We start from the raw sequence: 65237 nt of genomic DNA, 5'->3' as shown, positions 1-65237 counted from the left end.
GAGCTGGGGAGGGAACCCAGGAGTCCAGGCTTCCAGGCCCCCCCCCCGCCCCGGATCTGCACCCCACCACCACCTTCCCAAGGACCCTTTTCAGGTATGGGCCGTGGTTAACCCCTTGCTGCCCGGACCCCAGTGTAGGGGTGCTGGGAGGTGGATCAAAAGTTTTCCAACCACTCCAAAGCCTTCGAGGCAAGACCGCCTGTGGGTGAGGGTCACCTGAAGGGACCCCAGGACTCCTGGGTTCTCTCTCCTGCTCTGGGAGGGGAGTGGGGACTGGTGGTCAGAGCAGGATGCCTGGGTCCAGCTTTTGGGGAGGGGGAAGTGAGGCGGAGCCAGAGGGCGGGGCCCCAGCAGGGCAGGCCATTGCCACCCTCTGGGGCGGGAATGGAAAGGCAAGGCAGGGACCCTCCGACTGGGACTGATCTGAGCAGGGAAGTAGAAACCAGGCGTTCGGGCTCCCAGTACCGCCCACCCTGCACACACCTGCTCCAACCACTAGACCCCACTCCCCTCCCCAAGCCAGGGAGAGAACCCAGGAGTCCTGGCTCCCAGCCCCTCGCGCCTCCCCCCCCGCCCCAACCACTAGACCCCATCAGCCTCTCAGAGCCAAGAACAGAACCCAGGAGGCCGGGTGCGGCCGCCAAGTCCGGAAGAATCAGGCATCAAAGTTAAGCCCCAGCATGTGGGAAATGCAGGAATGGGCACAGCTCCTGCCCTTAGGGGGAGCCAGGCGCCTTCCCACCCCACCCAGCCGAGATGGGCGCACAACCTGCCCCGGGCGGCCGGTGTTCCCGTCCGTTCCCTGGCGCTCGGTTCAGGAAGACATCAGCCAACCCGCTGACTCTGAGCCCGCCCCTGCTCTCGCACCAGACCCCACTCCCCTCCCAGAGCTGGGGAGGGAACCCAGGAGTCCTGGCTCCCAGCCCCCCCCTTGCTGTAACCACCAGACCCCACTCCCCTCCCAGAGCCGTGAGTTTGTTGGTGACATTCGCTCTGCCCCATCATGGAGGGGAAGTGTTGTTGAGTGGTTGGGAAGCTACTCCAGGGCTCCCAGGACCTGGGATGACTAGCTGTGCCTCAGTTTCCCCATCTGAAAAATGGCAGACCGGGGGGCTTCTTTCTGATCAGCTCATTGCATTCACCAGGAACAGCTTGGCTCTCTCCAGCTCTGTGTCCGTCCCCCCCCCGCCACCCCACTCCCCAGGCAATTGGTTCCATTATTGCTTTGCTCTCGGTGGAGCGGAGGAAGGGATGAGTCACATGAACCCCTCCAAGTGGTTGGTGTGGCAGGATGGATCGGGCGAGGTTTTTCTGGCAGAGATCGGGAAGTGTTATTGCCAGTGGACAAAGCCTCGTTTGTAATTCTGCTCACGCGTGTTAAGGATTGGGAGAGGAGAAATTGTCCATTTTATGGCACTCAGTGTGTGCAGGTTTCATCAGTCAAAGGGAATTAGGCACCGAAACGCGCTTGAAGAGCCGGGCGTGACTGATTCGAACATGGGACGTTTCACCGGGAGGAAACTGGGTTACTTAGGACGTTTGAAACGGACAGAAATCGGAATTTAATCATCGAAAGGGAGACGTTTCAAGAAAGGGGCTAATTAGAAACTCTGAAATGTCAAGATTTGGAAATTGGATTGAGCGGCAGATTCCAAATGAGGTGGTTTGGCTGAATCAGGCCGTTTTAAAAAGTGCAAATTTCAAAAAAAAAAAAAAAAAGTCATTTTTGAAAATGAGGAAAAGAGGGTTGTTTGGGAAATTGGAAATTGAAGCAAAGGGCAGTCATTAGAACTTTTGAAATGTAAAAAATGGAAAGATCTGGTTAGTCTGATGAGAAACATTTAACATTTCAAACATTTTAAAAAGTGAAAAGGACATTTCAAATGTCGAACGTTGCCAAGTTGGACACTTCCAAAATAAATAACTTGGCCTAATGAATGGACGTCCAGGTGTTTTTCAAGTATTTTCGTTAGCAAATCTGATGTTTCAAAATGAGGGACATGGATTAATTGGAAATGTCGACATTCCAGAAATAGAGCAAAAGGTTATTCAGGACATTTTCAATGTCAAAAATAGAAAACGTGATTCAGTGAAAACAGTTTGAACTTGGGAATATTTGCTTGATTAGAAAATCAGATATTTCAGCACTAGATCACTGGATTGTTTAGCGAAACCGACAGTTCCAAACGTAACACGTGTTTTCAGTAGGAAATTTGAAATGTCAAAAAGAGAGAGAATTGATTCACTGGACAAACTGCGGCTTTGAAATGAGAGAACTTGAAGGAGAAATGTCGGCGTTTCCAAACATAGAAAACGTGGCTGCATTTGAAAAAGTGGCGTTTCGAACGCAGGGGGAAAAGGGACCATTCAGGAAATTAGCTTATGTGGCAAAGTGTAACTTTCAAAGGAGAAAATCGGCTCAGTTAGACGACACGACGTTGCGCAATTCAGAACATTGAGGCTTAACGACCCGAAAGTTCCCCGAGACGTTTTGGGTGAAAGTCTCAGATTGGGCAAAAAGGCCACGTTTTGATGGGAAAGAAACCAACAACTTTTGGATGCAAAATTCTTGATTCCGTTGCCCTCGGCTATGCGGGATAAACACGAGTCTCAGCTGTACTGCTGTCACGGGCCAGTTTGTGGTCAAGACAGGGTGTTTTGCCAAAAGATCTGCTCTGGGGTTGTTTCCGGGAGGTCACTGAGACAGCGTGATATCGGAGAGCGGGTTAGGTGATCCCGGAAGTCCCGTCTGGGCTTGAGATCTGTGAATTCTTGAGGGGGGTGACGCTGTCCCTGGGGTGGATCCGTCAGGGCCATTGCCTCTTTGCGTTCAGATTCGTCTGTGGGATCCCGGCTGACGGGCAGCGGCGAATCTTGTGTTCACGCCATTGGCCCTCCTAGGAGACTGTCCCCTGCTGCCCGCGCTGCTCTAACCACTAGATCCCACTCCCCTCCCAGAGCTGGGGAGAGAACCCAGGAGTCCTGGCTCCCAGCCCCCCAACCCACGCAGGGATTGAGCTTCTCCTTCGTTTGGGTGGGGGCATTCCTGCCTGATCCCTTTCTCTGGGTTTCTAGGTGGGAAGGTGACCCCGGCGCTGCGCCCCAACAGTGATCTCTGATACCCCGCCCCCCCGTACACGCACCTCACGTCCACACCCCGAACTGGCCCGCGTCCGCCATGGAGCTGCAGAAGATGGAAGAGCAGGAGGGGCTGGAGATGTTAAACGGGTCTGTCCCGGAGTGCGACAAAGCCAGCAGCCTGGAGGATGGGTGAGTATCGGGGGGGGGGGGGAATGGACGGGGGGGATTGGGGGGCTAGTGGGGGGAGTAATGGGGGTATCTGGGTGAGTAACCAGGGCTACTGGGGGCAGCTGGGTGGGCGACCCCCGCATTGGGGAGGGGGATGCTCTAAATGGGAAGCACCTGGGGAGCTGCGCTGGGGAAGGGACCCAGGCATCCGAGCTTGCAGCCCTCTCACCCTGCAGCCCTTCCCCTGGCAGGGACCCCACGGCGGAGGTGACAGCGGCCGAGCAGGAGGGCTTCCTGCCCCACGCCGCCGGCAAGAAGCTGAGCCAGTTCACTGACGTAAGTGGGACCCAGGCGTCCGGGCCCTGACGCAGAGCCGATCCCACCCCCCAGCAGCCAAAGCCCTTGACTAGTCCCTCCCCTCTTTGACCCCTGCTCTTTGACCTTTCATTGGACCCTCGCCCGCTGTCCCTTTAATCTTCGCCCTTTGACCTTTCATCGATTCCTTGCCGGGTGTCCCCTTTGACCCCTACCCTTTGACCTTTCGTTGATTCCTCACCCTGTGTCCCCTTTGACCCCTGATCTTTGACCTTTCATTGATTCCACACCCAGTGACCCTTTTAACCTCCAGCCTTCACCCTCTCCTCATTGTCCTTTGCTCTTTGACATCTGAGCTTGCCCCGCCTCTTTTCTCATTGACCTCTGACCCTTGCCCTCTCCTTGTCATCTTTTGCTTTTTGACCTCTGACCCTTGCGCTTTCTCATTGCCCTTCCTCTTTGGCCTCCCAGTTGTCCTTTGACCTCTGACTCTTGTCCTCACCTTGAAGTGGTTTGATCTTTGACCTCCGACCTTTGCCCTCTCCTTGCTGACCTTTGCTCTTCAGTGTATGACCCTTGCCCTTCTATTGACGCAATGTGTTCTTTGACCTTTGTCTGCTCTGTTAATTGCTTTGTTCTTTGACCCCTGACCCTTGCCCTTTCCTCACCATCCCTTGCCCTTTGACCTCCGCCCTCCCCCAGGCTCTCACCCCGCCCCGTCTCTCTCTCTTGCCCACAGTTCGAGGGGAAGACGTCGTTCGGGATGTCGGTCTTTAACCTCAGCAACGCCATCATGGGCAGCGGCATCCTGGGCCTTGCCTACGCCATGAGCAACACGGGCATTGTGCTCTTCGTGTGAGTGCCGCCCCCACAGGGCACTGCCTGGGGGAAGATCACCGCGCTGGGGCCACTGCCTCCCCCCACAGGGCACTGCCCGGGGGAAGATCACTGCTCTGGGGCCACTGCCTCCCCCCACAGGGCACTGCCCGGGGGAAGATCACTGCTCTGGGATCAGCAAGATATACTCCTTCTCCACCAGGTGGTGTCAATGGTTGGGAGCTATAGCAGAAGGAACCAGGACTCCTGGGTTCTCTCCCCGGCTCCGGGAGGGGAGTGGGACCTAGTGGTTGCGCGGGGGGTGGGGTCTGGGAGCCAGGACTCCTGGGTTCTCTCCCTGGCTCCGGGAGGGGGACTTACACCTGCCCACCGTTCTCTTGGCAGCGTGCTATTGATCTGCATCGCGCTGCTCTCCGCGTACTCCATCCACCTGCTGCTGAAATGTGCTGGCGTCGTAGGTGAGTCGAGTGGGGGGAAGCTCCCTGCTCCTCCAGCCCTGGCCTCGCCCAGCGGGAGGCGCCGACGCTCTCTAACTCCCGTCTCTTTCCTCCCGCGCAGGGATCCGCGCCTACGAAGAGCTGGGTTACCGGGCGTTCGGCCCGGGCGGCAAGGTGGTGGCGGCGGTGGTCATCTGTGTGCACAACACGGGAGGTGAGAGTTGGATCTAGCCCCTAGACCCCACTCCCCGCCCACAGCCGGGCAGGGAACCCAGGCATCCGGGCTCCCAGCCCCCCCCACTTCCAGCTCTAACCCACTAGACCCCACTCCCCGCCCAGAGCCGGGGAGGGAACCCAGGAGTCCTGGCTGCCAGCCCCCACTGCTTAAACCACTAGCCCTCACTCACCTCCCAGAGCTGGGGAGGGAACCCAGGCGTCCGGGCTCCCAGCCCCCCTGCGCTAACCCACCAGCCCCCCCACACCCTGCCCAGGGCCGGGGAGGAAACCCAGGCGTCCTGACGCGGGTGTTTCTCTTGCAGCCATGTCCAGTTACCTGTACATTGTGAAATACGAGTTGCCTTTAGTGATACAGACGTTCCTGGGCCTGACGGAGAACACGGAGTGAGTGAGATCGCGCGGGGAACCGTTCCCGCCCCCCTGCCAGCCGGCCCCCTGCCCTGTGGCCAGATGGGAGCCAGCGCCCCCTAGAGGGGAAAGGCCCCGGGCCGCATTCCTGTCTATAAATGGGGGCATCTGGCTCTCCTGTTCACACGCTTTCCCTGCCCGGACATGGTGCCCTCATCCCCTACAGTCAGCCTGGCCCCCACACCGTCCTACCAGACCCCACTCCCCTCCCAGAGCTGGGAAGAGAACCCAGGAGTCCTGGCTCCCAGCCCCCCCTGCTTTAACCACTAGACTCCACTCCCCTCCCAGAGCTGGGGAGAGAACCCAGGAGTCCTGGCTCCCAGCCCCCCCTGCTTTAACCACTAGACCCCACTCCCCTCCCAGAGCTGGGGAGAGAACCCAGGTGTCCTGGCTCCCGGCCCCACGGATTGCATCAAGCCATGGAGAAGGAGCTCCCTAATTCCATAGGGTTCCTGGTGGGTCCCATAGAAGGTTCTAGTTCCCTGCCCCCCCCCCCATGAGTTTTGCCCCCACACCTGTGTCACCCGGGGCCATTCCTGACCCTCCCCTTCCCCCGCACCCCAATATCCTGCTCCTGAGGAATCGGCCGGCCCAGAGCAGGAGCATTTCCCTCCTGGCCCTGCCTCTCCCAGCAGGGGGCGCTGTGGGGGGGCGGGGGGGGGCGCTCCTGGCTGCTCCATCCCCACCTCCCCCTGCAGGGGGCGCTGACCCCCCCCCCCCCCCCGGTGTGTGTCTCTCGCAGGACCTGGTACATGAATGGCAACGTGCTAATTATCATCGTCAGCGTCTGTGTCATCCTGCCCCTGGCGCTCATGAAACATCTCGGTGAGTGTGGGGCTGGGTGTGTGTATGGGGGGGGCGCCCGCCCCCCCCGCCCCCTCCCCCCGGCAAGGGTCAGCCCCGCGGGTCTCACCCTCTCTCCCCTCCCCCACAGGCTATCTGGGGTACACCAGCGGGCTCTCGCTGACCTGCATGGTCTTCTTCCTCATGTCGGTGAGTCCGCCCGGCCCCCCCACCCGCTGCCCCTCCCCCGCCTGCCCACCAGGGAAAGAACCCAGGAGTCCTGGCTCCCAGCTCCCTGGCTGGCGGGAGGCGGGGGTAACCCCGCTGCTGGGGAAGGGGTGTCTCTCACCGCCTCCCCCCACCCCATGGCTCCCCCCCAGGTGATCTACAAGAAGTTCCAGATCTCCTGCCCGCTGAACGGGACCGAGCCCGTGACATCCCTCGTCTACTACAATGGGCACAATGCCAGCTCCGCGGGCACCGCTGGGGACGAGTGCACGGCCCAGACCTTCACCGTCAACTCCCAGGTGAGAGCGGGGGGTGGGGGCCAGTGGTTAGAGCAGGGGGGGCCGGGAGCCCGGACGCCTGGGTTCTCACCTGGCTCTGGGAGGCGAGTGGGGTCTGGTGGGTTAGAGCAGGGGGGGCCGGGAGCCCGGACTCCTGGGTTCTCACCTGGCTCTGGGAGGGGAGTGGGGTCTGGTGGGTTAGAGCAGGGAGGGCCGGGAGCCCGGACTCCTGGGTTCTCACCTGGCTCTGGGAGGGGAGTGGGGTCCGGTGGGTTAGAGCAGGGGGGGCTGGGAGCCAGGACGCCTGGGTTCTCACCTGGCTCTAGCAGTCAGCCTTTCTCCTCCCCCCACAGACGGCGTACACCATCCCCATCTTGGCTTTTGCATTCGTCTGTCACCCAGAGGTGCTGCCCATCTACACAGAGCTACGCAGGTGAGGGGCGGGGAGGGAAAAGGGGTGGGTGGGTGGGTGGCTGAGGGAGGGCACGGCCAGGTGGGTTCAGGGAGATCAAGTCACTAACGCTGTTGTTATTGGCGCTCAGGGGGCGGGGGGCCCGGACTCCTGGGTTCTCTCCCTGGTTCTGGGACGGGAGTGGGGTCTGGTAGCGGGGCTGGGGGCCTGGACTCCTGGGTTCTCTACCTGGCTGTGGGAGGGGGAGTGGGCTCCAGTAGGGGGCGTGGGAGTCTGGACTCCTGGATTCTCTCCCAGGCTCTGGGAGGGGAGTGGGGTCTAGTAGTGGGGCTGGGGGCCCGGACTCCTGGGTTCTCTACCTGGCTGTGGGAGCGGGAGTGGGCTCCAGTAGGGGGCGGGGGGCCCGGACTCCTGGGTTCTCTCCCTGGCTCTGGGAAGGGAGTGGGGTCTGGTAGGGGACCTGGGAGCCCGGACTCCTGGGTTCTCCCCAGCCAGCCCCCAGGGCAGGGCGGCATTTGACCCATCTGTCCCCCGCCAGGGCCTCGAAGCGGCGCATGCAGAATGTGGCGAACGTCTCCATCCTGGCCATGTTCGTCATGTACCTGCTGACGGCCATCTTCGGCTACCTCACCTTCTACGGTAAGGCAGTGCGGGGCTGGGCCCCCAGTAGGGGGCGGCAGGGTCCCTTCCCAGGGCCCGGCTCCCGCTGCACTGACCCCATCAGTGCCCCCTAGCGCCCCCTCTGCCCAGCCATTTCCCCTGCAACCCCACCGCTATGGCTGCGTGTCCCTCCCCGATCCTCCACCCCTCACCCTGTCCTGCGTGGGGCCCGGCTGGGCTCCCAGCTAACCTCCGGCCCCCCGGCCCTTCTGTCTCCCACAGGGAACGTCGAGTCGGAAATGCTGCACACGTACAGCGAGGTGGATCCCCTGGACCGGCTCATCCTCTGCGTCCGACTGGCCGTGCTGATGGCCGTCACGCTGACGGTACCCGTGGTGCTCTTCCCGGTATGTCTCCCGGCTGCCCCGCTCCAGAGGTGGCTGCATCTCGGCGCTGGGCAAGCTGTCTTGGTGTGGTGTTATGTGCGGCTGTTCCCCAGCTGCCCCGCCCCAGAGGTGGCTGCATCTCAGCATTGGCCGAGCCGTCCCCGTTCAGCATTATGTGTGGCTGTTCCCCAGCGGCTCCGCCACAGAGGTGGTTTCATCTTGGCGCCAAGCGAGCTGTCTTGGTGTGGCGTTATGTGCGGCTGTTCCCCAGCGGCTCCGCCACAGAGGTGGTTTCATCTTGGCGCCAAGCGAGCTGTCCTGGTGTGGCGTTGTGTGCGGCATTTCCCCGGCTGCCCTGCCACAGAGGTGGCTGCATCTCAGCATTGGCCGAGCCATCCCTGTTCAGCGTTACGTGTGGATGTTCCCTGGCTGCTCCGCCCCAGAGGTGGCTGCATCTCAGCACTGGGCGAGCCACTGCCATATCCCTGACCTCTTTCCTTGTCTCCTCCCAGATCCGCAGAGCCATCCAGCAGCTACTCTTCCATGGGAAGGATTTTAGCTGGGTTCGACATGTGAGCATCGCTATCGGCCTTCTGTTCGTTGTCAATCTCCTCGTCATCTTTGTCCCTAACATCCGGGATATCTTTGGAGTCATTGGTAAGTCCCTGGCTCCAAATGGGCTGGGGGTTGGCCCTCCAAGGCGAGCCGTCTCCGTGCAGCGTTACGTGCGGCTGTTCTCCACTTGCCCCATCCCAGAGGTGGCTGCATCTCAGCGCCAGGCAAGCCCTCCCCGTGCGGCGTTACGTGCAGCAGCTCCTCAGCTGCCTCACCCCACCCCAGAGGTAGCTGCATCTCAGCCCTCTCTCCTCTCTCCTCCCAGGCGCCACCTCTGCCCCCAGTCTCATCTTCATCCTCCCCAGCATCTTCTACCTCCGCATCGTTCCCAATGAAAAAGAACCGCTGAGATCCAGGCCAAAAATCCAGGTACCCACCGCTGGGGGGCGCAGTGCCCTGGGGAGTGGCGAGCAGAGGGCTCGTTTGGGGGGGTGCCATGCTGTGGGGAGTGGGGGGCTTGGCGAGGGGGCCGTTCTGTGGGGTGGGGGCAGGGAGCTGGGCTGTACTTGCGGGGGGGTCTCACCTTCTGCTCCCCCTCTGCCCCCCAGGCCGCCTGTTTTGCTGCCCTCGGCTTCATCTTCATGGTGATGAGTCTCAGCTTCATCGTGGCTGACTGGGTGACGACCGGCCGCAGCAGCGGCGGGGGGCACTGACCCGCCCCCCCGCCCCCGGCACGGACACATGGACCCCACTGGGCCAGCTCGGGGGGCCCAGACGTCACTGGGGCAAGGGCACCACCGCCTCCCACTGGCTCTCGCTGCGCTGCAGCCATGGCAACGCTGAGACCGGTGCTAGGGCCCGCCCATTGGCCAACTGTCACCATGGCAACGCTACAGACCCTGGCATCAACTGGTGTCCATGGGAACGGCGCCCGTGCTCTTCCATCGACTGTTACCGTGGCAATGCTACAGCTCCTGGTTTCCATGGGAATGGTGCCAAGGTCCTTCCATCGGTCGACTGTTACCGCGGCAACGCTGCAGCTTCTGGCAGTGACTGGTTTCCATGGGAATGGCGCTAAGGCCCTCCTATTTGTGCCCTGTAGTCATGGCAGCCTCCCATTTCCATGGGACAAAGGTCCTGATTGGGCCATTGGTGCCATGGCAATGGCAGGTTCCCCACGACTACTGAGTCCCCTGACTACAGCACAACCGGCTTCTCCTTAGCTCCCTGTCGCCGTGGCAACGTGGCAGGTCCCCAGAGGAACAACACCAGGCATTTGTTGCCGCGATAAAGCTTTGGTTACTGCTGGAGTGGGTGGGTGGGGGATCCCATAGCAACAGTTCCCTCCAGACAATGCCTCCCACCTCTTTGGTTCCCATGGAGACAGGAACACCCCCTCTCCCCCGCTTGTACTCATTCCCTGGCGTCAGTCGAAGAGGGACTGTGAATCTGACTGTGCCAGGGCGGGGGCCGGATGAGTCCGTGGTGCTCCCTGGGCGACAATCTAATTTATTGCTCTTATTTAATTTGGAGCCAGCAGCCAGACCAAAGAGTGATGCCAGTCTCACTGTTGGGGCTAGTATCGTGACACCCCCCCAGGATTCCTGGGTCCCTTCCCTGGCTCCAGGAGGGGAGTGAGGTCCAGTGGTTATAGCTGGGGGGGAGGGGCTGGGAGCCAGGACTCCTGGGTCCTATCCCCAGCGACGGGGCCGCGGACCGTCCACTTTTTGTGCCTCAGTTTCCCCACCAGGAGATAGGGGCGTGTTCCCATCCTGCTGAGGATTAACCCTCGAGCGTCTGGATTCTCCAGGGCTGGAGGAGATGCTGTTACTGTTACAGCAATGGGGGAGGTAGGGGTGAGCATCCCATGGAGCCTCAGGACTCCTGGGTTCTTCCCAGGACGCCTGGCTTCCTGAGCGGGGCTGGGGGGAGGGGAAGCCATGCGCCTTCAGACCTGTTTTCCGCCTGGGACAGGTCCCAATTGCAGAATTCACCCCACATCAGCACCCTCCCCCCACCACACAGGAGGTGTCGGGGCGGGCGTTTAATCGAACCCTGGGTCTCCTTTCTCTTTTCAAACTACCTCACCACCCAGAGACAGGCCCAGGGTCACTAACGCTGCTCGCCCCAGCCCCTTCAGAGAGCAAAGGGTTAAGGACGGGGCACCCCCCTGATCACGGGGTGGGAGGCAATCCTGGTACAGGCGCCCCCTCGGAGCCAGAGAATGCTCTGTCTGCCCTGTCGAGAAAGCCCGGGGCCTCCGCTTCCTCCTTCAGAAACGGCTAGATCTCACCCCAATGGCTCCTTCTCCCCTCTAGAAAAATCCTCGTGCCTACATGTTTTCCTCCAGAAACCGCTAGTTCCCACCCCGCTGCCTCCATCTCCCCCCTAGAAAAATCCCGACACCTCTGCTTCCGCCTCCAGAGATCTCTAGATCCTGCTCCAGCGCCTCCGTCTCTCCTCTAGAAAAGTCCATGTCCTTCTCCAGGGACCTTTCGATCTCGCCCCAGTGCCTCCAACTCCTCTCTAGAAAAATCCCGATGCCGCCACTTCCTCCTCCAGAGAGCTCTAGATCTTGCCCTGACGCCGCCATCTCCCTTCTGGAAAAATCCCTTATGCCTACGTGTTTTCATCCAGAAACCTCTAGATCCCACCCCGATGGCTCCATCTCTGCTCTAGAAAACCCTGGGGTCTTCCCTCCTCCTCCAGCGATCTCTAGATCCCACCCTGATGGCTCCATTTCCCTTCTAGAAAAGCCCCAATGCCCCCACCCGCAGCAGAGCTCCTCCACCGCAGCAGCCTTAGCATTTAATGCCTCTTCAGCCCAGTGCCTTAACAGCCCCCCGGCCTCTGGTGCAGCCCCCTCCCCTCAAAGTAGCCATCTCCTGCCCCCCAAATTCTACCCCAACCCTGGCCATTCTGCCCCGCCGTGGCCCACTTGCCCCCCTGCCCCGACACAGCAGTTATATTGGCAGAAAGGGGCCCTATAGAGAATCAGGACTCCTGGGTTCTCTCCCTGGCTCTGGGAGGGCAGTGGGGTCTAGTGCTGAGAGCTGGGAGCCAGGACTCCTGCTCTAACCACTCCAATATTCCCTTTCTGCAGGACAGGTTCCCTGGAGCCAAAGGAAACTGACATTCTGCCAGCCAGGCGGGGAACACCCCCCCCCCCCCCCCAAAATGTGGGGACCATGCAACCAAATCAGAGCGACTGATCTCTTTTATTGGGCCCACAACTGGGGAAAGAGACAAGTTTCCGAACTTCTGCAGAGCTCATGTCCCTCCCCTGGGAGTCGGGCCGGTAAAAGACATTACGTCCCCCACCTTGGCTGTGTCATGTCCAGGCAACGCCGCCAACCCCCCACCAAAAAAATGTCCTTTTCCGGAAGGAGAAACAAAAAAAAGACCATTTTGGAAAGCGGGATTTTTGCCCCCCATCCGAGGGTCCAAAAACTTGGCTTTTCCCCCTTACTAACTCTCAGGACGTTTTCCAAACCGTCGGGTTTCCTTTTTGAGGCCCGGTGTTGCCTGGGGCTCGGGGACGCTGGTAGAAGGGTCCCGGGTTCAGATTCTGGGGTGGATGGGTTCCAGGCCTGGTTAATTCAGGGCTGGCCTGGACGGGATAATCACACCGGGGCTGGCTCCCCCACACTGAAAACCTTCATCCCGCCAGCCCCTAAAGTCGGCGTCTCGGTCTATTGATCCTGCCTGGATTCACGTGACTCCAGACGCCCGAGGCTTTACGGAGATAAAAGGGCCCCTTGAAGCAGCTTTTCGGTCAGCACGTCTGGCCCGATCCTGTTCCTAGCGCTAGTGACAAAGCCAAAAGACCCCCCTGCTCCCCATTGCAGCAGGGGTTCCCCACCCCCATGGCTGGAGGGGGGGCGTGCTGTGGGGAGGGGCACCACAATGTGAAAGCGATGCAGGGAGCTGGTGGCTTTTGTAGGGTAGCTCTGGGTTTCAATAAATAGCAACCAGACTTTCCCCCCTGCCTGAGCTGTCTGTGTGTGTGGGTCAGAGGGAAGTGGGGTGGGGGAGTGTGACATGCTGGGAGGGGGCAACTTGGGGGTCTACGAGGGGAGAGGGAGGCTGGGGGTTATGAGGGATGGAGGAGGTGGGGAAGGGAGGTTGGGAGTTGTGTGAGCATGGAGGAGAGGTGTTAAGGAGGGGGGGCTGCAGGGCAGATACAAAGGGGGGGGAGCAGAGGGCAGGGCAGGGGGGTTGGGGGCAGGGTCCTAGCTGTACATTACCCACCAGAGAGAGGCAGCTGGATCCAGTCCCCCAAACAGCCCCTCCCCAACAGCACAGCTAGGCTGCCCTCCTCTGACTTGGGGGGGGGGATCCCCACAACCTCAAAGGTGCATCATACTCAGAAAATGCCCCCCCACACCCCCCCAAACGGCTGCATAGGAAACACAAACCATGCGCCAGGCGGATGCAACTTTGCCTGAGTCTGCCGAGAGCCTGAGCCCATTGCTCAGAGAGGCAGGCCGGCCCCAACCGTCGCCGGGTTTTCCCTCCCCGCCCCAGCTCTGCCGGTGCCCCTAACTCCCAGCCCTGGCTGGGGCCCTTCGCAGAGCCCAACTTCCCCAGGCCCCGGGCACTCAGCGTTGGTCGGTGGTTTCTTCTGCGCTTCCTGTTGAAAAAAGTCCCCGCAACGCGGAAGTTCCCTAGGTCGAGATCAGGGAGGGGAGAGACCCTGAGAACCCGCCGGGGGCTGGAGCCAGGAGCCAGCATGAGCCGGGGGTCCAGGCCAGGGGTGCGAGCGCAGCAGGAGAACGTCGCCTCCCATCTCCTCCTGGATCATGAAAACCAGCAGGTGTTTGAGCTCCTGGGCCGGAAATGCACGGTGAGGACATGAGGCCCAGAGGATGCAGACAGGAGGGGGCTGCAGGTCGGGGGTGAGGCACACCGGCAGAGCAGGGGGGGAGCCCAGGGCTGGGGTAGCAGGGGGCTGCAGGTTGGGAGTGAGGGGCACCGGCAGAGCAGGGGGGGAGCCCAGGGCTGGGGTAGCAGGGGGCTGCAGGTCAGGAGTGAGGGGCACCGGCAGGGCTGGGGTAGGGGGCTGCGGGTCGGGAGTGAGGGGCACCAGCAGATCTGGGGGTGCCCCAGGGCTGGGCTAGCAGGGGGCTGCAGGTCGGGAGTCAGGGGCACCAGCTCTTTCCTTGCTGTATCCCCCCCCACCCCGCTCAGGAGGACGCGGGGTGAGTGGCGCTGAGGGGGGCTGCGAGGGGCCCAGCGCAGTGATGCTGCGGAGCCCGGAGCCTCAGCCAACACCAGAAACCAAGACAGGAACTGCCAGCCCAGGGGGGGCCACGCTTAGGGCCGGCTGAGCCCTCCCCACGCGGCGTTCTGTGAGGCTGTTCCCCAGCCGCCCCAGAGCTGGCTGCATCTCAGCCGTGATCGCTCTGTAACTCGGTTGTCTCTCTGCCAGACCCTGGCCACGTCGGTGGCCCAGCTATACTGGGCCCTGCCCCCCAACAGCCAGGTCTGGGGTAAGCAGGGCTGCGGGGTCCTGTGCCTGGTCAAGGACAACCCCCGGCGCTCCTACTTCATCCGCCTCTTCAATATCAAGGTGAGTCCTTGCCCTACCCTCGTGGCTCCCCATCCCTTCCCAGCACTGTCCAGAGAACCCAGGAGTCCTGGCTCCCAGCCCTCTCCCAGCCCCTGCTCTAACCACCAGACTGCACCTTTGCTCCCAGAGCCGGGGAGAGAACCCAGGAGTCCTGGCTCCAAGGTCCCCCCGCTCTAACCCACTAGACCCCACACCTCTCCCAGAGCTGAGGAGAGAACCCAGGCATCCTGGCTCCCAGTGCCCCCTGCTGATGGGGCGTTTACTGGGGTTTACCTTTCTCTTGCAGGAGAGGAGGCTGACATGGGAGATGGAGCTCTCCAGCCAGCTGGTCTATTCCGCCGTCACCCCCTATTTCCACACGTTCCCCGGGGACGTGAGTATCTGCCCCAGAGAGGGCCGGGGTGGTGGTCGATCAGTGGGGCGGGGCTTCCAGACATAGCCCTGCCCCCAGAGACAACAGTTCAGAGACTGGGGGCGGGGGGGTGAAAAGAAGGAGAAAATTAAGGGCTACCAACAAGAAGTAAGGCTGGGAACCGGGATGCCTGGGTTCTCTCCCGGCTCTGGGAGGGGAGCGGGGTCCGGTGGTTAGAGCAGGGGCACTGGGAACCCGGACGCCTGGGTTCTCTCCCGGCTCTGGGAGGGGAGCGGGGTCCGGTGGTTAGAGCAGGGGCACTGGGAACCCGGACGCCTGGGTTCTCTCCCGGCTCTGGGAGGGGAGCGGGGTCCGGTGGTTAGAGCAGGGGCACTGGGAACCCGGACGCCTGGGTTCTCTCCCGGCTCTGGGAGGGGAGCGGGGTCCGGTGGTTAGAGCAGGGGCACTGGGAACCCGGACGCCTGGGTTCTCTCCCGGCTCTGGGAGGGGCGTGTCGCCCCCCCCAGGACCAGTGAGGTGCCTTTTGCTCTCAGGAATGCCAGGCCGGGCTGAACTTTGCGGACGAGGCTGAGGCCCACAACTTCTACACGCTGGTGCAGGAGAAGGTCCAGAAGCAACAGCAGAGGATGGGTATGTGGAGGGGTGGGGAGCCGGCGCCCCCTAGAGGGGACAGACCCCATGCCCCCCCTCCCCCCCGAGCCAGCCCGGGCCAGGATCCTAGCGCTTGTTCTCCTCTTTCCTCAGAGAAACGGCAGCTCCCCCCGCCACCTCCCCCGGTCAATGAAGGTGAGTCCCCTTCTATCCCACTGTCCTTTGCAATTGGGGGGGAGGGGCAGGTTAGGGGTTGACCCCCCGACTCTCCCACCAGCTGGGGGCGGGCGGGGAGCTGGTGACATGGGTCTGACCGCGGCTTTTTGCCTCCTTTAGAGCGACGGGCGATGACGCTGCCCCGATCCCCGATGCCCGGGGGAGACATGAATGGTAAGCGGCTTGGAGGTGGGGGTCTTGAAAGGGTTAATTCATCCCCCCGCCCTCCCGCAGCATGGAGCCCCCCAGTGCCCGGCCCTGACTGCCAGGGGAGAGCGCCCCCTGCCCAGCCCCCCAACCCGCCCCCCGCAGCACGGAGCCCCCCAGTACCCGGCCCTGACTGCCAGGGGAGAGCGCCCCCTGCCCAGCCCCCCAACCCGCCCCCCGCAGCACGGAGCCCCCCAGTACCCGGCCCTGACTGCCAGGGGAGAGCGCCCCCTGCCCAGCCCCCCATCCTGCCCCCCGCAACACGGAGCCCCCCCAGTGCCCGGCCCTGACTGCCAGGGGAGAGCGCCCCCTGCCCAGCCCCCCATCCCGCCCCCCGCAGCATGGAGCCCCGCAGTGCCTGGCCCTGACTGCCAGGGGAGAGCGCCCCCTGCCCAGCCCCCCAACCCGCCCCCCGCAGCACGGAGCCCCCCAGTACCCGGCCCTGACTGCCAGGGTAGAGCGCCCCCTGCCCAGCCCCCCAACCCGCCCCCCGCAGCACGGAGCCCCCCAGTGCCCGGCCCTGACTGCCAGGGGAGAGCGCCCCCTGCCCAGCCCCCATCCCGCCCCCCGCAGCCCCGTCTCTCTCTCCCACAGGTCCCAGCAAACAGCCGAATTCCCCCTCCTCCTCCTTGAACCTGATGACGATGGACATCCAGAACCCGGACATCACCTCGTCCCGGTACCGGGGGCTGCCGGTGCCCACAGCCGCCGAGAAGAAGAAGGGCAAGAAAAAGATCTCCAAGGCCGACATCGGCGCCCCAAGCGGATTCAAGTGAGAGCTGGCATCAGTGGGGCAGGAATGGGGCTGGGGCCTAGCCCCTCTAGGGGACACCGTCTCCCATCTGGCCCAAGGGCGGGGGGACTGGCTGGCTCAGAGGGGCTGGGAATGGGGCGCGGGACCTGGCCCCTCTCGAGCTGGCTAATCTTTCTTCTCCCTCCAGGCACGTCACCCACGTCGGCTGGGACCCCAACACTGGTTTTGATGTATGTAGCTTCAGAGACAGGGGTATGGTGGGGATCTGACCCTGGGGTCCCAGAGGTCAGAAGGGCTTGTGGGGGGGGGCTGGGAAGGGGGCCAAGGACAGGTCGTGGGGTAAAGCCTTGGCGTTAGCAATGTCTGTGTATGGGGGGGAGGGCGGTTATCACTCGCGCTTGTGGCTACCAGGCGTGATGCGGTGTGCATAGCTGTTCCCCAGCTGCCCCGCCCCAGAGGTGGCTGCATCTTAGCATCAGGCAAGCCATCCCTATGCAGCGTTATGTGTAGCTGTTCCCCAGCTGCCCTGCTCTAGAGGTGGCTGAATCTCAGTGCCGGGCGAGCTATCTCCCTGGGGTGTTATGTGCAGCTGTTCCCCAGCTGCCATGCCCCAGAAGTAGCTGCAACTCAGTGCCCCATGGAGTGTTATGGGAGCAAATTTGGGGTTTCCTTGAGCCAGGGCTGCCCAAGATACTGCCTCCCTGTGGCCCCCCCATCCCCAGCGTTTTCCAAACTCATCTTGTTCTTCCAATGCACGTTCCCCCCCACCAGCCCCCACCCACACACACAGCTGCTCGGGGAGTTGGCAGTGCGACTGTTATTGGCAGTGCGGTTGGCACGTGCCCACAGGAAAGGGGCAAGTCACAGCCAGCCAGAGGAGTTGCCAGAGCTACCGGGCATCTGGATGGCGCAAGGGGCAGGGGGCGGTCCCAGCGCCACGATGTTTTTTCGGACTCCAGATAGTGTGTTTTTCCTTAAAGTTCAACTAGGAATTAACACGGGCCCTGTGGCATACCACAGCCAGGGGCTAGGTGATCTGGCCTGCAAAACTGGTTGCCATCGGGCCAGGTTTTCCTCGGACCATCCCTTTTTTGCTGCAGCTGTGTTGGGAAATCTGGCCCATGCAGCCAGTTTCACGGGCTCTGGACGGCACAGGTTTTTTTCGGTTCTCAAAGGCAGCGGCCCAATAATCTGGGCATGAGACCCCCAAGAGGATGGCTCGCATGGCACTGAGATGCAGCCGCCTCTGGGGTGGGGCAGCTGTGAACAGCTTCATAAAACGCCACAGTGAAAGGCTCTCCTGGCACTGAGATGCAGTCATCTCTGGAGTGGGGTGCCTGGGAACAGCCCCATATAACACCACATGGGGAAGACTTGCCTGGTGCTGAGATGCAGCCAGCTCTGGGGTGGGGCAGCTGACATAACCTCCCAATTGGATCCCTCCAGAACGCCCCCCCCCAGCTGCTTGCTCTGCCCAGTGGGTCAGGATTTTAGGGGGTCAGTGTTAGTGGGTCCCCGAGGGCTGCTGGGGGAGTTAATTTAAGGCATGATCCATAAATCCCCCGTCCCCGGATTTCAGGGGTTGGAGCCTTGCTGCTCTGTCCATCTGGGCACCTGCAGCTGTGTGTGGGGAGAGCATGAATTTGGGGGGCATTTGCCTGGGGATTGAGCCGCCTTCCTCCATCTGTCTCTCTTCTAGGTGAATAACCTGGACCCCGACTTGAAGACGCTTTTCTCCCAGGCCGGGATAAGCGAGGCGCAGCTGACCGACGCAGAGACCTCCAAACTCATCTACGATTTCATTGAAGGCCAGGGCGGGCTGGAGGCTGTGAAGGAGGAGCTGAGACGCCAGGGTGAGCTCTCCCTGTGCAGTGTTATGTGCAGCTGTTCCTCAGCTGCTGTGCCCCAGAGGTGGCTGCATCTCAGTGCTGGGCGAGCCGTCCCTGTGCGGCATTATGTGAAACTGTTCCCCAGCTGCGCTGACCCAGAGGCAGCTGCATGTCAGTCCCGTGCAAGCCTCCCCGTGCACCGATTTGGGATTCTCAGGGAACGGGGCGGGAGACGCGGGGAAAGAGCCTCATTACAGGCTGGGCTTTAATTGCAGTTCATTTCTCCCCACAGGTCCAGCACCTCCTCCGCCCCCCATGACCCGGTCCGGGCCCCTCCCTCCCCCACCCCCTGCCTCAACGAGGGGCAGGTCTGGCCCATTGCCCCCCATCCCAGGCGGCCCCCCACCTCCCTCATCTATGCCAAATAGGGGGCCGGTTCCCTCCCATCCCCCCAGGGGGCATCTGCCCCCTCCTCGTGGGCCCCTTCCCCCTGTCTCCCGGTCTGGTCCGCCCCCCCCTCCGCCTGCTGCTGGGGCAGCCCCCCCACCCCCACCTCCCCCACCGCCCCCTCCGCCTCCAGTCTCTTCAGGGCCTTGTCCCCCTCCCCCACTTCCTTCAGGGGGGGTCAGCTCCCCAGGGAGCCAGTCTGCTCCCCCCCAAAAGGGACGTGGGGCCCTGCTGGACCAGATCCGCCAAGGCATCCAGCTCAACAAGGTGAGCTGTGGGGCAGATGCGGGGCAGGGAGGGGGTGAGGATGAGGGAGGTAGGGGGCAGGGAGGAGGGGAGCTGGGGGCTGAGTGGGGGGCAAGGAGGAGACGAGGTGGCTGTGGGGTGAGGAATGAGGAGAGATGGGGGCTGAATGGGGGGCGGGCATGGAGGAGGTGAGGGCAGGGAGGGGGGACGGAGGTGGTTGGGGGTGAGGAAAGGGAAGTTGGGGGCAGGGAAGAGGGGAGATGGGGGCTGAGTGGGGGGAAGGGATGGAGGAAGTGGGGGGAAGGGAGGGGAACAGGGTGGCTGAGGGGTGGGGAAGGGGAAGATGGGGGGGTTAGGGGAGTTGGGGGCAGGTGTGGGGTATGGAGGGGGTGACCGAGGGGAGCAGGGATGGGGAGGGGGGAGTTAGAGCTGGCTTTGGGGGTGAGGGTGGGGTAAGGGGGCTTTGGTGGTGCCAGGGGGGTGGGTGGGTACAGGGGGTTGGTCTTGGGCTCCCTGGCAGCGCCAGGAGGATGGGTGGGTGCAGGGGGCCTGTGCTGGGGGTCCTGGTGGTACCAGGGGGGTGCAGAGGGTCTGTGCTGGGGGTCCTGGTGGTGCCAGGAGGGTTGGTGGGTGCAGGGGATGGTGCTGTGGGCCCTGACCCCCCCTCCCCTGCATTGCAGACCCCCGAGATGCTGGACTCCCCGCCGCCCGCACAGAGCTCCGAGGGCCTGGTGGGGGCGCTCATGCACGTCATGCAGAAGCGGAGCAAAGTGATCCACTCCTCGGGTGAGTCGCCCCATCCCGCCTCGGCAGCGGTGGGAGTGGGTGCCATGCCCCTCCTCCCCTACCCCTTGCCCCCTCCGCCACTCACCCTCCTCTTCCTCCCACAGACGAAGGCGAGGACAATGGCGGGGACGAGGAGGACGATGACGAATGGGACGACTGAGCACCGTCCCCAGCAAGAAAAGCTCCCCCCCTTCTGCACCCCCACCCGCACTGGGTGCTGCCCCCCACTCCCCTGTGATTCCCCAGCCTGCCTGGCCCCTTTGCAATAAAGACAGCTCTCTGCTTGACGTGCTGCCCCATCTTTTACCCAGAATTCCCCTCCCCAAGGCCCCAGCTTCCCCTATCTGCTCCCATTACCCCCTCGAAACCCAGGGCTTGGCAATACCCTGGTCTCCACCAACCTCTTTGGCATCAGCAACAACCCAACTGATCTCCTTCCAACTTGGCTCCATGTTTTGATCTCAGCCCGATTGAAAAAACAAGCCAAGTTGGAACCAAGCTGCCGATATGTGGGGCTCAAGAGCCCGGCGTGGGTCATCAGCACAGATTTTGGGGTGGATTAAAACCCACTGGTCTGGGTCAACGTCTGAGTGACAGGATTAGAAGCCGGAGAGCTTGATCTGAGGCTGTGTCTACGCCCTATGTGCTATGGTGGCATAACTACAGAAGATTTAGTGTTGATGCTTTCAACGGCAAAGGAAGGGGTCTGTAAAAGTTGATCCATCTCACCTGTAGCTAGGTCGGCGGAGGAATTCTTAGTTGGGTCTACACCTGTGGGTTATGTCAGCTTGACGATGGTGCTCTGGGGGATCGCGGGGGTGAATTTTGCACACCCCTGCGTGCCGTAGCTAGGTTGATCTCAATTTTGAGCATAGACCGGAGCAGCCACTAGACTATGTCTTGTTATAATGGTGTGGTCGTCACCTGCAACTTAGAACTTGCTCGTGAGTTATGGCTTATTCATTTCAAGGCTTGGCAGAAATTGATTTTTATTTGTTTTTTTGATCGTTTCGAGGGAGCAGAATTCGACTTTCATTTTTCAATCATTTCGATGGCTCGAAGGATCACTGTTTATTTAGAAGGCGGGAAAAAATGCAGGTGCCGTGGGGGGGTCAGACAATAACTACTTCATGACTGCAGAGGTTGCGTTCAAAAAGCGAACGCTTTAAAACACAAAGTCTCTTCAAGATAGATAAAGTCAATAGCCCCAGTTCAAACTCAAACATGGTCTCAAGCAGCAATTTGTTTTACGTGGCCTTGCTCTCAGTTTAGACAGTTATTAATGGAAACGCTTTTTCTGGGTTTGCGTCTGCGGGGAACTGGACGTCGCCTGGAATTTACTGATCAAAAGTGAATCTTTCCAAGCCTATCAATTTTGATTTGGTTAATGGGGTTTTATGTCCCCGTTGCTTTACTCTTAAGGGTCTCGCCGCAGCTCCGAACGGGATGAGCAAGCCAGAGCTGGAGAACGTTCTCTTGCCTCTTCAATGAACATTACCCGCCGCAGCCTGAGCCAGTCCAAGCGATTGTTACCCCTTCCCCTGGCCTTGACGTTGGCGCCTGGGTGACGCCAACCCTCCCGGCCTTGACGTTGGCGCCTGGGTGACGCCAACCCTCCCGGCCTTGACGTTGGCGCCTGGGTGACCCCAACCCGTTCGGCCTTGACGTTGGCGCCTGGGTGACGCCAACCCTCCCGGCCTTGACGTTGGCGCCTGGGTGACCCCAACCCGTTCGGCCTTGACGTTGGCGCCTGGGTGATGCCAACCCGTTCGGCCTTGACGTTGGCGCCTGGGTGATGCCAACCCGTTCGGCCTTGACGTTGGCGCCTGGGTGACGTCAACCCTCTCGGCCTTGACGTTGGCGCCTGGGTGACGCCAACCCGTTCGGCCTTGACGTTGGCGCCTGGGTGACGCCAACCCTTCCGGCATTGACGTTGGCGCCTGGGTGACGCCAACCCTCCTGGCCTCGCTGTTCGAGCCAGGTGGTGGCTCTGACTCCACAGCAAGAGGATCAGGGCGAACCAGGGGTGCCCTGAGATGGGTGGGGCACCACTACATATTGTTTTAGGCTGAGGTGTCACTTACAGAATAGGGTGAGCGTCTTTTGCCCTCCCCTCCACCCAGTATGGCGCCAAGAAGCCCTCTCATCTAAGCCACCAGGCGGCTTTTGAGGCAGACTGGGCTGAAACGGGTTAATTTGGTGCCTTGTGAGCTATTTCCGTGACTCTTGCGGTCGCACGGCGGCGCGGAGCACTCTGGGAGATGCAAATAGCACCCGTGGCCGGAGCCCTGGGCGCCAATTGGCTGGCGGGGCGCGTCAATCAGGCCGGACGCCCAATGGGAACGGCCGCGGCGGGGCACGTCGCTCTCCCTCCCCCACCCCTCTGGCCACGCCCCCTGGGAGGAAAAGTTTCGGGCGGCCCCAGTGGCTGGAGGGGAAAAAAAAAAATAAAAAAAAAAGATGGCGGAAAATTTAAAAGGTGAGCGAGGGAAGCCGGCGCGCGCGGAGCGTGGCGGGAGGCCGGGCTGGGCGCGCGGCGGGAGGGGCGCGCGGGGTGGGGGCTTCTATGAGGAGTGGCGCGAGCGCGAGCGCGGAGCTAGTTCCCCCCCCCCCTTTTCCGGCGCGCGAGGCGGCAGCAGAAGCGACCGTTAAGGAAGGAGGGGGCCGGTTGAGAGCGCGCGTTCAGGGGGCTGCCCTCGCGCCCAGGGCGGGAAACGGGGCAGGGCGGAGTGGGGGGAGGGGCGCTGCCCCCGCTGGTGCGGGGGGAGGGGCGCACGTGACCCTGAGGGTGCCACAGGTCCCCCAGGGCGCCCCCACTTCCCCCTGGGTGCCCCCACCCCTCTGGCACCGAGCACCTCCCCTTTGTAGGCTGGGATTGACCCCCCCCCCCGTACGGTTACGCCAACCTCTGGGTGCGGGGTGACCCCCCATGTACACTCATGCCTAGCCCCCAACGTGGGGTGACCTCCCCGTACACTCACGCCAACCCCCCTGGCGTGGGGTGACTTTCCACGTACGGTCACGCCAACCCCCCCAGTGCAGGGTGACCCCCCACTTTATGCTCACGCAACCTCCCACAGGCAGGGTGACCTCCCCCAGATGCTCACGCCAACCCCCCGATGCGGGATGATCCCCGGACGCTCACGCCAACCCCCCGGACGCAGGGTGACCCCCCCCAGATGCTCACACCAAGCCCCTGATGCAGGGTGACACGCTCACACCAACCCCCTGACGTGGGGTGACCCCCCCGGAGGCTTGCGCCAACCCCCTGACGCGGGGTGACCTCCCCGAGATGCTTGCACCAACCTCCCGACGCAGGGTGACCCCCCCGGACGCTCGCACCAACCCCCTGACGTGGGGTGACCTCTCCGAGATGCTTGCACCAACCTCCCGACGCAGGGTGACCCCCCCGGACGCTCGCACCAACCCCCTGACGTGGGGTGACCCCCCCCGGAGGCTCGCGCCAACCCCCTGACGCGGGGGGACCTCCCCGAGATGCTTGCACCAACCTCCCGACGCAGGGTGACCCCCCCGGACGCTCGCACCAACCCCCTGACGTGGGGTGACCCCCCCCCGGAGGCTCGCGCCAACCCCCTGACGCGGGGGGACCTCCCCGAGATGCTTGCACCAACCTCCCGACGCAGGGTGACCCCCCCGGACGCTCGCACCAACCCCCTGACGTGGGGTGACCCTCCCCCGGAGGCTCGCGCCAACCCCCTGACGCGGGGTGACCGCCCCGAGATGCTTGCACCAACCTCCCGACGCAGGGTGACCCCCCCGGACGCTCACACCAACCCCCTGACGTGGGGTGACCCCCCCCGGAGGCTCGCGCCAACCCCCTGACGTGGGGTGACCGCCCCGAGATGCTTGCACCAACCTCCCGACGCAGGGTGACCCCCCCCGGACGCTCGCACCAAGCCCCCTAGACAGGGTGACCTCTCCCTGTACGCTCAGGCTAACCACGTGCTCATGACAACCTCTGGATGAGGGGCAACCCTCGGACAAGGGGTGAGCCACTCCCCCGGCACGTGCTCGGGCTGACCTCCTCTCCCTTGGTAGGCTCACCAGTCCCCCGATGTGGGGTGACCCCCCCAGTACCCTCTGGTGAAAGCCTCAATGCAGCGTGACCCCCCCCCCCCCCCCCCATACATTCAGGCCAACCTGTCCGACGCAAGGGGATTCCCTCTACGTCACGCGGCCCCCCAACATTCCCTGCTGTCCTCCCGCTGACCGACCCTCACAGCTGTGACCCCAGGTCCCCCACTTGCACTTTGGCCCTTTCTGAGATCACAGCTCTGCTGGTGCCTCTCACTCCTGACCTGCAGCCCCCGCTAGCCAAGCTCTGGGCTCCCCCACCACACAGCGATTCCCCCCCCCCCGCCTTCCCTGGGGTCCCTCCCCTCCCTGCCCAGCCAGTGCCAGCCCCCTAACGCTGACCCGTGTGCCCGCAGGCTGTGCCGTGTGCTGCAAGTCCTCATGGTCCCAGCTGCAGGACCTGTGCCGGCTGGAGAGGGTTTGCTGCCCCTCGCTGGGCATCACCCGCAGGAACCTCAGCCACTTCGAGGTGGAGTTCCTGTGCGACTACAAGAGAGTGCGGGTGAGTCTGCCAGCCTGTGACCCCGATCCCTTCCGGGATTCCCCCCCTGCAGCTGGGAAACCCCCACGTCCAATATCCTTGCAGCCCAACCCCCTTCAGCCCGGATCCCCCCTACAGCCCATGTCCAATTCCCCTCTCCCCACCCCCGGGCAGCCTGCATCCCTCCGCCTCCAATTCTCCCCATGCAGCCTGGGTCTTCCCACCTCCAATTGCCCCTCACATCCTGCAATGGGGAGAGCAGGGGGGCTGGGAGCCAGACTCCTGGTTTCTCTCCCTGGCTCTGGGAGGGGAGTGGGGTCTAGTGGTTAGAATGGGGGCGGGGGGGGGGAGCTGGGAGCCAGGACTCCCAGGTTCTCTTCCTGGCTCTAAGAGGAGAGTGGAGGTCTAGTGGGTCACAGTACGGGGGGTGGGGGGAAGAGGTGTCTGGAAGCCCGGACTCCTGGGTCCCATCTCTGGGAGGGGGCATGGCTACGCCCGCTGACCGACGGGTTCTGGTGACAGGAGGAGGAGTTCTACCTGGTGAAGTGGCGCGGCTACCCGGAGTCCGAGAACACCTGGGAGCCGCGGAAGAACCTGCACTGTGTGGGCCTGCTGAAGCAGTTCCACAAGGACCTGGAGCAGGCCTGGATCCGGCGGGACGGCAAGCCCAAGAAAAACGCCCGCTGGCTGGACCAGGGCGTGGCGAACTACGTAGTGCAGAAAGCCAAGCAGCGGCGGGCCCTGTGGCGCTGGGAGCGCCAGCTGAACGCCAAGCGCAACCACAAGGGGCGCATCGTGGTGGAGAACGAGGTGGATCTCGACGGGCCGCCCCGGGACTTCGTCTACATCAATGAGTACAAGGTGGGCGAGGGCATCTCCCTCACCCAGGTGGCGGTGGGCTGCGAGTGCTGCGACTGCCTGGCGGAGGCTGCCAGCGGCTGCTGCTGCCCTGGCGCCTCCCGCCACAAGTTTGCCTACAACGAGCTGGGCCAGGTGCGCATCCGGGCGGGGCTGCCCATCTACGAGTGCAACGCCCGCTGCCGCTGCGGGGCTGAGTGCTCCAACCGCGTGGTGCAGCGGGGCATCCGCTACGATCTGTGCATCTTCCGGACCGCCAACGGGCGCGGTTGGGGCGTGCGCACCCTGGAGAAGATCCGCAAGAACAGCTTCGTCATGGAGTATGTGGGAGAGGTACGGAGCGCCAGGCAGCCACCTCTGGGGCAGGGCCGCTGGGGAACGTAGTGTCTGTCATATGGGGATGGCTTGCCTGACGTTGAGATGCAGCCACCTCTGGGGCAGAGCAGCTGGGGAACAGCTGCACATAACGTCACAAGTGGGGGGGCTCGCCTGGTGCTGAGATGCAGCCACTGCTGGGGTGGGACAGCAGCTGCATGGGGATGGCTTCCCTAGTGTTGAGATACAGCCACCTCTGGGGCAGGGCGGGGCGGCTCGGGAACAGCCGCACAGAGTCCCCCAGTGCCATGCTCTCAGCATGACCCCATCCCATCCCGTCCCCCCAGATCATCACATCAGAGGAGGCGGAGCGACGAGGGCAGATCTACGACCGCCAGGGTGCGACCTACCTCTTTGATCTGGACTATGTGGAGGATGTTTACACAGTGGATGCTGCCTACTATGGCAACATCTCACACTTCGTAAATCACAGCGTGAGTCGGGGGGGGGGGTGCGAGGGAGGGGGCTGGGGGCAGCCTGTGGGTGGATAAAAATCAGTGATTGAAAAACAAACAGAAAACACCCTGCCACGGTTTTTTTAATGTAAGTTAAATAGGCTTTTTTTTCCCCCTTAGAAAGAAAAAATGATTTAAAACAAAGTTTGAATTGCTGACAATGTATGTAAAGGCCCCAAATTTATGAGAATCTATGGAAATCATTTAAATCACGGTAACTAGACAGCCGGGCATGTGTGCTGTGGAGGTTTGAAAGAAAGTTGAAGCAGTGAACCGGTGGAAATCGCTGGCTCGCCTCATGTATTTTGTAGGGAGAATATTTGCTTTTGTTCAGTTTATTCACCTAGCTCAGCTAATGGCCAGTCCCTTGCAAGTTAAGAAACTGATCAGGAGCTGGCAAAGCAGGAAAGCTTGGTTTCCTCTTCCAGTCTCTGAATAAAAACTCGGTGGGAAAGGTAGAGATCTACTCGATCTAAAATCCTGAAGGACATGGAGACTAGAAACAATCAGTTCAAATTCACTAATTACAGAGAATGCTCCCTTTGTTTACTAAATCCATTTTAAATGCAAACCACGTTTTGATATTCCTCCTATTTTCTTCTGCATCCAGCATGTTCAAAGTAGTTTTATCGACCTGATTAAAAAGAACTGTTTCGTTTTCAATGCAAAACACGTTTTGATAAACTACTTTTTTCTTCTTATGGCTCCAGTGCACTTTAAGGGCGTGCTATTGAACTGATAATTCTTAATTTTTTAAATTATTTCTAAACTAAAAATAACACTCTAGTTACCTTCTCCAGACCTGAAGAAGCTCTCTGTGAAGCTTGAAAACTTGTCCCTCACACCAACAGAAGTTGGTCCAGTAAAAGATTTTTACCTCTCCCACCTTGTCCAACTAAAAATAACCTAGTTTTAAATGCAAACAGTTTTAGATAAACTTTACTTTTTTCTTCTTCTACACCCAGCACATTGAAGGTAGGTTTTATTTAATGAATGAAAAATAACTCAGTCAGTTTTCAATGCAAAACCATGTTTTTATAAACTCATTTTTGTTCTTACGCATCAACCATGTTTTAAGGTAGTTTTCATGGAATTAACAGTAGCTCAGTTTTAAATGCAAACCCTGTTTTGATAAACTCTACTTTTGTTTTTCCATATGCATCCCGCACATTTTATGGTTGTTTTATTGAACGAATTAAAGCGAAACAATTTAAAATCTTTTTGTGCACTTTTCATTACAATTTCCATCAAAATTAAACTTCACACAAACCATGAGTTGAATCCCCCCCCCAAAAAAACTAAATAAGAAATGCCATTCACCAAATTCTAACATAATAAAAAAGTAAAATTTAAGAATTCAAATAAATACATAACCTCTATATTAATAATTCATCTTAATACACTGCATTAGTGTAATATTAATATTAACAAATTAGTGTAATATAATGTATTAAGATTGATGAATTATGCTATAAATAGGCTTGGCAGAAGTCATTTTTTATCATTTCGATGGACAAAATTGTTTATTTTTAATCCTTTTCTCCTGATCTTTATTGATGTCAAGTTTCACAGTTGTGGGACCGTGGGGGGAGGGGCAGGGTTAGACAATAGGTTGGGTCAGGCTATAATTATATAATGACAGTAGATGCTAACATTCAGAAAGTTAAAGTTTTATAGCTGTTAGAACAAGAACACACACCACATGTCAAGACATACAAAGTCAATATCCTTCAAGCTGCATTTTTCTTACTTTGCCTAGCTGTCATGTTTGTGGGTGTGCGGTGAAAATGATGTTTACCAACACTGACCAGTAAAAATCTAATCCTTCCAAGCGGAGATCTAGGCTTTATGATAATACGATAATATAATTTGTCAATATTAATACATCATATTGTCCTACTTATAGATATTTCTAAATGACAATATAATGCATTAATATTAATTATATTTGAATCAGATAATTCATTAATAAATTATAACGTAATTGCTATATAATTGCTTAAATAAATGTGTGTAAACGTAGCCTGTCCTGCGGATTAGTGAAAAGATGGGCCAGATTTGGGGAAAAGGCGACATTTAGTTGCCAATCACAACGTTTTAACAATTACCAACCAGCGAGCCTCGGCTTTTCTCTAGGGAGAGAACAGAAAAGCACGGACGCAGAAGGGGATTGAAATGGAGGGTTGGAAACTGGGCTCCCCGCTTGCCGATTCAAAGCGGTGATTTAAATCGCTTCAGTTTCAGTTGCTCCGCCCCGGCGGGTGGGTCCAAGGAGCAGGGGAGGGAGCTGGTGATGCTCTGGCGAGGGAAGGGGTATTTGGTGAGGGGGCAGGGCTATGGCGGCTTTGCCTTCACCACTCACCTCCCCCCTCCCCCCCGGTGCAGTGTGACCCCAACCTGCAGGTATACAACGTGTTCATTGACAACCTGGATGAGCGGCTGCCGCGGATCGCCCTCTTCGCCACCCGGCACATCCGTGCTGGGGAGGAGCTCACCTTCGACTACAACATGCAGGGTGAGTGCCCTCTGGGGGGGCCTGAAGGGGGGCCAGGCCCCACTGCTTGGGAGAGCCCTGGGGTGGGATCCTCCCCCTGATGCCTTCTCTCCTCCCCCACAGTGGACCCGGTGGATGCAGAGAGCACACGGATGGACTCCAACCTGGGCCGGGCTGGCGGCCTGGCCGGCTCTCCCAAGAAGCGGGTGCGGATTGAGTGTAAGTGCGGGGCCGCATCCTGCCGGAAGTACCTCTTCTAGCCCCTGTGTGCCCTGCCGGGGGTCTGGAACCCACGGCCGCCACCGCGCAGGGCTCTGGGGGAGGGGCGGGGGGGCCCATGCCCACCCTCCCCCCATTGGACTTACCTCACCTACCTGCATTCACTCTACGGGGTGGGGCCTGCTTCCCTCTGCTCTTTCCCTCCTGTCAAGGGGGTTTTTATAGGAACTGCTGTCATGGATTTTAATCAGTTGGTTCCCAGGCTCTGCCACGGCCGTGTAAAGGCCCTGTCTACTGTGTACAGAGCGCCACGGCCTCCTGTGGGAAGCGGCTGGTTTGGGGGGGATCCAGGAATATTCGACTTGAAGCCGCACTTGACGCTGCGTCCCTATGCAACCGGCAAAGCAGCTGTGGGGGGAAGGCGATGTTTTTAAACCAATTTGGGGCATTTTGTAAAAGGACTTTTTCTACCAGGTATTTTTGATGGGGGTGGGGGGGAGGGGAGGGGAGGCAGCTGGGGTTGGGGAGCAGCTGGGCCGCGAGAGCTGATGTCTGCGATCAAGGCAATTAGATGGTTTGATTCTGGACCCGGTGGTGGTATCTGGTTCTTTTGGCTTGCAGTAACAGCGCCCCGTTGTTATAATGGCTAGAGAACAGGGTCGAGGGGGTACTCGGGAATGGGGTGGGGGCACTCTCCCTAGGCACTGGGGAGTGCCGTCTGTTTAATTCCAACCTCCCAGTTAAATCCAAATGATCTCTTCTCTGCACAAACTTAGATGGAGGAGTTTGCTTCACTTCCTGTCCTAAACTGGCAGGGAGTTTTGCTGTGTGGCTGTTCCTCAGGGGTCCCATCCCAGAGTCTGCTGCATTTCAGTGCTGGGCAAGCCACCCTGTGATGTGTTATACGCAGCTGTTCCTTAGCTGCCCTGCCCCAGGGGTGGCTGCATCTCAGCACTGGGCGAACTGTCCTTTTACACTCACAGGTTTGGGATTGGTCCAGGCCCCAGCTGTTAGTTCTGTGGAAGGTGCAGGTTAAATAGGCCCCTTGGCCCTAGTTCCACAGCCCTTAGCTATAGGGGGCAGGGCCTCCCCACATATGCCCAGCTGCAGCCCTCCCTCCCATGCTGGCAGCACCGCTGGCACGGGTCAGGGCAGAAACCTCACCTGTCTGGATCCACCTGTGTGAGAACCAGGCCTCCCAGGGGTAGTGAGTTGGGGGGCTAAGGACAGCAGGTCTCAGTCACCAAGGCAGGGGAGGGAGCCCCTAACAATGCTTGGCCCTCTGCTAGCGCTTTCCAGCAGCAGTTTTCACGTCCTGTCAGTATCGTTCGCCCTCTTCTACTGATGGGGAAACTGAGGCACAGGGACTTCAGCCCAACCACGGAATCCAGGTGTCCTGCTGTCTAGGCCGGAGGCTCTGTGGCAGCCGGGTCCCAAAGGGACATGCCAGCAGCGTGCCCCTGGGGAGCGAGGGCAACCCCTGGGGAGCGAGGGCAGCCCCAGGGAACCGACTCTGAGAGGCTGCCTCAGCCTACGTGTACTGTGGCTACGTCAGGGCGGTGGGGGGCACGTGCTGAGCCCCCTACCCCGGGATCTGGGTAGAACCGGCAGTTTCAAGCAGGGCTGTAGGTCAACCTGCCCACTGAGGGCGACCTGCCCCTGTAGCAGCCCACCCCCCCCCAGCAAATAAAGTAACCCCTTACCAGCAGGGGGGCAAGCAGCTCTGGGACCTGCCCCAGTCCGACCAGCAGCCTGAGACTGCCCGGCCAGAGCCAGCAAGAGAACCCAGGCGTCCTGGCTCACAGGAGGAGGGAGGAAGCGGGCTAAGCACAGGGGGGCCCCCACACCAAGGGGGAAGACACGACGGGGGCGTTGGGGGCAAGAACCACAAAGGGTTACATGGGGTCAGAGGGCACCCAGGCCCCTCAGCCACCAGGGCCAGGGAGCCGGGCTCAGGGGGGAGCAGGGTGGGGGGGGCCCTATTTCTGCTCGCGGCGCCAGACGATGACCATGCCCTTGGCGTCGCTGGAGGCCAGCAGGCTCTCGTCGCAGTTGAAGCTGACGCCCAGCACGGCGGCGCTGTGCCCCTGCAGCTTGTTCACGATGGCCCGGCTGGTGCGCTCCACGTCGAAGAAGTAGACGCACATGTCCTCGCTGCCCGTCACTGCAAGGGGGTGGAGTCAGGGGCGGGGCCTGGACCCCAGCCCGGAGAACCCCAGGGAGGGGCAGGGCCTTGGCAGGCAGACCCCCTCTGGGGGTGGAGGCAAGGGTGGGGCCTGTGCCACCAAGCTCCCTGAGGGGTGGAGCCAGGGGCACAAAGCCCCTGGGGGGTGGAGCCTGCCCCAGGAACCCCATGGAGGGGCCGAGCCTGGAGTTCTGGGGGTCAGAAACCAGGGGACCGATTCCCCCCACACCACCCCAGAGGATTCTGGGAGGGAGCTGAGCAGCAAGCTTGAGAAACCATGGGCTGACTCACATGCCCCGGGGGATTGTGGGGGACGGGGACCAAGCAGAGGGGGCTCCCCCATGGACCCACGCCGGGGGGTGGCTCTTACCCACGCAGGCCCCCTGGCGGAAGGACATGAGGGGGCAGAAGATGCTGCGGACGGGGTGGGAGCCCTGCTGGATCTGGAAGCTCCTCTTCAGCTGCAGGGTCCCCTCGTTGTCCACCACCCTGTGGGCAAAGCGGGTGTGAGCGCTGGGGAGGGTCCCCCGACAGCCCCCCTGCCCCACCCACTGGGGCCCAGCCCCGACTGCCAGGGGAGAGCGCCCCCACCTGCCCCCCGGCACCCCCCGGCGCCCAGCCCCGACTGCCAGGGGAGAGCGCCCCCACCTGCCCCCCGGCACCCCCCGGCGCCCAGCCCCGACTGCCAGGGGAGAGCGCCCCCACCTGCCCCCCGGCACCCCCCGGCGCCCAGCCCCGACTGCCAGGGGAGAGCGCCCCCACCTGCCCCCCGGCACCCCCCGGCGCCCAGCCCCGACTGCCAGGGGAGAGCGCCCCCACCTGCCCCCCGGCACCCCCCGGCGCCCAGCCCCGACTGCCAGGGGAGAGCGCCCCCACCTGCCCCCCGGCACCTCCCGGCGCCCAGCCCCGACTGCCAGGGGAGAGCGCCCCCACCTGCCCCCCGGCACCCAGCCCCGACTGCCAGGGGAGAGCGCCCCCACCTGCCCCCCGGCACCCCCCGGCGCCCAGCCCCGACTGCCAGGGGAGAGCGACCCCACCCTGCCCCCCGGCACCCCCCGGCGCCCAGCCCCGACTGCCAGGGGAGAGCGCCCCCACCTGCCCCCCGGCACCCCCCGGCGCCCAGCCCCGACTGCCAGGGGAGAGCGACCCCACCCTGCCCCCCGGCACCCCCCGGCGCCCAGCCCCGACTGCCAGGGAAGAGCGACCCCACCCTGCCCCCCGGCACCCCCCGGCGCCCAGCCCTGACTGCCAGGGAAGAGCGACCCCACCCTGCCCCCCGGCGCCCAGCCCCGACTGCCAGGGAAGAGCGACCCCTCCCTGCCCCCCGGCACCCCCCGGCACCCAGCCCTGACTGCCGGGGCAGAGCGCCCCCCAGAACTCCTCACCGGTAGAGGAGCAGCTTGTTGAGGCAGGCGTTGATGAGCAGCGAGGGGTCGCGGGCCTCCCGGCTGACCCAGGAGCGGGCCGAGATGCTGGTGATGGAGCTGCCCTCCTGCACCACCAGCCGCTTGGCCTTGGTCAGCTTCCCTGTGGTGCGGGGGGAGAGGGGGCGGTTAGGGCTGGGGGGCAGGGGGATCCCCACCCCCCGCCTGCCCAGGGGGCGGCTCACCCGTGGCCATGTCGAAGAGGAAGGAGAAGACGCTGCCGCGGTCGTCGCCGGCCCAGAGCAGGCGGCCGGGGGCGTCGAAGGAGAGCGCCAACACCCGGCCCGTCAGCTTGCTCGACCCGCCCTTCACCTTCTTCCCCGTCGAGATGTTCACCACGTGCAGGTTGTGCCTCCCGTTGCCCACCTGTGGGGGGAGCCGCGGAGCCGTCAGCCCCCTCCCCGGAGCGAGCCGGCGGCCCCCAGCAGGGACAGGCCCCCTGCCCCATTCCCCTCCCGGGGCCGGCGGGCACCGCGGCGAGGGGCTGGAAGACGCAGCCGAGCAGCTCGGCGCCGTCGGGGTCGGGTCGAGGGGACGGAGCGGGGCCGGGGGGCGGGTTGGGGGGCAGGCGGGGGGGCTCACCACGGTGAGGTTGTTGTTCATGGGCTGGAAGACGCAGCCGAGCAGCTCGGCGCTGTCGGGGTCGGGTCGAGGGGACGGAGCGGGGCCGGGGGGCGGGTTGGGGGGCCGGGGGGCGGGTTGGGGGGGCCGGGGGGCAGGCGGGGGGGGCTCACCACGGTGAGGTTGTTGTTCATGGGCTGGAAGACACAGCAGAGCAGCTCGGCGCCGTCGGGGTCGGGTCGAGGGGACGGAGCGGGGCCGGGGGGGCAGGTTGGGGGACCGGGGGGCGGGTTGGGGGCAGACGGGGGGGGCTCACCACAGTGAGGTTGTTGTTCATGGGCTGGAAGACGCAGCAGAGCAGGTCGGTGCCGTCGGGGTCGGGTCAAGGGGACGGAGTGGGGCCGGGGGCGGGTTGGGGGACGGGACGGCGGGTCGAGGGGACGGAGCGGGGCCGGGTTGGGGGGCAGGCGGGGGGGCTCACCACGGTGAGGTTGTTGTTCATGGGCTGGAAGACGCAGCCGAGCAGCTCGGCGCCGTCGGGGTCGGGTCGAGGGGACGGAGCGGGGCCGGGGGGCGGGTTGGGGGGCCGGGGGGCGGGTTGGGGGGCAGGCGGGGGGGCTCACCACGGTGAGGTTGTTGTTCATGGGCTGGAAGACGCAGCCGAGCAGCTCGGCGCCATTGGGGTCGGGTCGAGGGGACGGAGCGGGGCCGGGGGGCGGGTTGGGGGGCTCACCACAGTGAGGTTGTTGTTCATGGGCTGGAAGATGCAGCCGAGCAGGTCGGTGCCGTCGGGGTCGGGTCGAGGGGACGGAGTGGGGCCGGGGGGCGGGTTGGGGGACGGAGCGGGGCCGGGGGGGCGGGTTGCGGGGGCGGGGGGCAGGTTGGGAGCAGGCGGGGGGGCTCACCACGGTGAGGTTGTTCATGGGCTGGAAGACGCAGCAGAGCAGCTCGGCGCCGTCGGAGTCGGGTCGAGGGGACGGAGCGGGGCCGGGGGGGCGGGTTGGGGGGCAGGCGGGGGGGCTCACCACAGTGAGGTTGTTGTTCATGGGCTGGAAGATGCAGCAGAGCAGGTCGGTGCCGTCGGGGTCGGGTCGAGGGGACGGAGCGGGGCCGGGGGGCGGGTTGGGGGGGCAGGCGGGGGGCTCACCACGGTGAGGTTGTTGTTCATGGGCTGGAAGACGCAGGAGAGCAGCTCGGCGCCATCGGAGTCGGGTCGAGGGACGGAGCGGGGCCGGGGGGCGGGTTGGGGGGCCGGGTTGGGGGGCAGGCGGGGGGGCTCACCACGGTGAGGTTGTTGTTCATGGGCTGGAAGACGCAGCAGAGCAGCTCGGCGCCGTCGGGGTCGGGGATCTGGCGGATGCACTTGCCCTCGGCCGCGGCCCAGATGCGCATGGTGCCGTCCAGCGAGGTGGAGACCAGCACGTCGTTGGAGAGGGACCAGGCGAAGTCGGACACGCCCCGGCTGTGGCCCCGCAGCACCCGCAGCACGGCGGGCGGGGCGGGGCGCCAGCTGGCACACCGAGATGGTGCCGTCCAGCGAGCAGCAGGCCAGCAGGTGCTTGTCGTCGTTGGCGAACTGCACCTTGGGCACTGGGGGGGTGGCGGGGGGTGAGTGGGGGGCACCGCCCCCCCCCGTGCCACCGCCCCCTCCTGGTCCCCTCCCACGGGGCCCTGCCCCCCCCCGTGCCACCGCCCCCTCCTGGTCCCCTCCCACAGGGCCCCGCCCACCCTGTGCCGCCGCCCCCTCCTGGTCCCCTCCCACCCCATGCCTCCTGGTCCCTTCCTGGTCCCCTCCCACGGGGCCCCGCCCACCCCCGTGCCTCCTGGTCCCCTCCCACGGGGCCCCCCCCCGTGCCTCCTGGTCCCCTCCCACGGGGCCCCGCCCCCCCCCGTGCCGCCGCCCCCTCCTGGTCCCCTCCCTCGGGGCCCCACCCCCCCCCGTGCCGCCGCCCCGTCCTGGTCCCCTCCCACAGGGCCCCGCCCACCCCATGCCACCGCCCCCTCCTGGTCCCCTCCCACCCCGTGCCACCACCCCCTCCTACGCGCTATCTCAGAGTGGGGCCCCGCCGCCCCCTCCTGGTCCCCTCCCTCGGGGCCCCCACCCCCCCGTGCCGCCGCCCCCTCCTGGTCCCCCTCCCACGGGCCCCCGCCCACCCCATGCCACCGCCCCCTCCTGGTCCCCTCCCTCGGGGCCCCCGCCCACCCCGTGCCACCCCCCCCTCCTGGTCCCCTCCCTCGGGGCCCCGCCGCCCCCTCCTGGTCCCCTCCCTCGGGGCCCCGCCGCCCCCGTGCCGCCACCCCCTCCTGGTCCCCTCCCACGGGGCCCCGCCCACCCCCCCTCCTGGTCCCCTCCCACGGGGCCCCGCCCACCCTGTGCCTCCTGGTCCCCTCCTGGTCCCCTCCCACGGGGCCCCCGCCCACCCCGTGCCACCACCCCCTCCTGGTCCCCTCCTGGTCCCCTCCCACGGGGCCCCGCCCACCCCCATGCCGCCGCCCCCTCCTGGTCCCCTCCCTCGGGGCCCCTGCCCCCCCCCGTGCCACCGCCCCCCTCCTGGTCCCCTCCCACGGGGCCCCGCCCACCCTGTGCCACGGCCCCCTCCTGGTCCCCTCCCACGGGGCCCTGCCCCCTTTGAATGTAACCCTCCCCCCACCCAGCCCTGCAGGGAGCATGCCCCCCCCTTCCGGTGTCTGCCCCCCCCTTCTGCCCCACACAGCTGTCCTCCGGGCCCCGCTCCCCACAGCACAGCCGCACGCTGCCTCCACTGACCACCCCCCCCATCCCCCGGGCACCTGCCCTGGCCACATGGTATGACCCAGTGTCCCCCACTTCCAGTCCCCTCCCACTCCATGGGCTGGTCCCTCATCTTGCTCCAGTGGGGGACCCCTGCCCTGAAGGAGCAGGTGGGTTCGACCCCCCCCCATCCCAGCAGCCCCCCCTCACCGGCCTCGTCGACGTGCTGGTCAAAGACGTGGTACATGCCGGCGAAGGCGTAGTTCTCGCTCAGCGTTGTGTCACCGGCCATGGCCCGGCTGGCCTCCGCCACCGACGTGGGTACCACGCTGCCGGGGGGCCTGGGGGGCGGGGTCAAAACTGGCCACTCAGAACCCAGGCGTCCTGGCTCCCGGCCCCCCCGCTCTAATCGCTACACCCTACTCCCTTCCCAGCGCTGGGGAGAGAACCCAGGAGTCCTGACATAGCTCTGTGGGTCAGGAGTAGGGATCCCCCCTTCCACCTCCCCCCGTGACATTGCTGTGCCAATGCCCCGAGCTTACACCTGGACTCCTGGGTTCTCTCGCTGGCGCTGGGAGGGGAGTGGGGTCTAGTGGTTAGAGCAGAGGGGGCTGGGAGCCAGGACTCCTGGGTTCTCTCCCTGGCTCTGGAAATGGGAGTGGGCTATAGGGATTAGAGCGTGGGGGCTAGACCAGGATAAGCCCTATAGCTATCGACCAGGAGAGCTTGGTGGTGCAGAGAACCCAGGAGTCCGGCTGCCCCCAGCCCAGCTCTGGATGGGGGGCAAAGGCAGGTGCCCCAGACAGCAGCCACCACTGGCTGGGAGCAGAGCCCAGGTCCAGGGCCGCGGTGCCACCTGGCTGGGCAGGGCTGCCCGGGTTTGCAGAAGCCCCGGAGAGACATGGGGGTACAGGCGTGGGCACCGCCCCCAGAGCACCCCCACCCCCGGCGCCCCCACGCTCACCGTTCGTCATACGCCACGCGGTTCATCTGCGCCTGCAGCTGGTAGGAGCCACGGCTGACGGAGCGGCGATGACCACGGGCCCCCAATGCCCGGGCATCATCCTCAAAGTCCTAGGGGAAAATGGACAGGTCACCTGGATGACGGGCCCCAGAGGTGGCTGCATCTCAGCACCAGGCGAGCCTACCTGTGTGGCGTTATGTGCGGCTGTTCCCCAGCTGCCCCCGCCCCAGAGGTGGCTGCAGCTCAGCACTGGGTGAGCCACTCCCATGCAGCGTTATGTGCGGCTGTTCCCCAGCTGCCCCGCCCTAGAGATGGCTGCAGCTCAGCACCAGGCGAGCCTACCTGTGTGGCGTTATGTGCGGCTGTTCCCCAGCTGCCCCACCCCAGAGGTGGCTGCATCTCAGCACCAGGCAAGCCTACCTGTGTGGCGTTATGTGTGGCTGTTCCCCAGCTGCCCCGCCCCAGAGGTGGCTGCAGCTCATCACCGGGTGAGCCACTCCCATGCAGCGTTATGTGCGGCTGTTCCCCAGCTGCCCCGCCCCAGAGGTGGCTGCAGCTCAGCACTGGGTGAGCCACTCCCAATGCAGCGTTATGTGCGGCTGTTCCCCAGCTGCCCCGCCCCAGAGGTGGCTGCAGCTCAGCACTGGGTGAGCCGCCCCCGTGTGACGTTACGGGCGGCCTCTCCCGTACCTCCATGCGGTCCAGCGTGGTGCGGCTGCTCCGGACGATGCTGTTGCTGTAGGCCCGGAAGCTGCTCTGCTCGGAGAGGGGCCCGTAGCGCTGCGCCAGGAGCTGGGCGCGCAGCCGCAGGTACAGCTTGCGGGCGCCGGGGTCGTGCCCGGCCTTGGCGTTCTCCCGCAGCAGCTGGCTGCGCCGCCGGATGTACTGGGTGCGGAACTGCGGGAAGCCGGGCGTGCGGTAGGCGTTGTACCTGTGTGAGAGCCCCCTTGTGACCCCCAGCACGGCGCCCCCCAGGGGAGAGCCCCCCGTGACCCCCAGCACGGCGCCCCCCAGGGGAGAGTCCCTTACCCAGCCCCCCGTGACCCCCAGCACGGCGCCCCCCAGGGGAGAGCCCCCCCATGACCCTCAGCACAGTGCTCCCCAGGGGAGAGCCCCCCACCCAGCCCCCCCGTGACCCCCAGCACGGTGCCCCCAGGGGAGAGACCCCAGCATGGCGCCCCCCAGGGGAGAGTCCCCCATGACCCCCAGCACAGCGCTCCCCAGGGGAGAGCCCCTTACCCAGCCCCCCCGTGACCCCCAGCACAGTGCTCCCCAGGGGAGAGCCCCCACCCAGCCCCCCGTGACCCCCAGCACGGCGCCCCCCCAGGGGAGAGTCCCTTACCCAGCCCCCCGTGACCCCCAGCACGGCGCCCCCCAGGGGAGAGTCCCTTACCCAGCCCCCCGTGACCCCCAGCACGGCGCCCCCCAGGGGAGAGTCCCTTACCCAGCCCCCCGTGACCCCCAGCACGGTGCCCCCCGAGGGGAGAGCCCCCCATGACCCCCAGCACGGTGCTCCCCAGGGGAGAGCCCCCACCCAGCCCCCCGTGACCCACAGCACGGTGACCCCCAGGGGAGAGCCCCCACCCAGCCCCCCCGTGACCCCCAGCACGGCGCCCCCCCAGGGGAGAGCCCCTTATCCAGCCCCCCGTGACCCCCAGCACGGTGACCCCCAGGGGAGAGACCCCTGCCCAGCCCCCCGTGACCCCCCAGCAAGGTGCTCCCCCAGGGGAGAGCCCCCCTGTGACCCCTAGCACGGCACCCCCCAGCACCTGCCCCTGACTGCCAGGGGCGAGCGCCCCCGCCGAGCCCCAGCCCCCCAACTCACCTCGCGTCGACAGCCAGCACTTGTTGCCACACTGCGGCCATGCCACTCCCTGCTGGCGCCTTGGGGGAGCTGGCCAGCCTGGGGGGGCAAGGAGGACACAGAGTCAGCCGGGGATCCACTGGGCGGGCGGGCGGGGGGGGGGGGGCACAGAGCCAGCCCGGGGGGGGGGGTCACCCACCCCTGACACATCAGGGGCAGGGGGTGCTTCCCTCGGGGTCCCAGCTCCAGCCCCCAACATCTCTGAACCCCCTTCGCCTGCAGCAGGCGGGCAGGGGGTGGCCCCGGGAGGCTGGATGCAGGGGCCAGGAGGGAACCCCCACCCCAAGGAGACCCGTGAGAGGGTATTATGGGATGGAGATTGGAGGGTTGCGGGGGGGGGGGGGTGCGGTGGGCTATGCTGGGACCGGCAGGGGTGACTGGGGGGCAGGAGTATTATGGGTTAGCTGAGGTTGTTGCTAGTGAGGGGGGGATGGAGGTGAAAGGGGGGGCGATGCTGTGAGGATGGATACGGGGGGGGAGAAAGAGGCACATCCGGGGGGGGGTCCTATAGAGGAAAGGGGCCGGGGGGGAGCACAGACCGCAGGGATGGGGCTCCTAATGGCAGACTGAGGTGCAGCCCCCCCCCCATTGCAACCCCCCAGCACGGATCGCATCGCACCCCAGGGCGGGGGGGGGGGTCCTGCTGCCAGCCCCCCCACTGCAATCCGGCGGGGGGGGCTAGCGGTCCTGCAACCCCCCCAGCACGGATCGCATCGCATCGCACCCCAGGGCGGGGGGGTCCTGCTGTCAGCCCCCCCATTGCAATCCGGGGCGGGGGGGGACCTGGGGAGGTCCCATTGCATCGCCTCAAGAGCGGACCGGGGGGGGGGGGGCGCGGCGCTGCGATGCAAACCCGAGCGGGGACACGGGGGCGGGGGGGGGGGTCGGTACCTGGGGCGGGTCCCGGCCTCAGTCCCAGGCCGGCGGCAGCGGCTGGGGGCGGATGCGGCCACGGCGCCCGCCCCGGACCGCAGCCGCATGCGCCTGGGTGTGTGTGCGGGGCCCGGGGGGGGATTATCAACCAATAGTGCACCGGTCCCTCCCTCCATGCAACCAGCCCCCCCGCCCCCCATGTGCAACCAGCCCCCCCCCGCGCACCCGCCCCCCTCTGCACCCCATGCAACCAGCCCCCTCCCGCGCACACCGCCCCCCTCTCCACCCCCATGCAACCAGCCCCCTCCCGCGCACCCGCCCCCCTCTCCACCCCATGCAAACCAGCCCCCCTCCCGCACGCACCGCCCCCCCTCTGCACCCCATGCAACCAGCCCCCCCCTTCCCGCGCCCCGCCCCCCTCTGCAACCCATGCAACCCAGCCCCCCCTCCCGCGCACCCGCCCCCCTCTGCACCCCCATGCAACCAGCCCCCCTCCCCGCGCCCCCGCCCCCCCTCTGCACCCCATGCAACCAGCCCCCCCTCCCGCGCACCCGCCCCCCCCTCTGCACCCCATGCAACCAGCCCCCCTCCCGCGCACCCGCCCCCCTCTGCACCCCATGCAACCAGCCCCCCTCCCGCGCACCCGCCCCCCTCTCCACCCCATGCAACCAGCCCCCCCTCCCGCGCACCCGCCCCCCTCTGCACCCCATGCAACCAGCCCCCCTCCCGCGCACCCGCCCCCCTCTGCACCCCATGCAACCAGCCCCCCTCCCGCGCACGCACCCGCCCCCCTCTGCACCCCATGCAACCAGCCCCTCCCGCGCACCCGCCCCCCCCTCTGCACCCCATGCAACTAGCTCCCACCCCGCCCCCGCCCCCCCTCTCCACCCCATGCAACCAGCCCCCCTCCCGCCGCACCCGCCCCCCTCTGCACCCCATGCAACTAGCTCCCACCCCGCCCCCCTCTCCACCCCATGCAAACCAGCCCCCCTCCCGCGCACCCGCCCCCCCTCTGCACCCCATGCAACCAGCCCCCTCCCGCGCACCCGCCCCCCTCTCCACCCCATGCAACCAGCCCCCCTCCCGCGCACCCGCCCCCCTCTGCACCCCATGCAACTAGCTCCCTACCCCGCCCCCGCCCCCCCCTCTGCACCCCATGCAACCAGCCCCCTCCCGCGCACACCCGCCCCCCTCTGCACCCCATGCAACTAGCTCCCACCCCGCCCCCGCCCCCCTCTGCACCCCATGCAACCCCCCCCCCCCGCCCGCACCAGCCCACCAGGGCTCTGAAGAAATCTCCCAGCCCCTGGGAAGCTGCAGACCAGGCCCTGGGCTGCCAGAGCCATCTCCACCCTAGCCAAGCTGCCCCACCCTGGAAGAGCCAGGGCTGATGGCCAGCAGCCGGGGAACAAAGCCTGACCCACCAGCTTGATTTCCTTCTTGGGCGGGTGGGGGTAACTGGTTGGTGGAGAGCGGGGACGGGGGGGACAGATCACCCCCCATCGGGGAGACCAGGGGAGACCCAGAGAGGCGAAGTCAGGAAAGCAACTGAAATCCTGCTCTGCTGGAGGAGATTCCCCAGGGGCCGCCCCTCCTAAAGTCTCGATTACTGAGGGACCATGAAAGATGCACCCCAAGAGTTGGATGCTAATATTTTCTCTGGCTCATTCAATTGATTAACCATCTGTTGGGATACTGCAGATTATGGACTAGGGGTATTTTGTGACTTGCAAACTCAGCTTTGTACTTCGGGATCACTGAAGCATTATACCCAGCTGTACAGAAACGCTTTCCGTAACCTGAGAAGTAGATCGTTTTAAACATTAGCTCGAAGAACATTTTTATACCTGGACTTCAGCCAGGCTTTGGACCAGGGCTGTCAAACAATGAAAAAAAATGGCAATGAATCGCGAGATTTAAAAACAAAAAACAGTGTCGCTCAATCGTGGGTTTATTTGCACTGTTAAACAAGAATCAAATCCCAATTTCACTTCAGATTGAAGTACGAAGAGGCACACACATGATTTGTGTATCTGGCCCAGAAATACCTTGCAAGGCCACCTACAACCGCGCCAGGCGAACGCCTGTTCTCACTTTCAGGTGCCAGTGTAAATAAGAAGCGGGCAGCATTATCACCCAGAAGTGTAAACACACTTGTTCGTCTTAGCGATCGGCTGAACGAGAAGAAGGACTGAGTGGACTTGCAGGCGCTAAAGTGTTAGATTGCTTCGGTTTTGAGTGCGGTTATGTCACAAAAAAATTTGTGTTACACTTGTAAATTGCACCTACAGGATAAAGAGATCACCTCATCCCAGGGCTGCAGGGCAAACTGAAAATATTATTTCTCTCGTTTATCTTTTTCACAGTGCAGCTATGTGTAATCAAAACTACTGCTGCAAAGTGAGCACGGTACACTTTGTACTCGGCGTTGTAATTGAAATCAGTATATTTGAAAATATGGAAAAACATCAACACATTTATAGTCAAGGGGAATTGGTGTTGTGGTATTGTATAACAGTGCGATTAAAACTGGGATTAATCGCAATTTTTTTAATCTAGTCAATTTGTTTTGCGTTAATCGCTTGCGTTAACTGCAATTAATTGACAGCCCTGCTCTTGCCACGGTCCCACATGACAGTCTGATAAGTAAGCTGGAGAAATGCGGGCTTGGCAGAATTACCATTAAGCGGACACAGAATTGGTTAAATAACCACAAAGAGTAATTGTTCATGGACTGATGTCGGCTTGGAAGGAGGTCTCAAGCGAGGATCCCCAGGGATCTGGTCTGGATCTGGTGGTGTTTTACATCTTTATTAACTACCAGGATGTAGGGAGAGACTGATCTAGTGTAGAGATGTCACAAAGCGAGGGGGGGTTGCCAACACTTTAGAGGACAGAGCTAAAATTCAGAGGGATCTTGATAAACTGGAGAACTCGGCTGTAGCCAAGAAAATGAAATTCAACAAAGACCAATGTAAGGGGCAAGAAAAACCAAATGCACCAGTACCGAACGGGCCAGAACTGGCTGGGCAGCAGCACTGCTGGGAGTGGCGGTGGATCACAACCCCGGCCACGTGATGCTGTTGCAAAAAACACGTGCAATTTTAGGTTGCATTAACAGAGGTGTAGCTGCAAGTCGCAGACGGGACAGGACCGCTCGGCTGGGCCACAGCTAGAGGACGGTGTCCGGTTTCGGTCACCAATGCCCAGAAAGGACGTGGAGACACTGGGTAGGATCCAGAGGCGAGCGCCAAAGACGATCAAAGGGGCGGGACGCCAGCCACGTGAGCCAAGGAACTGGGTACGCTCAGTTTGGAAAAGAGATTGACAGCGCTCTTCGAATACTCGAAAGGCTGCCATAGAAAAGATGGAGGCAGGTCGTTCTTTCTTGCCCCAGAGGGCAGGACGAGAGGCCGTGGGTTCAAACTACAGCACAGCAGATTGAGATTAAATCTCAGGGAAAACTTCCGGCCGGGAAGAGCAGCAGGACGACGGAACCGAGGCCTCGGGAGGTTGTGGAAGCTCCTTCAAGGAGGGTTTCGAGCGGAGGCCGGAGCCATCTGTCTTGGATGGTTTAAATCCTGCAGTGTGGTCAGGGGTCAGACTAGGTGCCCCTCGCGGTCCCCTCTAACCCTACGGGTCAAGGAGTCTATGATCCCCCACCTCATGCACAGCTCCCACTGCACCCCAAATGCCAGCCTCCACACTCATCGCCACCCCCCCCATCCCAGTGCACAGCCCCAAATACCGTGTCCCCCCCACAGCCCCAGTGCATGTCGTTAGCTTTTGGGTTCTGCATGAAAAATCCCCTGCACAATTCCAGGGGATCCACTCGCACTGCAGCAGTGGTAGGGCTCTTACCCTGGGGTGGGGTCTCCTCCCAGCTCTGGGAGGGGAGTAGGGTCTGGTGGCTAGAGCGGGGGCGGGGGGGGGGGCTGGGAGCCAGGACTCCTGGGTTCTCTCTGTGGCTCTGGGAGGGGAGTCAGGTCTGGTGGTTAGAGCAGGGGGGCTGGGAGCCAGGACTCCTGGGTTCTCTCCACAGCTCTGGGAGGGGAGTGGGGCCTGGTGGGTTAGAGCAGGGGAGGCTGGGAGCCAGGACTCCTGGGTTCTCTCTGCGGCTCTGGGAGGGGAGTCAGGTCTGGTGGTTAGAGCAGGGGGGGCTAGGAGCCAGGACTCCTGGGTTCTCTCTGTGGCTCTGGGGGGGGAGTCAGGTCTGGTGGTTAGAGCAGGGGGGGCTGGGAGCCAGGACTCCTGGGTTCTCGGGGGGGGGGGGGGGGGAAGTTGGGAGCCAGGACTCCTGGGTTCTCTCTGCGGCTCTGGGAGGGGAGTGGGGCCTGGTGGTTAGAGCAGGGGGGCTGGGAGCCAGGACTCCTGGGTTCTCGGGGGGGGGGGGGAGTTGGGAGCCAGGACTCCTGGGTTCTCTCTGCAGCTCTGGGAGGGGAGTGGGGTCTAGTGGTTAGAGCAGTGGGGGCTAGGAGCCAGGACTCCTGGGTTCTCCTCGCGGGGGGGGGGGGAGTTGGGAGCCAGGACTCCTGGGTTCTCCTCGCGGGGGGGGGGGCGGGGGCGGGGCTGCCTGTCCCCCTCTTACTGGAATCTCCTCCAGGCGGGGGGGTCCCGGCTGCTGGTGCTCAGGGATCGGCCCTTGCGGCTCTCGGGCGTCCAGGCCATGGTGGCTCCTCCCCCTCCCCCACCTGGGGGCTGGGGCTTTATAGGAGGGGGCGGGGCCAACACCTGCGGCTCACCTGGATCCCGCCCCGCCCCCTCCCCGTGGGCCGGAGGGTGGGGCTGGGAGCCCGGACTCCTGGGTTCTCTCCGGGCGGGAGGCGGGTCTGGGGTTAGAACCCAGGCGTCCTGACTCCCTCCCCTCCCCCTGCGCCCAGAGAAATTTGCAGCCTCCCAACCTGGCCAGTTGCTTCCCCTCCCGCTCCTGCCTCTCCTAAAATGGCGGCCACAGGCGCCTGCCCTATGCCAACATGGCGGCCCCCATGGTTCCAAGATGGCCGCCCCCACGTGAACACCCCCTTTCTCATTGGTCCTAGATGGCTGCCCTCTGTTACCTCTCTTTCAAGATGGCGGCCCCCATGTTACCCCCGTCCAAGATGGCGGCCCCATGTCTCCCGGCTCCAATATGGCGGCCTCTAGTCTCTCTCCCATCATGGCCGCCTGGCCGTTGCTCTCGCGAGGGTTTGGGGTCTCGGGGCCGCTCCCCGGCGCCTTGCTGTCCAATTGGGGCGGGGGGTGCGGGGGTCGCTTGGCCGCCGGCGCCTTGGGACGCCGGGGCGGGGCCTCACCTGAGAGAACTCGCCTGCTGATTGGCTCCTCCAGAGGTCTGGGCGGGGACTCACGTCAGGGAACTCGCCTGCTGATTGGTCCTTTCGGCGGCCGGGGCGGGGCCAACAGCGTTGAAAGAAAAGGCGCGAGCGGGGCTGGTGGGTGGAACAACAAATCGTTCGCGTGATGGCAGCGGCTGGGCGGGCCCGGGGGTGAGTAGTTGGGGGTCACGGGGAGGGGGCTAGGCGATGGTGTCCCCTGGGGTCCCCCCCTCTATGGTGGGGGCGATGGTGTCCCCTGGGGTCCCCCCTCTATGGTGGGGGCGATGGTGTCCCCTGGGGTCCCCCCTCTATGGTGGGGGCGATGGTGTGTCCCCTGGGGTCCCCCTCTATGGTGGGGGCGATGGTGTGTCCCCTGGGGGGGTTGAGGTCCCCCCTCTATGGTGGGGGCGATGGTGTGTCCCCGGGGGTCCCCCCTCTATGGTGGGGGCGATGGTGTGTCCCCGGGGGTCCCCCCTCTATGGTGGGGGCGATGGTGTGTCCCCTGGGGGGGGTTGGGGTCCCCCCTCTATGGTGGGGGCGATGGTGTGTCCCCTGGGGTCCCCCTCTATGGTGGGGGCGATGGTGTGTCCCCTGGGGGGGGGTTGGGGTCCCCCCTCTATGGTGGGGGCGATGGTGTGTCCCCTGGGGGGGGTTGGGGTCCCCCCTCTATGGTGGGGGCGATGGTGTGTCCCCTGGGGGGGGTTGGGGTCCCCCCTCTATGGTGGGGGCGATGGTGTGTCCCCTGGGGGGGGTTGGGGTCCCCCCTCTATGGTGGGGGCGATGGTGTGTCCCCTGGGGGGGGTTGGGGTCCCCCCTCTATGGTGGGGGCGATGGTGTGTCCCCGGGGGGGCTTGGGGTCCCCCCTCTATGGTGGGGGCGATGGTGTGTCCCCGGGGGGGGGCTTGGGGTCCCCCCTCTATGGTGGGGGCGATGGTGTGTCCCCAGGGGGGGGGTTGGGGTCCCCCCTCTATGGTGGGGGCGATGGTGTGTCCCCGGGGGTCCCCCCTCTATGGTGGGGGCGATGGTGTGTCCCCGGGGGGGGTTGGGGTCTCCTCTCTATAGCGGGGGCGATGGCGTGTCCTGCAGGGGCTTGGGGATCTATACAGGGCACTTGGAGTGGGACCTAGACGCCCGCTGGGCCTGTCTTGTCCCGATCGCATCAACCCTGGCCCCACCCTGGCAATTTCGACCGTCCTTGACCCTGGAGCGCCTCGAAGATCACCCTCGAGTCCTTGACCGCGACGCTACGTGGAGCCGCGGCCGGGTTGGCTGCCCTGCCGCGTTCTGCGCTGGTGGCTTCAGGTTGACAGCGTTGTCGTGCTTCACCCGAGAGCCGATCGTGTAGCCGAGGCTGGGTTCTCATCTGCCGGCATGGGCTGGAGTCTGCCAGTTGAGCAGCGATGTCAACGTCGGAAGCGTTGCTTTGCCACGAGCCTCCGATTTGAGCAACTGTGGGCGTGAACCTACCACGGGAGGAGACGGCACGGTGTCTGGGAACTCCTCGCACTCCTCCCCTCGGTCCTTCAGCATCTCATCTGCTTGGGTCCAGCTGTTCTACGTTCATGGGCTGATCTTGCCCAAATATTTGTCCATCTAGGCGGTGGAGATTTGGTCCTATGTGGCGGAGGATAAGTAGAGCTGGGTGCCCTCTCTAGCCATGAAAAATTAGATATTTCTCTGTAAATGGTGGTAAACATTGGTTTTGCCCGCATGCACCCAAACTGGCACTAAATATTTCCACCAATGAGTGTTGAAATTTATGGAGAGGTAAAAAATAAGAAAAATGCCAATTGAGAATTTGTTAGAGACCATCGTTAAATTGTTCTTAGGTGAGACGCTCATCAAGCCGCTTGGGTGCGAAAATTTAAATCGGTGAAAATACCAATAAAATGTTTCAGCCTTCCCAAATTTTGTGTGACTGTGAAACCATACAGAAATAAAAATTGGGGGAAAAAAGCTTTAAAATAAACATTACTGTCTATAAAAGAATGAATTTGGCCAAGCCTAGTTAGGTGCATGTTATTGGGGCTTGAGTCTGTGTAGTCCGATAGTTGTTTGATCCTTTAATGGGACTCAATTCATGAGGGATCTGGTGGTGGAAGTGAAGTTGCTCATCCTAATGTCACTCTAAAAAGGACTCCAACCTTTTTAGGACGTTCTCCTGGACCCTGCCACTTTTCCTGGCCAGACAGCGAGATCACAGTTGACAGGAACACGGCTGAGAGAATGGAGATCTCTCCTCCATCCATTGATAGATCATCCATTGGCACTGCTGTAGTGGTTCTGGTTCCACATTTGAATCCAGATGATGATGGATCTAGATGAGTTTGGAGTTGCACTTTCTGGGGGACTAATATTGGCCGGTTGTTGGCTAGAACCACTGGATCCCATTGCAGGCCTGAAGGAGATAGAGACACTTCTGTTGACCTTACACCCTTGACCAGATCTTGGGAAAACTTGTCCTGATGTTGAAACTAATCAGTGCTTAAATTGCTTTATGTTGAGTCGTCCGATTGGTTTAGACTAGAGGACGACTTGCGCCGTGCCACTTAAATTACTAACAACAGTTTGGAGTGGTCTGCCTCATGCGTGGCTACAGTGACTTGTCGAACTCGCTGCCAATCAACAATCTAGTCAATAAGATGCTGTTGTTTGGATCTTGGGCTTGCTTGTGACACTTTTGTTTTGTCAGGCAGAAAAACCCATTTGCAATTGCTAATTCCCCTTGAACCCTGCTCCTTAGTGAGTGTGGCCGTTGCTATTCTCTTTCCGAGTCCCATCGTGTCCGATGGCATTCAGCCAGATTACCCCATTACTTCCAACCTTTGCATTAAAGGTCCATGATGATTAGCTTATCCAACATTGACATGATGAGTTTATCAAAGTCACTATAATTTTCTTTCACATCATCTGCATTTCTCTGGTAGGGATGTACACACTGCTAATGGTAATGTACTTACATTTCCAAGGCAACCATAAGCTGGTCACTTCTACCTTTAGGTAGATTTTCAAGCTTGGGAACAATGCAGTTGCCAATTTCAAAGCCAACACCCACTTGTCTTGGTGCTGAGGCTGGGCAACCTCACCAGGTGAGCGTGTACCCCACTCCGATCGCTGCAAATCGCCCGTCAGCGGTAAATCTGGTGTCACAGAGTGGCAATGTCCATTTTTAGCCACAGTCGCACCTGAGAGATGTTGGTGTCCTCTTCAGTCACGAAGGGTGACGACAGACCTGTGCTAAAGGTGCTGTTATGCAACTATTGAGGAGTAAACGTATAAATAATGAAATAGGATTTAAGCTTTCAAGTTCTTCTTCAGGCTCCATTGTCTCTTTCCCACCAACAGAAGTTGGTCCAATAACAGAGATTTCCTCACCCATCTTCTCTCTGTTTAAGTATGTGACCTAGTGCTATAAGACTTAGTTCTGTGTACGGGGGGGAGAAACAAGGACACCACAAAATAACAAAATCCCCCTCCAGATTTTGGTGCACGTAACCTTGAGGTTCACCATGTTAACCTGTTGGAAACACTGGGGTAATGTCCAGCCTCGAATAGCTTATGGTAGCAATTGGGGTCCCCAAATTACAGTTATCTGGAACACCCCATGTGGACTGGGGCCAGCGAGCAAATTAAACATGGCTGCCAACCACGGATGGATGGATGGGAGAAAGGCTATTAAAGTAAGATGAATGTCTGATGTCTAGTGGGCACGTTGGGGTGGCAGATACCCGCTTAAATGTCCTCCACTAAACTCTTCTCGTCTCTTCATCAGAAGGTTTCCGTCTGAAGTAGGCATGATGTGGGGGTTGGCTTGTCCATATCTTTTTTTGATGACTGGGAGAAATGCAGTTAGTATTTAAATCCTCAATAAAGTTCTCATATCTTGATGTCTGGCTCCCCAATCTTATCCTGGATTCCTTCGCCAGCCACGCACGGTTAAGACAGCAGGGCTAGTCCCTTGTACCCTCTAAATCCATCCAAGGGCCATGCTCCCATCCCTGGATTTCAATGGGAAGCAGGGCCAGTTCTGATTGCCGTGTCTTGGTTCCGGACTCCTTTGTGGTCGTCCTAACTTCTTAAGGAGAAGCTGCTGGGTGACTGTTGGCTGGTGGATATAGACAGGGCAGGTCCAGGGCTTCCTTGATGCCCATGATTCTCTCGGAGCTGGGGTACAATGTAGGGTGTGGATACGTGGGATTGCCGGAGTGGTTTACTGCCCCGGATAGCTTATTGGGGCCAGAGTTGGCCGCTTCATTGGAGGTTTTCTTGCTGCGGGCACATGAGTCGCCCTCCAGGGATGGGGGGAGAACCCAGGAGATCTGGGCGGGGTGCCGGGGGAGAAGAGAGAGGGGGCCAGCGTCTCCATGGTGGAAGCTGGCTTAGAGCAAAGATGAATCCCCTGGTTCTTCATCCCATGGGTGGAAAGGGTTCAGCTGTGGGACTGGGGCTCTGTTGGGGGAGATTTAGCCAGAGTGTTGCCTCTAGAGGTTGACATCTAGGACAGAGATCATGGACTGGGGGAGTCCAAGCAAGGAGATGAGGTTGTTGGTGCTGTAGGCGTTGAAGCATCTGGGGCGTTGTCCCCATCCCAGAATCGGCTGCCATAGGAATCCTTCCATCCGTGGTGGCTTGAAAAGGAGCACGATGGCTGGGGATATTAGGGGGGGCGGGCTTCTGCCATCGGACGAGCGAATTAGGGGCTGGGGCTCCTCGCAGGCTGGGCCTATCGCTCCCTGGCCGTGACCCTCTCCCTGCCCCTCCTTGCAGGCTCCTGGCCCAGCTGGATGAGGCGCTGGCTTTTGAGGGGCCGACCCGAGAGGAGCTGGAGGCGGAGCTGCCAGCCAAAGTCCTGGTGGAGCATGCTGTGGTGAGTGATGGGGCAGCCGGCCTCTGCCTTTGGGGGGCACCAGCTCTGATCCTGCCCCAGGGTGGGGACTGGCTGGCCCAGACAAGTGGGGAATGGAATACGGGGCCTGTCCCCCCTAGGAGGTGCTGGCTCCCATCCTGTCCAGGGCGTGGGACTGGCTGACTCAGGGTGGGGCATGGGGCATGCGGCCTTTCCCCTCCAGGGGGTGCCGGCTGTAATTTCCCCCTACCACGGCTCCCTAGGATACACGGAAGAAGCAGAAGTGGATGTGCAGCCAGCTCCATGTGGTCAAATTCCTGCTGGAATTCTTGGACCAGAGGGACTCAGCCCCCTTTGACCAGAAGACCACAGAGGCAGCTGTCCGTGAGTAGCCCGGACTCCTGGGTTTTCACCCCGGCTCTGGAGGGGAGTGGAGGCTAGTGGGTTAGAACGGTGGTGGCTCAGAGCCAGGACTCCTCAGTTTGATGCACTGCCTCTCCTCCCTCCCGGCCCAGGGAACGAGATGATGCAAGCCAAGCAGCAGTGGAAGGAGCTGAAGGCTGGCTACCAGCAGCAGGTGGTAGCCATCGAGGGGGCAGTGCCCCGTGTGCTGGCTCAGCTGGAGAAGGGCCAGCACCTGGCGCAGCGGCTGAAGGAGGCTCTGGTGCGATACGAGGCCCAGGTAAGGTCCTGTCCTGGGCGTGTGTGAATGTGAGGATCCCACTGTTGCCACCAGCTGTCCAGGGGGCTCCAGGGATTCCACTTCTGCCACCAGTTCCCCTTGGTCCTGCGGGGAGGGGCCCTGCGGTTGCCATCTCACTGCTGCTACTAGCTGCCTAGGCGGTCGCAGGGACCCCCCCTTGCCACCAGCTCCCTCTCCCCACAGAGACACGAGGCTGAGAAGAAGGCAAGGGGCGCCCGGGAGAGACGGCAGAAGGAGCAGGTACTGACCCAGGGGTCTGTGGGGGGCAGAGCCAATCAGTGGGGAGAGAGGAGAAGCAGGGGTGGTTGGGACTATTCTAGGAAGAGCTGGTGGGTTGATTGTGGGAGGAGCAGCGGGACTGGTGAGGGCAGCAGCTGCCCCATTTCACTGTTCTCCCCCCACCCCCAAATCCAGGAGCAGCTGGAGGAGCGGAAGCAGCAGCTGGAGGAGCAGGCGGCTTTGCTGCGGAGCCGGGTGCAGGCTCAGCGCCAGGAACTGCACCGGCTGCAGGGGGAGCTCCAGAGCCAGGAGTGTGTCGCCAGTGGCTGGAGGGAGAAGGTGGAGAGGTGAGAACCCAGGAGTCCTGGCTCCCAGCCCCCTCTGCTCTAATCACTAGACCTCCCCCTGCACGGAGTCAGGGATGGAACCCAGGTATCCTGCTCTCTCCCCCCAGGAGCTCTGCCCTCTGCCAGCTCTTGGAGACCCTCCAAGGGGTCCGGGTGGTCTCAGCCTCTGCTGATGAAATCGACGTGGAACTGACCCCCGGCCCCCAGCAGACGACTCCCGATCCCCAGCCAGCGACCCTCGACCCCCAGCTGCTGAGGTTCACCTTGTGCTGGGCGGAGGATGGGAGCATCAGGGTGCAGGTGAGTAATGGCCTGGGGATGGAGGGAAGAGGCTGGCTGGGTCTGACCCAGGAAGGGTTGAGGGGGCCAGGCTGGCTGGCTGGGACCCGGAGGGGTTTGGGGGCGCTAGGCTGGCTTGGTCTGACCCAGGGAGGATTGTGGGGGCAGGCTGGCTGGGTGGGACGCAGAGGGGATTGGGGGCGCTAGGCTGGCTAGGTCTGATGCAGGGAGGGTTGTGGGGGCAGGCTGGCTGGGTGGGACGCAGAGGGGATTTGGGGGGCCAAGCTGGCTGGGTGGGAGCCGGAGGGGGGGAATTCAGGGGGCCAGGCTGACTGGGTCTGACCCAGGGAGGGTTGAGGGGCCAGGCTGGCTGGGTGGGACCCGGAGGGGATTGGGGCTGCTAGGCTGGCTGGGTGGGACCCAGGGGGGGAAATTCGGGGGGCTAGGCTGGCTGAGTGGGACCCGGGTGGGGGAAATTCAGGGGGCCAGGCTGGCTGGGTCTGACCAGGAGGTTGGTGTGTGTGTGTGTGTCTGTCTCTCTCTCTCTGCGCCCCACAGAGCCACAGTCCCCTCTTCCCACCCCCCAGGCCCTGCGCTGACGTCCGGGGCACTGTCCTGGAGCTGCAGCAGAGCTACGGCCAGCTGGCCCCACTCCTGGCTGAGATTCAGGCCCTCCAGACCAGGTCTGTCCCGCAGTCCACCCCACCAGCCCCCCACCTTGTAGGTGGCAGCACTGATTTCCCCCCTCCCTCCCTGCAGGTTCTCCATCGACTGGCAGCCCCAGGAGCACCAGCTCCGCTTCCTACAGCCCTCAGCCATCTGGACACTGGCGGTGGAGCCGGGATACCCGGTGTGGGGGGGCGTCCGACTGCTGGCAGTACAAGGGCAGCGTGGTCCTGGGGACCCCGGGGCCTGGAAGGTGAGTGGATGGGGGAGAGATCTAAGAGAGCGCCAGAGGCTGCGGGTCGGGAGTGAGGGGCACCGGCAGGGCTGGGGGGAGCCCAGGGCCCTATGGCCAGGAATCCTGGATTCTAGCCTTTGCTCGCTGCCCCGCCCTCTTTCTGTGCCTCAGTTTCCCCATCTGTTGACCCAGCCTCCCCCGCTCAAGTCCTCTAACCTGCCTCTCTCTCTCCCCTCTCAGCCCCCACAGGAAACCCCATCCCTGCGTGACTGGCTGGAATACTTGAGCACTCTGGACATCTGAGCACCCCACTGGGCCCCAGAGCCCCTTATGGGGGGAGGCTGGGACAATCCCCTCCCCCCACCGCAGCAGAGAGATCCTCAGCCTGGAACTGCTCCCTGTGCCTGACCAGCATGCGCCCACTTTTCCGTCGGGGGGTGGGCATCCCCTGCCTGTGATGGGAGGGGGAGGTTAAGCAGCCTTGTAATAAACACACATTCGTAAAGTGTTGTGATCACCCCACATTGGGGGGGAGCCCTAGATCACAGGCACCAGATGGATCGTGGGCTGCTTGTGGCACCCACCCGTGGGAGACGGATACTGACCCTTCCCCCCACCCTACAGCCCCTGTGCCTCCCATCCGGATCGGGGCTGGCACCCCCTAGAGGGGAAAGGCCCCGGGCCCCAATCCCCACCCTCTTTGCTGCCTGGGCAGCCTGCCCATATGTAGTTCCCCATCTGGCCACAAGGTGGGGCTCTTGTCCTGTTCAGTTTTACTTGCTAAGGGGGTGGTGGGGTGGGGTGGGGGGTGTGTGAGAGCTCCCCTGCCCCTTCTCGGCTGGGAGGAGCCCAGACCTGCCCCCCCCCAAGCTGGGATCACCCCCCTCCTGGCTGAGAACCCCAAGGGGTGTGGGGTCTGGGGGCGTGGGGGGCAGAGGGAACTAGAGGAGTGGGGCAGGTTGATTGGAGATGGGGCTGGGGGGTGGGGATGAGGAGTGTGTGTGTGTGTGTGGGGGGGGGGTTAGGTTGGGGGCAGTGGTGGAGAGATAGGGGGCTGGATGGGGATATCGGGGGGTGGAGCTGCAGGGGGTGGAGGATTGGCTGCAGGGGCAAGGGGGGGCTATGTGGGGTTGGGCAGGGTGGGGGTGGAGACTTGGGGGGGTCTCTGTGAACTGGTGCCCTAGAGCTGAAATTGACCAGCCCTGGTGGACCCTACTAGTGCTGCTGGACTCACCCCAAGTGAAGCCCACCCCACTCCCCCCTGTCTTCTCCCAGCTTCCCCCTGGGTTTTTCTGTTGCATCAATGAATATTTCAAGGGCTCTGGCTCTGTTCTCTGCTCCCCTAAATAAGCCAGGGACCCCCACGGCTGCCAGGACTGTTGGGGGGGGAGAGGTTGGGGGGGATGTTGCTGCCAGCAGCGGCCTGCAATTTACGAATGGTAAGTCTGTCCCTATCTACCTGCTTTTGAAGGAATCTGAGAAGGGGGGGGCGCTGCAGGGTGGGAGTGAGGGGCACCGGCAGAGCTGGGGTGGGACCCAGGGCTGGGCTAGCTGGGGGCTGCGGGATGGGAGGTGGGGTATCTGGCCCAGGTGAGCCCTCCTTGTGGTGTTATGTGTGGCCGTTCCCCAGCTTTCCCGCCCCAGAGGTGGCTGCATCTCGGCGCCTCTTGAGCCCTCTCCCTACAGACGCCAATAAACCCTTTGCTGACGCTTTCCTGGTGTTGCTGTAACGCGAGAGCATCAGCAGTGCTGGGGTTGTGGGGTTTAGATGGTTGGAGGCCTAGGATGGATACGCTGCCCCCCACGTGCCCTGCTGCAGCCCAGCCGGGACCGTGCCGGCACGGAGCCCACATTGGGACGGGGTGGGGGGAGATAATGCAGTTTGCCTGCGGGGCCCATCTACTCCTGGCTGCTGCGGCTGGTGAGTTGAGTGCATCCACGCCTGGGAGGGCCCGGACTCGCCTTTGCTTCCGCTTCAGGGACGCTTTTGTGCTGCTCGGGCACGGCTGGCACCCGGGTGGCCCCGGGCAGGGGAACGTGAGACGCCAGTGATGGGGAAAGCAAGAGTGCTGGGGGCGGAGAAGGAAGAAAAGAAGCAAGGGGGACAGAAGGAGGGAAGAAAGGAAGGTAAAGGAGTGAGTGACGGGAGGAAGCGGAGAAGAAGTGAGCGATACAAAAATGAAGAGATGTGAGTGGTACAGAGGAGAAGAAGAAGAAGCGAGTGATAGGAGAAGGGAGTAGGAGAAGCAAGCGGTAGACGTATGAGACGAAGCGAGCAGTGGAAGGGTTAGGAGAAGTGAGCAGCAGGGGAAGTGAGTGTTAGAAGGAAGACAAGAAGCAAGTGATGAAAGGAGTGGTAGAAGATGGAAGAGAAGTGAGCGGGAGAAGGAAGCAAGCAATAGAAGGAGAGGGATGAGGAAGAAGCGAGCGGGGGAAGGAAGCGAGCGATGGGGGGAGAAGGGATGAGGAAGAAGCGAGCGGGAGTTCTCAGAAGGAAGCGAGCGATGGGAGGAGAAGGGATGAGGAAGAAGCGAGCGGGGGAAGGAAGCGAGCGATGGGGGGAGAAGGGATGAGGAAGAAGCGAGCGGGAGTTCTCAGAAGGAAGCGAGCGATGGGAGGAGAAGGGATGAGGAAGAAGCGAGCGGGGGAAGGAAGCGAGCGATGGGGGGAGAAGGGATGAGGAAGAAGCGAGCGGGAGTTCTCAGAAGGAAGCGAGCGATGGGAGGAGAAGGGATGAGGAAGAAGCGAGCGGGGGAAGGAAGCGAGCGATGGGAGGCATAAACCCCATGGGGAGAAGACTGGGGGGCCCAGCCACAGCTGAGGAACCTTGGGGTCCTGGCCTGTTCCTGTAATGGACCAGCCCGACTCGTTAGCCGGGGGTGTGGGAGAGAACCCAGGAGTCCTAGCTCCCAGCCTCTGTAAATAAATCAAGGCAGCACTGTAAAAAACACAGGTTTATTCTGCTCCTGCCCCCTCCCCCGTCCTGCCCCCCCATGCCTCTTCCGCCCCCCCCTCGGTTCATGTTGGTCTGAGGGTCGGCTCCAGGTACCCCACATTCCTCAGCATGGGGAGCCCTGGCAATGTGAACGAAGAGCGTTAGAGTCACTCGGAAGCCAGCCAGGACCCGGATGCCTGGGTTCGCTTCCCGGTTGTGGGAAGGGAGTGGGGTCTAGTGATTAGAGTGGATGGGGGGCTGGCAGGAGCCAGGACCCCTGGGTTCTCTCCCCGGCTCTGGGAGGGGAAGTGGGGTCTGGTGGTCAGAGCAGGGGGGCTGGGAGCCAGGACTCCTGGGTTCTCTCCCTGGCTCTGGGAGGGGAAGTGGGGTCTGGTGGTCAGAGCAGGGGGGCTGGGAGCCAAGACTCCTGGGTTCTCTCCCCAGCTCTGGGAGGGAAGTGGGGGGGCAGGTTCGCTGGGGGGGGCAGGGCTGCTTCTGCTCCCCAAGGGCAGGAAGATTGGCGGGAGGCCTGTTCTATTCATAGCTTCCCTGGGAGGGGGCGTGGGCCCGGGCGGGGGCGGGGAGGGAGACAGACCTGGGGAGAGAACCCAGGAATCCTGGCTCCTAGTCTCCCCCCCCCCTCCCGGAGCTGGGGAGAACCCAGGAGTCCTGGCTCCCATCCCCCTCACTCTAACCATTCGGTCACACTCCATTTTTGTGCCTCTGATACCATCCACCCTTGCACGTTTTTTGCACAAACCTCACGACCCACGTGCGCACATCTGAGCCTTTGCACGCTTGCCCCACAATGGATGAGGTCCGGTTGCCCCAACTGGCCCCCTCGCACGCTCCAAGGCCTGCACTGGGAGTGATCTGGGAGCGCTGGCTGGAGCCGGGGCGGGCTCATTGCACGCTTGGCACATGCCGGCCTGAGCCCCCCTGCACCCGTCGCACGAGCAGCACGACTGACCGCTCCTCTGGGAGCCACAGCCATGCTGCACAAAGGGGAGGTGGCTGGGAGCCAGGACTCCTGGGTTCTCTCCCTGGCTCTGGGAGGGAAGTGGGGTCTGGTGGTTAGAGCAGGGGGGCTGTGAGCCAGGACTCCTGGGTTCTCTCCCTGGCTCTGGGAAGGAAGTGGGCTCTAGTGGTCAGAGAAGAGGGGGCTGGGAGCCAGGACTCCTGGGTTCTCTCCCTGGCTCTGGGAAGGAAGTGGGCTCTAGTGGTCAGAGAAGAGGGGGCTGGGAGCCAGGACTCCTGGGTTCTCTCCCCAGCTCTGGGCGGGAAGTGGGCTCTAGTGGTCAGAGAAGAGGGGGCTGGGAGCCAGGACTCCTGGGTTCTCTCCCCGGCTCTGGGAGGGAAGTGGGGTCTAGTGGTTAGAGCAAGGGGGGCTGGGAGCCAGGACTCCTGGGTTCTCTCCCCGGCTCTGGGAGGGAAGTGGGCTCTAGTGGTCAGAGAAGAGGGGGCTGGGAGCCAGGACTCCTGGGTTCTCTCCCTGGCTCTGGGAAGGAAGTGGGCTCTAGTGGTCAGAGAAGAGGGGGCTGGGAGCCAGGACTCCTGGGTTCTCTCCCCGGCTCTGGGAGGGAAGTGGGGTCTAGTGGTTAGAGCAAGGGGGGCTGGGAGCCAGGACTCCTGGGTTCTCTCCCCGGCTCTGGGAGGGAAGTGGGCTCTAGTGGTCAGAGAAGAGGGGGCTGGGAGCCAGGACTCCTGGGTTCTCTCCCTGGCTGTGGCCGCGTGGGCGGGAGGCGATCGCTATTTGCCCGCTGGGGCCGCGTCCGCCCCGTTCTGGCGCCCGCCGCCCTTCTGCGAGAGGCGGGTGGAGGCGCTGAGGGCCGTGGCCGCCGCCTTGAAGCTCCGCTTGCGCTTGGCCACGTTCTGCTCGGGGTGGAAGATGATGACGTAGACCTTGGGCACGTAGAGCATCCCCAGGGAAACTGAGGCACTGAGGCTCATGGACACCGTCAGCGTCAGCGTCTGGATGTAGATCTGCGGGGGGCAGAGAACGGGGCGCTCAGGGCGGCTGGCGCAGGGCTCGTCCCCTCCAGCGGGGGGCGGCGCTGGGAGCCAGGACGCCTGGGTTCCTATCTCTCGATCCCTCTCTCCTTTCTTTCATACTTGACCCTTATTTTCTTCCCTTTCTCAAAGCCTCACCCATGGGCTCCTCTCCACACCCTCATCGTCCCGGACTCCTGGGTTCCCTCCCTTCTGTCTAAAATTCCAGTCCCTGGGCTCTCCCCTGCCTTTCCCCCGGACTCCTGGGTCCCCTCCCCTCTCAAAAACTATAACCCTTCATCCCCCCTACCCTTTCTCCCTGGACTCCTAGGTCCCCCCCCAAACTCCAGCTCCTGGGCTCCCCAGACTCCTGGGTCCCCTCCCCTCCCTCTCTCCTCCTCCAGCCCCTGGGCTCCCTCCACTCTCCCGGACTCCTGGGTCCCCCTCCCTCTCTCCTCCTCCAGCCCCTGGGCTCCCTCCACTTTCCCGGACTCCTGGGTCCCTTCCCCCCCCTCCAACGCCAGCCCCTGGGCTCCCTCCACTCTCCCGGACTCCTGGGTCCCCCTCCCTCTCTCCTCCTCCAGCCCCTGGGCTCCCTCCACTTTCCCGGACTCCTGGGTCCCTTCCCCCCCCTCCAACGCCAGCCCCTGGGCTCCCTCCACTCTCCCGGACTCCTGGGTCCCCCTCCCTCTCTCCTCCTCCAGCCCCTGGGCTCCCTCCACTCTCCCGGACTCCTGGGTCCCCCTCCCTCTCTCCTCCTCCAGCCCCTGGGCTCCCTCCACTCTCCAGGACTCCTGGGTCCCCCTCCCTCTCTCCAACGCCAGCCCCTCGGCTCCCCGGCCTCCTGGGTCCTCCGGCCCGCGGACCTTCTCGGCGGACTGGGCGGTGCCGAAGAAGATGGGCACGAAGGCCAGCCAGACGATGCAGGTGGTGTACATGGTGAAGCCGATGGGCTTGGCCTCGTTGAAGGTCTCGGGCACGCCGCGGGCCTTGACGGCGTAGACGGTGCAGGTGACCATGAGCACCAGGCTGTAGCCCAGGCAGCAGATGAGCGACAGGTCGGACATGTCGCACTTGAGCACCCCCCGGGCCGCCTCGGGGTTGGGCACCCGCTGCTCCTCGTAGTCGATGACGCTGTGGGGCGGCAGGGCCCCCAGCCAGGCCAGGGCCCCCACCAGCTGCACGGCGCTCAGGCTGAAGGTGATGGCCAGCTGCGAGGTGGGGCTGATGAACCGGGGCGGCGTCACCGACTTCTTGCCCTGCTCGAAGATGCGGTAGATGCGGTTGGTCTTGGTGAGCAGGGCCGAGTAGCTGAGGGCCATGCCTAGCCCCAGGAAGAGGCGCCGGGCGGCACACACCACCACGCCCGGCTCGGCAATCATCAGGAAGGTGATGGCGTAGATGAGGAAGATGCCGGTCAGCAGCACGTAACTCAGCTCCCGCCCCGAGGCCCGGACGATGGGCGTGTCGTTGTGGCGCACGAAGGTGACCACCACGAAGGTGGTGCCCAGGATGCCGCCCATGGCCAGGCAGACGGGCAGCACAGCCCAGGGTGAGCTCCACTCCAGCTTGACGATGGGCGTGGGCCGGCAGGCCGTGCGGTTGGGGCTGGGGCGCATGTCGAAGGGGCAGGTCTCGCAGGTGAACTCGTCCAGCTGATACTGGTACCCGTCGCAGAGCTCGCAGTGCCAGCAGCAGGGCACGCCCTTCACCATCTTCTTCCGCTCGCCCGGCCCGCAGGGCAGGCTGCAGACGGACGAGGGGATGTCCTGCTGGCCCCCGGACCACTGCATCTCCTCGATCTGCCAAGGGAGAGCGCGGGCAGGCAGCTGGCTCTGGGGTGGGGGGTGCTGGGGAACGGCCAGACATGACGCCGCCCTGGGATGGCTTGCCTGCTGCTGAGATGCAGCCACCTCTGGGGTGGGGCAGCTGGGGAACAGCTACACATAACGCGGCATAGGCATGCTATGCCCAGGACTCACACGCAGCCACCTCTGGGGTGGGGTAGTTGGGGAATAGCAGCACATAACGCTGCATAGAGTCAGCTTGCCCAGGGCTGAGATGCAGCCAGTTCTGGGGGGGGTCAGCTGGGGAACAGCTGCACATAACATTGCCCTGGGACGAATCCCTCGCTGCTGAGATGCCACCCACCCCAGGGCAGGGCCGTAGAGGAATAGCCACCCATGACGCCACAGGGGGACGGCTCGCCCAGGGCTGAGATGCAGCCACCTCTGGGGCGGGGCGGCTGGGGAACAGCCGCACATAACGCGGCATAGGCATGCTATGCCCAGGGCTGAGATGCAGCCACCTCTGGGGCGGGGCGGCTGGGGAACACATGCGCACGCCCCAGGCCCCCTTGCACTCACATTCAGGCGCAGGTATTCGGTCCATTGCCCGATGGCTTTGTACCCGGGCGCCGTGGTGTTGGTGAGTTGGTACTGGAAGATGTCATAGCGCCCGGGGGCATCTCCGTTCTCGTTGAACATGACGGGGGTCCCGGCGCTGCCTGGGGGGCGTGAACAAGGGGGGGGGCTGGATGCAGCTCGGCCGGTGCCCCTCACTCCGGACCTGCAGCCCCCTGTTGGCCCAGCCCTGGGCTCCCCCCAGCCAGTGCCCCTCCTCCCTCACCGTTGAAGCTGACCCCGCGGATGTAATGCAGCAGGGTGTGCCCGTCCACGGGGTCCATGCGCTCGCAGAGCCCGGGGGCGCCGGGGCACAGGTCCAGGTGCATGCTGTGCAGGGCGTGGGCCATGGTGTAGACGGCGTCGATCACGAACTGCACCTTCCCCTCCTGCTCGTAGGTGGAGTCCCGCCCGATGCGCTCCTCGCCTGGGCACAGAGGGGCTCAGGGGGGTGGGGAATGGGGCCCGGGGCCCGGCTCCTCGCCTGGGCACAGAGGGGCTCAGGGGGGTGGGGAACGGGGCCCGGGGCCCGGCTCCTCGCCTGGGCACAGAGGGGCTCAGGGGGGCGGGGAACGGGGCCCGGGGCCCGGCTCCTCGCCTGGGCACAGAGGGGCTCAGGGGGGTGGGGAATGGGGCCCGGGGCCCGGGGCCCGGCTCCTCGCCTGGGCACAGAGGGGCTCAGGGGGGCGGGGAACGGGGCCCGGGGCCCGGCTCCTCGCCTGGGCACAGAGGGGCTCAGGGGGGCGGGGCCCGGGGCCCGGCTCCTCGCCTGGGCACAGAGGGGCTCAGGGGGGCGGGGAACGGGGCCCGGGGCCCGGCTCCTCGCCTGGGCACAGAGGGGCTCAGGGGGGCGGGGAACGGGGCCCGGGGCCCAGCTCCTCGCCTGGGCACAGAGGGGCTCAGGGGGGTGGGGAACGGGGCCCGGGGCCCGGCTCCTCGCCTGGGCACAGAGGGGCTCAGGGGGGCGGGGCCCGGGGCCCGGCTCCTCGCCTGGGCACAGAGGGGCTCAGGGGGGCGGGGAACGGGGCCCGGGGCCCGGCTCCTCGCCTGGGCACAGAGGGGTTCAGGGGGCCGGGGAACGGGGCCCGGGGCCCGGCTCCTCGCCTGGGCACAGAGGGGTTCAGGGGGCCGGGGAACGGGGCCCGGGGCCCGGCTCCTCGCCTGGGCACAGAGGGGTTCAGGGGGGCGGGGAACGGGGCCCGGGGCCCGGCTCCTCGCCTGGGCACAGAGGGGCTCAGGGGGGTGGGGAATGGGGCCCGGGGCCCGGCTCCTCGCCTGGGCACAGAGGGGCTCAGGGGGGCGGGGCCCGGGGCCCGGCTCCTCGCCTGGGCACAGAGGGGCTCAGGGGGGTGGGGAATGGGGCCCGGGGCCCGGCTCCTCGCCTGGGCACAGAGGGGTTCAGGGGGGCGGGGAACGGGGCCCGGGGCCCGGCTCCTCGCCTGGGCACAGAGGGGCTCAGGGGGGTGGGGAATGGGGCCCGGGGCCCGGCTCCTCGCCTGGGCACAGAGGGGCTCAGGGGGGCGGGGCCCGGGGCCCGGCTCCTCGCCTGGGCACAGAGGGGCTCAGGGGGGCGGGGCCCGGGGCCCGGCTCCTCGCCTGGGCACAGAGGGGCTCAGGGGGGCGGGGAACGGGGCCCGGGGCCCGGCTCCTCGCCTGGGCACAGAGGGGCTCAGGGGGGCGGGGAACGGGGCCCGGGGCCCGGCTCCTCGCCTGGGCACAGAGGGGCTCAGGGGGGCGGGGAACGGGGCCCGGGGCCCGGCTCCTCGCCTGGGCACAGAGGGGCTCAGGGGGGTGGGGAATGGGGCCCAGGGCCCGGCTCCTCGCCTGGGCACAGAGGGGCTCAGGGGCGTGGGGAATGGGGCCCGGGGCCCGGCTCCTCGCCTGGACAGAGAGGGGCTCGGGGGGGGCGGGGAACGGGGCCTGGGGCCCGGCTCCTCGCCTGGGCAAAGTGGGCGGGGAAAAGGGCCCAGGGCCTGGCTCCTCACCTGGGCAGAGACGGGCTCAGGGGGGTGGGGAATGGAGCATGGGGCCTGTCCCCTCTAGGGAGCACCGGCCCCGATCCCCATCTCATTCTCAGCGGGCAGATACCTGAGATTTGGGGTGTCCGGGCATCATCCGCCCACCGTGGTGGGATCAGCCCCCAACCCCCTGGACACCCCTAAGAGCCGGGGAATGAGCCTTGAGTGGGCTGATCACACCCCATGCAGGGGATTAGCTGGAGCGGGGGCACCAGGGGGCCAGTGTCTCCTTCCCCGCCGCGGGATTGCCACCCCCCGAACCCCCAACCTCGTCCATCTCTGAGAGATCAGCCCCCCAAGCCCAGCCCCCGGTACCGGTGCATTTCCGAGCGGCCTCCTCCGGCTGCGTCCCCGGGCGGGTGAGTTTACATTTGAAATCGTCCTCCCAGAACTCGGCGAACCAGATATTGCGGCGATTGTTCTCCAGGGAGCGCGAGGTGAAATACTGATCGAAGCCTGCCGTGGGGAGACGGGGGTCAGCAGGGGGCGCCGTGGGGCAGGGTGCTCAGTAGGGGGCGCTGTCCCCTGGCAGGCCGGGCCAGGCGCTGTGGGTCAGGGAGCTGGACATGGGGCACTCTGCCCTGGCAGTCAGGGTCAGGCACTGGGGGGGCGCCACGCTGCTGGCAGCAGGGGGTCTGGTAGGGGGCTGGGGGGGCACGGTGCTGTGGGGAGCGGGGCGGTGGGGGGTGCAGTGGGGAGTGGGGGGTTTGGTTGGGAGACTGGGGGGCACGGTGCTGCGGGGGGTTCGGTGGCGGTCTGGGGGGCACGGTGCTGCGGGGGGTTCGGTGGGGGGCCCGTTACCGTCGATGGACGCCCGTTTGGGCAGAATGGTGACGGCTCCTTCGGCCACTTCCTCCTGCCGCAGGATGGGCGAGATCTTGGAGCCCCAGCTGTCCGAGCCAACCCACAGGAAATGCCCCGTCAGGTTGGCGCGACGTGCGGCCTCCAGCACCCGCCTGCAGGGGGCGACAGCGAGCAGGTGAGTCCTGAATTCCCGGGGAGACGGGCCCGGGGGGAGCCCCAAACTCACTTGATGTCGTCCTCGTTGGCGAAGATGATGATCCCGCGGGCGTTGGGCGTCTCCATCAGCCGCTTGATCAGCTTGTCGAACTCGCCGGCCCTGGGCTCCCGCGGGATCTTCATGGACTGGGCGATGCAGACGCCGCCTGGGGGGGGGCCACAGGGAGCCCCCGTCACGGGGAGTGGAGCCCCTCACTCCCGCCCCGCAGCCCCTGGTTAGCCTGGCCCTGCCCCCCCCAGCCCTGCTGGTGCCCCTCACTCCCGCCCCGCAGCCCCCGGCTAGCCTGGCCCTGCCCCCCCCGCAGCTGGTGCCCCTCACGCCCGGCCCTGCCTCCCCCAGCCCTGCCGGTGCCCCTCACTCCCGCCCCGCAGCCCCCAGCTAGCCCGGCCCTGCCCCCCCCCAGCCCTGCCGGTGCCCCTCACTCCCGCCCCGCAGCCCTGTCAGTGCCCCTCACTCCCGCCCCGCAGCCCCCGGCTAGCCCTGCCCCCCCCAGCCCTGCCGGTGCCCCTCACTCCCGCCCCGCAGCCCCCAGCTAGCCCGGCCCTGCCCCCCCCCCTCAGCCGGTGCCCCTCACTCCCGCCCCGCAGCCCCTCACCGGCCTCGCGGGAGATCTGGACGAAGGCCTCCACCCCACTTTCACCGTAGTTGCCCTCGGAGGCCAGCGTGGAGACGTAGTTCCAGCCAAGCGCCTTCACCACGTCCAGCATGGCCTGGGCCTGGTACGAGTCCGGTGGCACCACCCGGGAGAAATAGTCGTAGCGGTTGTTGTCGCTGAGCTCGGGGGCGGTGGAGGCGTAGCTGATCTGCGGGATCTGGGGGGCAGAAGGGCAGGAGACTGACAGGGGGTGCCAAGGGGGCACCTGGCCCCTGCTCAGACCCGGGGGCAGCCCAGAAAATCCCTGCACCCAGGAGCTTCCGGACTCGTCAGCGGGGACCCGTCAGCCAGGGCGGAAGGAGACTGGTGGCAGCGCTGGGAGAGAACTCAGGCGTCCTGGCTCTCAGCCCCTGCCCTCTCTACCCACTAGACCCCACTCCCCTCCCGGCGCCGGAGAGAGAACCCAGGAGTCCCAGCGCCAGAGCTGATGCCTCGCGGAGCTAAGCGGGGTTGAGAGAAATGAGAATGAGCCGGGGCGGGGGCCCTGTCGCCCCTGCTGGTGGGGCCGAGCCCTTCTCTGGGTGTGGGGCTAGGGCAGTCCCTCACTTCCCCCCCACCCCATGTGCTGTGGGGTCGGGGAGAAGCCGGGGGAAGGCTCATTGCCTGGCCCCTGAACCCCTCAAAACTGCCCAGGGATTGGGAAGCCGGAGCTGCAAGGAATTGTGGGTAACAGTGGCCTAGTTGGGGGGGGGGACCCGCTTCTGTGGCTCTTGGATGTGTAACCTTCCCCCAGCACTGCCCCCCCCCAGCATCGTTAGCCAGGCTGTTGATGGATTGGAGCACTGTGGGGCAGGGGGGACGGGACCAACAGCTGGAGGGAGGGAGAGAGAGAAACCGGCTAATACCATGTGGGGCATCCCAGAGCCGGGGAGAACCCAGGAGTCCTGGCTCCCAGCCCCCCTGCTCTAACCACTGGACCCCACTCCCCTCCCAGAGCTCGGGAGAGAACCCAGGAGTCCTGGCTCCCAGCCCCCCTGCTCTAACCACTGGACCCCACTCCCCTCCCAGAGCCGGGGAGACCCACTGCGACTGGGGTATATCTGGGGATATCAGTCTGATTTTATCCATCTCCCCATGTCTAGGAGACACCCCCCCCCAGGGACAGGGCCCACCATCCATCCCCCCACTTTCAGGAGACGCCCCCCCCGGCCCCCCCCCCGGCCACTCACGGCAAAGAGCCGCAGGACGTTGGCCACCATGATGGAGACGGAGCTGGCAGAGGCGCCAACCACGGCCACGACCCGCTCGGGCCGGGTGAAGAGGGGGGGCCGGCCGTCGGTGCAGCGCACGTCCGACGTGTCCTTCTGGATCAGGGCCTGGACGAAGGTCAGCGACTGCTCCAGGGCGTAGGTGTCCCGGGAGCAGGTGTCCAGGATGCGGGCGCCCAGGGTGAGGTTGGGGAGCAGCTGGGGGTCGGCGTTGATCTGGTCCAGGGCGTAGAGCATGGCCTCCATGCGGTGGATCCCCTTCTCCTTCTTCACCTCACCGCACGGCACCCCGGCCGGGCCCCGGGCATGCACCGGGAACAGCCCCCCCAGCGTCACGTCCCCCTCAATCCGGATGGAGAAGGGCTGTGTGCCCTGCTCGGCCCCTGCCCCCCAGCCCCACAGCAGCAGCAGGAGGAGGGGGGGCCACAGCTGCCCCATGGTTGGGCTGGCCCCGAGCGCTTCACGGCCTGCAGCGGGAAGGAGGGTGGGGAAATGGGGCAAGCCACCGTCTGGATGGGCCTGGGGGCCAGGAGCTGGTTCACTTGGGCACTGTCCCTAGGACACCTTGTTGGTCCGGGTCCCCTGGCAGGTGGCCAGTGCTGACCCCGGTTACTCCCGACCACTGGCCAGAGCGAGACCCTCCCCACCATGGCCCTGGAGAGAGGGAGGCCATGAGGAGGGGCAGCTGGCCTGGCTTGGAGTGTAGCTATCGATCCTCATACCCACCCTACCATCTGTCCATCCATCCACCCACTCACCATCTGTCCCCCCGCACCTCCATCCATCCATCCATGTATCCTTCCCTCCCTTCCTCCATCCATCCATCCCGACACCCCATCCATCCACCCACCCACCTATCTTCTGTCCCTCTGCCCCTCCAGGCATCCATCCTTATACCAGCCATCCTTGTGTCCCTCCCTCCCTTCCTCCTTCCATCCATACATCCTGACACCCCAACCATCCATCCATCCATCCTTTCATCCATCCATCCTTTCATCCATCCATCCCAACACTCCATCCATCCATCCACCAGCCATCCTTGTATCCCTTCCTCCCTCCCTCCATCCATCCTCACAC

At 63.5% G+C, this 65237-nt stretch overlaps 6 protein-coding genes across 10 annotated transcripts in view; 4 read left to right on the top strand and 2 right to left on the bottom strand.

Moving 5' to 3' along the window:
• Window positions 1-12706, top strand: part of SLC38A5 (solute carrier family 38 member 5) — an 18397-nt gene extending 5691 nt beyond the window's left edge. For 3 of the 4 annotated variants that reach the window (XM_073321437.2, XM_073321439.2, XM_073321438.2), the window contains exons 2-16: window positions 3076-3270; window positions 3486-3585; window positions 4304-4419; window positions 4786-4859; window positions 4960-5052; window positions 5378-5459; window positions 6226-6308; window positions 6418-6476; window positions 6647-6793; window positions 7126-7205; window positions 7723-7823; window positions 8067-8191; window positions 8683-8827; window positions 9051-9154; window positions 9334-12706. In XM_073321437.2, the coding sequence (XP_073177538.1) occupies window positions 3179-3270; window positions 3486-3585; window positions 4304-4419; window positions 4786-4859; window positions 4960-5052; window positions 5378-5459; window positions 6226-6308; window positions 6418-6476; window positions 6647-6793; window positions 7126-7205; window positions 7723-7823; window positions 8067-8191; window positions 8683-8827; window positions 9051-9154; window positions 9334-9438 (1506 nt within the window). In that variant the 5' untranslated portion in view covers window positions 3076-3178 and the 3' untranslated portion in view covers window positions 9439-12706. The remainder of the gene's footprint in view (window positions 1-3075; window positions 3271-3485; window positions 3586-4303; window positions 4420-4785; window positions 4860-4959; window positions 5053-5377; window positions 5460-6225; window positions 6309-6417; window positions 6477-6646; window positions 6794-7125; window positions 7206-7722; window positions 7824-8066; window positions 8192-8682; window positions 8828-9050; window positions 9155-9333) is intronic. The other variant, XM_073321440.2, reaches the window with a different exon arrangement.
• Window positions 12707-12958: 252 nt separating this feature from the next.
• WAS (WASP actin nucleation promoting factor) lies at window positions 12959-20033 on the top strand. Its single transcript, XM_073321755.2, has 12 exons — window positions 12959-13571; window positions 14157-14297; window positions 14584-14670; window positions 15204-15300; window positions 15415-15456; window positions 15598-15651; window positions 16279-16456; window positions 16626-16668; window positions 18138-18291; window positions 18560-18981; window positions 19641-19746; window positions 19851-20033. Exons 1-12 carry the CDS (start codon window positions 13458-13460, stop codon window positions 19904-19906), a joined length of 1494 nt encoding a protein of 497 aa, XP_073177856.2. The 5' UTR covers window positions 12959-13457; the 3' UTR covers window positions 19907-20033.
• Window positions 20034-22149: 2116 nt separating this feature from the next.
• On the top strand, window positions 22150-29207 carry SUV39H1 (SUV39H1 histone lysine methyltransferase). The gene is made up of 6 exons (XM_073321449.2): window positions 22150-22225; window positions 24198-24343; window positions 24845-25513; window positions 25843-25989; window positions 28396-28525; window positions 28628-29207. The coding sequence occupies exons 1-6, from the start codon at window positions 22207-22209 to the stop codon at window positions 28762-28764; spliced, it is 1248 nt and encodes a 415-aa protein (XP_073177550.2). The 5' UTR covers window positions 22150-22206; the 3' UTR covers window positions 28765-29207.
• A 1413-nt stretch (window positions 29208-30620) lies between these two features.
• WDR13 (WD repeat domain 13) lies at window positions 30621-39433 on the bottom strand. Its single transcript, XM_078850243.1, is given in 11 exon segments — window positions 30621-30887; window positions 31279-31397; window positions 32294-32435; window positions 32518-32698; window positions 34175-34396; window positions 34398-34483; window positions 35835-35965; window positions 36589-36698; window positions 37279-37519; window positions 38414-38491; window positions 39344-39433. Coding segments are annotated over 11 exon segments (1584 nt in total). The 5' UTR covers window position 39433; the 3' UTR covers window positions 30621-30702.
• Window positions 39434-44559: 5126 nt separating this feature from the next.
• Window positions 44560-52691, top strand: ZWINT (ZW10 interacting kinetochore protein). 2 transcript variants are annotated; one of them, XM_078850257.1, is made up of 10 exons: window positions 44571-44808; window positions 49405-49504; window positions 49747-49867; window positions 49999-50165; window positions 50370-50426; window positions 50601-50752; window positions 50860-51052; window positions 51590-51714; window positions 51791-51950; window positions 52173-52691. In XM_078850257.1, exons 1-10 carry the CDS (start codon window positions 44783-44785, stop codon window positions 52233-52235), a joined length of 1164 nt encoding a protein of 387 aa, XP_078706383.1. In that variant the 5' UTR covers window positions 44571-44782; the 3' UTR covers window positions 52236-52691. The 2 variants fall into 2 exon arrangements, with proteins under 2 accessions (XP_078706384.1, XP_078706383.1); XM_078850258.1 differs by lacking the exon at window positions 50370-50426 and having other exon boundaries at window positions 44560-44808.
• A 3925-nt stretch (window positions 52692-56616) lies between these two features.
• LOC144929703 (metabotropic glutamate receptor 6-like) lies at window positions 56617-64598 on the bottom strand. The gene is made up of 9 exons (XM_078850104.1): window positions 64122-64598; window positions 62893-63109; window positions 62307-62442; window positions 62078-62232; window positions 61592-61732; window positions 59485-59685; window positions 59223-59362; window positions 57723-58658; window positions 56617-56850 (listed from the first exon to the last, which is right to left on the bottom strand). The coding sequence occupies exons 1-9, from the start codon at window positions 64596-64598 to the stop codon at window positions 56617-56619; spliced, it is 2637 nt and encodes an 878-aa protein (XP_078706230.1).
• Between the last annotated feature and the right edge of the window lie 639 nt (window positions 64599-65237).

The sequence above is a fragment of the Lepidochelys kempii genome, chromosome 23 (genome assembly GCF_965140285.1).
Source record: "Lepidochelys kempii isolate rLepKem1 chromosome 23, rLepKem1.hap1, whole genome shotgun sequence".
Lineage (NCBI taxonomy): Eukaryota > Metazoa > Chordata > Testudines > Cheloniidae > Lepidochelys > Lepidochelys kempii.
Note: the sequence above shows the minus strand (reverse complement) of the source record. Positions and strands in the feature narration are given on the sequence as shown.

Bases quoted from the DNA above. Each gene is read 5' to 3' on its own strand.
- SUV39H1 (XM_073321449.2), top strand. The intron at 24,344-24,844 runs GTGAGTCTGCCA...TTCTGGTGACAG, and splicing joins GCGACTACAAGAGAGTGCGG to GAGGAGGAGTTCTACCTGGT. The intron at 25,514-25,842 runs GTACGGAGCGCC...CCGTCCCCCCAG, and splicing joins TCATGGAGTATGTGGGAGAG to ATCATCACATCAGAGGAGGC.
- WAS (XM_073321755.2), top strand. From the start codon at position 13,458: ATGAGCCGGGGGTCCAGGCCAGGGGTGCGAGCGCAGCAGGAGAACGTC. The intron at 13,572-14,156 runs GTGAGGACATGA...TCTCTCTGCCAG, and splicing joins TCCTGGGCCGGAAATGCACG to ACCCTGGCCACGTCGGTGGC. The intron at 16,457-16,625 runs GTGAGAGCTGGC...TTCTCCCTCCAG, and splicing joins GGCGCCCCAAGCGGATTCAA to GCACGTCACCCACGTCGGCT.
- ZWINT (XM_078850257.1), top strand. From the start codon at position 44,783: ATGGCAGCGGCTGGGCGGGCCCGGGG. The intron at 50,166-50,369 runs GTAAGGTCCTGT...CTCTCCCCACAG, and splicing joins TGGTGCGATACGAGGCCCAG to AGACACGAGGCTGAGAAGAA. The intron at 51,715-51,790 runs GTCTGTCCCGCA...CCCTCCCTGCAG, and splicing joins ATTCAGGCCCTCCAGACCAG to GTTCTCCATCGACTGGCAGC.
- LOC144929703 (XM_078850104.1), bottom strand. From the start codon at position 64,598: ATGGGGCAGCTGTGGCCCCCCCTCCTCCTGCTGCTGCTGTGGGGCTGG. The intron at 63,110-64,121 runs GTGAGTGGCCGG...TCTGCCCCCCAG, and splicing joins ACGTCCTGCGGCTCTTTGCC to ATCCCGCAGATCAGCTACGC. The intron at 59,363-59,484 runs GTGAGGGAGGAG...CACGCCCCCCAG, and splicing joins CCGCGGGGTCAGCTTCAACG to GCAGCGCCGGGACCCCCGTC.